The sequence below is a fragment of the Hordeum vulgare genome, chromosome 2H (genome assembly GCF_904849725.1).
Source record: "Hordeum vulgare subsp. vulgare chromosome 2H, MorexV3_pseudomolecules_assembly, whole genome shotgun sequence".
Lineage (NCBI taxonomy): Eukaryota > Viridiplantae > Streptophyta > Magnoliopsida > Poales > Poaceae > Hordeum > Hordeum vulgare.
Window position 1 is genome coordinate 618,238,943 of NC_058519.1, and position 72,089 is coordinate 618,311,031.

At 44.4% G+C, this 72,089-nt stretch overlaps 3 protein-coding genes across 3 annotated transcripts; 1 reads left to right on the top strand and 2 right to left on the bottom strand.

The window, feature by feature from the left end:
- The first annotated feature begins 7,847 nt into the window (after positions 1–7,847).
- LOC123427884 (WEB family protein At5g16730, chloroplastic) lies at positions 7,848–11,058 on the top strand. The gene is made up of 3 exons (XM_045112024.1): positions 7,848–8,054; positions 8,273–8,570; positions 8,656–11,058. Exons 1-3 carry the CDS (start codon positions 8,035–8,037, stop codon positions 10,720–10,722), a joined length of 2,385 nt encoding a protein of 794 aa, XP_044967959.1. The 5' UTR covers positions 7,848–8,034; the 3' UTR covers positions 10,723–11,058.
- A 1,130-nt stretch (positions 11,059–12,188) lies between these two features.
- On the bottom strand, positions 12,189–15,409 carry LOC123427885. The gene is made up of 11 exons (XM_045112025.1): positions 15,287–15,409; positions 14,825–14,873; positions 14,475–14,594; positions 14,285–14,379; positions 13,897–14,102; positions 13,561–13,749; positions 13,281–13,487; positions 12,958–13,111; positions 12,761–12,824; positions 12,591–12,668; positions 12,189–12,485 (listed from the first exon to the last, which is right to left on the bottom strand). The coding sequence occupies exons 1-11, from the start codon at positions 15,341–15,343 to the stop codon at positions 12,406–12,408; spliced, it is 1,299 nt and encodes a 432-aa protein (XP_044967960.1). The 5' UTR covers positions 15,344–15,409; the 3' UTR covers positions 12,189–12,405.
- Positions 15,410–15,965: 556 nt separating this feature from the next.
- Positions 15,966–18,753, bottom strand: LOC123427886 (uncharacterized membrane protein At4g09580-like). Its single transcript, XM_045112026.1, has 4 exons — positions 18,377–18,753; positions 17,016–17,286; positions 16,660–16,830; positions 15,966–16,551 (listed from the first exon to the last, which is right to left on the bottom strand). Exons 1-4 carry the CDS (start codon positions 18,535–18,537, stop codon positions 16,390–16,392), a joined length of 765 nt encoding a protein of 254 aa, XP_044967961.1. The 5' UTR covers positions 18,538–18,753; the 3' UTR covers positions 15,966–16,389.
- Between the last annotated feature and the right edge of the window lie 53,336 nt (positions 18,754–72,089).

A 72,089-nucleotide genomic window follows, 5' to 3' on the forward strand; every position in this document is an offset into this window, starting at 1 on the left:
TTATGTTATTATTGGTCATTATTCCGTATTATGATACAATTCATCTGCCTTTACTCTCTGAATTTACAAGGTACATCACAAAGAAAGAAATTGTCGGAAAATGGACTTTTGGACCAAAAATCCGAGAAAAGGGTAAAGATTCACTAGATTCCAAAATGACCTGAAACTCCACGAAGAATTTTGTGAAATATATGGGTGTTTATGGATCAAAAATATACCAGAGGGGGCCAATCGTTGGTGCCAAGCCAACACGACGCACCCGCCCCCTTGGGCGCCCTTATGGCTTGGGACCACCTCCCAGGTTCCGTGACCTCCTTCTACTATGGGATGGGTTTTGACCTAAAAATAAGAAAATACTTTCCGGACGAAGCATCCCCGTCTCGAGGCAGAAACCTAGGCAGAGGCCCTTTTGCTCTCCCACAAAGCGATTCTGCTGGGGAGACTTTCCTCCGGGAGGGGGAAATCAAAGCCATCGTCATCACCAACGCTTCTTACTTCGTGGGAGGACCAATCTTCATCATCATCTTCACCAGCACCATCTCATCTCAAACCATAGTTCATATCTTGTATTCAATCTTTGTCTCAAGACCTCAGATTGGTAACTCTGGCTTACTAGTAGTGTTGATTACATCTTGTAGTTGATGCTAGTTGGTTTATTTGGTGGAAGATAATATGCTCCAATCCTCATTCATAATTATTACACCTGTGATCTTGAAGATGGTGATGATTTGTGAGTATTTACTTTTGTTTCTGATGACATGTAAGAAGTCTTGTTATAAGTAATCATGTGAAGTTGGTATTCGTTCGATATTTTGATGATATGTATGTTGTTGCTTCTCTTAGTGGTGTCGCGTGAACGTCGACTACACGACACTTCACCCTGTTATGGGCCTAAGAGAATTCATTATGGAGTAATAAGAAGATGATAGGTTTCTAGAGGGACAAAATCTTAAACCCTATTTTATGCGTTATTTTATAAGGGGTTGATTTGGATCCACATGTCTCATGCTATTGTTAGATTTATTTTAATTATTATTTCATAGTTCTAGATTCTTGCGAGAGGGGATAATCATAAGTGAGTTGCTTATTCAAGTATGAACAACACCTTAGCACCGGTCGACCCACGTACCAAATTATCAAAGTAACGAACGTGAATCAACTCAACATGATGGAAATGACTAGACGGAGTTTCCCAAGTGTCCTTGGGAGCGCTTTGCTTCATATAAAAGTACATTGAGGCATGTCGTTTACTACAAAAAGGATTGTCCTATCTTGCTACACACTTTCTACTGTTGTTACTTGTCACTTGTTATAAATTATCTTGCTACAAAACTATCTATCATTGCTACTCACAACACTTGCAGAGAATACCTTGTTGAAAACTACTTATCATTTTCTTCTGCTCCTTGTTGGGTTCAACACTCTTACTTTTTGAAAGCACTACGATTGATCTCTATACTTGTGGGTCATCACCGGATCTGTACGAATATGAAGAGGCGGAGCAGTCACAGCAGGAGCTAGCGCCGGCTCTGGGCTTCAACATGAAGCAGACGAAGGTGGAGTTCGTCGTCACCCAAGCAGACAAGATGGCGAAGCAACATACCATCCTAGAGTCCATCCAAAATGAGGCCTATGTGAAGGCCAACCAACATGATGTAGACAAGATCTATTCATGTAGGAATAGACCCCACCATTTTCAGCACCGCAGAATCGAACCCATCACAAAGCACTTCTTTCCATTGCAAGATAAAAGATCAATTTGGCCAGACAAAAACCAAATATCAGAGAAGAAATACGAGGCTATAATAACCAAGCACGGATATGTTTTCATAGATCTGATCATAAACTCACAATTCATCGCATCCCAACAAACACACCGCAAAAGAAAGAGTTACATCATATGGATCTCCAAAAGACCATTGTATTGAGAAACAAAACGAGAGAGAAAGCCATCTAGCTATTGTCTACAGACCCATAGGTCTGATATGAATGACTCACACATCATGGGAGGAACACCAATGGAGATGGTGAACCCCTCCATGACCGCGTTCTTCTCTCGAAAAGGCTCTAGATTGGTTTTCATGACTCCAGAACCTGCGGCGGCTGAAATGATTTTTTGTCGACTCTTCTAGGGTTTCTGGAATATTGGGGGTATTTATAGGCCTCAGAGGCGATGAAGAAGCTTCGGGAGGGCCCCACTAGACACCAGGCCGCGCTAGGGGCCTCTCGCACGCCATAGTCTCTGGTGCCCCCCTGGGCCTTGGCTACTGCTCAATCTTGGCTTCCAAGTTTCCTTCTGGTCCAAAAAAATGTCTGTAAAGTTTCATGGCAATTGAACCTCATTTGATATGAATTTTCTACGAAGGATAAAAACAGCAAAAAACAGCAACTGGCACGAGGCTCTATGTCAATAGGTTAGTCCCCAAAAAAATGATATAAAACTGCTATAAAATGATTATAAAAACATCCAAGAGTGATAACATAACAGTAGAGAACAATCAAAATTTATAGATACGTTGGAGACGTATCAACCGGTTACTATTCGTGGACGTCGACTGACCAGTAGGCCCTTCTCGAGTGTTGTCGCTTCGCCCGCGAGATCCACCTCGCTCGCTGGCGGAGGTGGCGACCGCCTACAAAAATTGCGACAACGTATGCGAGATCGACGTCGAGGAGGAGGACATCGTCGAGGCCGCGCCCCGCCGCGACCACCATGAAGCCGACACATCCGTGGGCGTTGCCGGCGGCAAGGAAGAGTAATGCACAGTAGGTCGCCATGCTCGGGTACCACGAAGGCCACCACTCCTCTCCTCCTGTTGAAGCATAGCTTGACAGGCTGATAAACGTCGGTCGATTAGCCGCTTAGCGTCTTTGTGGAGGTGGACAAGTTCACTTCCGGGGCTCCAGAGAAGTAGCTTACGGAGACGGAGGTGGAGAAGACAAAGGTTTAGCTCTGTGGGCTCATGGGCAGAGACGGGAAACGGGCGGAAGCGATGATAGATTAGGCATATTAATTATACCTTAGAGTCGTACAAGGACCATTTAGTTGATGTAAATGTAATGAAATTTAACATGTTTATATGAAAATCAGTCACATTTGTTAGAGCATATATCTCCATATGTGGTTTTGGTAATTGATGACAATTCCTATGGACTAATGGTTGCCTTAAGTTATATTCATAGGATTTGTCCATAGGCACTTCTTGAAGTCCATCTGTTGGGTTCAAGGAGTTTATATGATGACCAAGATGTTATTCAAGGTATTATCCAAAGAACGGTCATAGAAACACTAAGTTGATCAAGATCTCAGACAAAGAGTAAATCAAGATGATCAACACACAAAGCGTATAAGATGTACCGAGAGGGATCAAGTGATCCCATGGTATGGTAAGCATTGTCCATTACGTGTTTGTGTACTAACCCATGGTCTTTGTGAGACTCGTGTGTGGGGGTTAGGTGTGCTTTCATTGGGGCTTGCGTCAAAAGGAAGATCTCATACAACCCATGAAGGATGACGTCAAGTGGTGATCGTCATCAAGATTGTGGTGTGCAAGTTCAAGTGGATCAGCACAAATATATCATTGAAACATAAGCTAACAAGGATGTTGATAAGGACAACCTCATGTGCTAACAAGGACAAGATCAAGATAAGCATTCCTGAGCACTACATGCTTGATTCTTGTGGATGTTCACATGGTGGACAAATGAAGATGAATACATAAGCTAGGCTTTCCGCATTGTGTATGGGAAAGCTACTTGAAGACTTCATCATGTCTTGCTTTCAACTTGAGCCAAGAAGGAACAACAACATCAAGCTCGGGTGAAAGGGCTAACTCAAAGGTATCAGTTCCTTTGACGTTAGTTGTGCGGAGTGATGATCAGCGAATAAAAGTATACACTCAAGTATGGATCATCAGTACTCTTTTATGATTCTTGAGTCCTTAGGGATCCCGCACTATTAAAAGGGGATCACAGGTTTTGCGATGAACTTGCTCAAACTACATCTTCACTTTCTGTTTAGACCACATCTCCACTGCTCTGCTGTTATCTGAAAACAGAACCAGTGCCTCGGACATCCGGCCTCCTCCGGATGTCCGAGGGCCGGACGACCGACAACTTCGGAAATCCGGAATCCTATACCAGAGAAATCAGAGCCATATAATTCGGACTTCCGGCTCTCTCCGGACGTCCGAGGCCCGGATAGCCGACCATCTTCGGAATTCCGGAACTATGCACCAGAGAAACTTGAGCCATATAACTCGGACTTCCGGCTCCCTCCGGACGTCCGAGGGCCGGCCAAGGCTCGGACGACCGACTGGCTTCGGAAATCCGGAGCCCTGCACCAGAAGAACATGAGTTCTATATCTCGGATACCCGGGTCCCTCCGGACGTCCGAGCGCCGGACGTCCGACACCCGTCGGAAATCCGGAACCTACCACCAGTAGAAGTTGAGATGTATAACTCGGATTTTCGGTCCTCTCCGGAGGTCCGGTGGCTGATAAATTCAACATAGGTTCAGTCGTATCTTCAGGCCTCGGACGACCGACCCCTGTCGGACGTCCGGTCGCTGTTTAATTCAAAATAGTTTCAGTCGTATCTACAGGCCTCGGACGATCGACCCCTGTCGGACGCCCGACCCCTCGCGGACGCCCGGACTTCCGACAACTGTCAGACGTCCGGACCCTGTGTGACTTAAAGTGTCCCCAACGGCTCTTTTTCTCTCCCCACTATAAATACCCCCCCTCCCACTTCGTGAGAGGGTTGCCCAACACAGCCTTATCCTCATAAGAACACACTTCCACCTCACACACATTTGCTCACTCCAAATCTTAGATCCCAAGAGCATTTGTGAGCCCCTTTGAGAGTTGTTCCAATCAAAAGATAGATCTTCTCCCTCTCCTTCTCTCAACCCAAGCTATTTGTGATTTGAGCAAGTTTTGAGCATTCCCCGTGATCTTATTACTCTTGGAGGTTGGAGACTCCTAGGCGGTAGGAGTTCTTCGGAGAGGAATCAATTTGATTTCCCCCGGGAAAGTTTGTGAGGGTTTGGAAGCCACCTCAAAGGCTTACCACTAGCGGTTGAGAAACGCCTTCGTGGTGTTATCTCAAAGGGAGAATAGGGTGAGCCTTCGTGGCGTTGGTGTGCCTTCGTGGTAACATCCACCTCTCTAACGGTGACTAGCTTCCCTCCAAGGAAGTGAACATCGGGATACATCTTCGTCTCAGTGAACTTGGTTATCCTTAACCCTAACTCCTTACTTGTGGTTTACTTGTGTTATTTGAGCATACATACATTGCATATTGCTTGTGCTCATTATATTGTGTTGGCTATTTCTTGTACAAGATTAATCAGTCAAGCATACCCTCTATATCCACACGTACATACTTGCAATCCTTGATATATCGTGTGATATAGTGTGATCTAGTATCTTGTGTTATTTACCTACTTGTCGTGTGATATAGCTCAAGTAAGTTTGTGAAACTTACTTGTGCTTGTTAGTAACTGCATTGTGTCCATCTTGGTAGATCGTGTTGTTGATACACGTTGCAGTGCCTAGTGCATTTAGGATTTGTGCTTGACAAGTACCCTCTTAGTTTATTTCCGCATTAGGTTCAAGCCAAATCTGAAGAAGTTTTTAAATAGCCTATTCACCCCCCCTCTAGGCGTCATCGAGGTCTTTTCAACATTTGTATGAAATACGGTTGTGTTTGCACGGATTTCGTTTTATTGGTTTGAATTGTTGTTAAAATGTATTCACCTGCGGTTGGATGACGACCTCCCATATCTATGCCCGCGGACTCGTTGCCCATTGTGCGTGGAAGGATGCGGGAAAAAAATTACGAATTGCCATTGAAGATGCATTTAAGAGTACAATCAAATTCTTAACCATCCAAGTGACGCTTATTTTATTTTTTTGCTTAACCATGCACACTTTTCTCGTATAATTATGAAAAGTCCAATAAATTATTCTACCCGCAAAAGAAGTAAATCCAGCCTAGTTTTTCATTTTATATTTTCTAACAAAAAAAGTAATGACCAATGAGCTCTTGATCTGATAAATTTGGTATCCGACATGTGATCATTAGCTGGCATTGATGACTTGTGTTACCATTTTGAATAAAGGACAAGAGATTGTTTTTATTACTGAGTTGATTCAGAAGTAGAATCGAGCTGTACAGCTACCATGTCATCATGTCAATTGCCGTCAAAAAGAAAAACCATGTCATTATGTCAAGCCCCAAGTTGCTGAAAGAAAAATGTCATGTCGAAGCATGACAACCCCACGACAACAAAAAAAGGTTCTTTCTACAAAACGTCACCTCTAGGGACGCTTGTCCAGGGAGAAAATTGTGCAAGTGGTACGATTGTTTTCGCTAACCACATGGTACAGTTGCACCGGAAGGCCTGCGCGTAAAACGTCGGCCACAGCACAGCACTACACAACACGGCATCCATTTTTTCAAATAGAATACAATCGAAGTCGTTTATATACACGAACGTACACTCATCCTATAAAGGCATGCACGTACACCCTACCTTCATGAACACCTTCGAGAGACTGGAAATGTCGCCTCCCATTGAAAGCACATCGCCGGAAGACGGATACCACAGTGCTCCTAACCATCTAACCACGGGTTGGTTTGCATCCATTTGCTATTGCTGTTTTCTACTGGATGGTTTTGGTTTATGCACACGATGCGCCAATGACCGTGCAGTACCATTAAGCCGTGTGGAGCGGCTGTTTTACTCCGGACGCAAGCTGTTGACCACTTTACGAGTTTCCACGACGGCATCTCCCCAGCACCTCCGAGCCATCCGTCCACCGTCCACGGCGCAACACCGTGAAGAAATTCCAAAGCGAATTATCTCGCGACCACACCGCCGCGACGTGCCCCTGTCCCTGTCGTCGTCGTCGCCGCAGGAGTCCTCATCCCATCGTGAAAGCCGCGAGCTTAAACAAATCCAGCTTCCCGATCACGCGCGCGTAGGGGTGTCGGTTCCTTCCCGTTGCTGCGCCGTGCGCTCCACGAGTTTCCCGGAAACCCGCACTACACGAGCGGCGCAAGGCGACGCACCGACTCGGCGATCGCCTGCAAAGCCATCGCCGTCCGTTTCCCCTTCCGACAGTTGCACGGCAGCAGTGCGTGCGTGCGTGCGTGCGTCCCAATTTGCACCGAGCGAGAGGATGGGCCGCGGTTCAAGTGTCACGTCTCGCCAGCAAAGCCACACTACGCAATAGCAATATAGCGTAGACAAGTGATGTCCGATGAAAAGCTTGGGAGATAAAATAGCAGGGCAAGCCCGGTTTGAGCAGCACAGATTCTACGGGCCAACCACGGGCCATGGTGCACTTTTACACCATTAGGGGCAAAAAAACAAGGATGATAAAAAAGAACGCTGATGATACTAGGAGAAGGGATGGCGTTTACACGGCTTCACTTTCTTCTTCTTCTTCGTCCACGCACGCGCACACACACACCAAAAAAAAAAAAGAGAGGAAAGAATTGGCCGCCGCTTTATGAGGTTCCATAGAATAGAGTAGGAGGTGGTTAGCGAAAGTGATGCCGCAGCCGCAGCCGCAGCCTCGACCCCAACCTCGGGGTAGTAAAGCAAAGCTGGCTGGCGCGGTGATCATGACGGGAATGACACTAATTAAACACTTAACCAGTCCGATTAACCTTGTCATTCACTTCACCTCCGATGAAAACGGCAAAGCTGGAAAGGTTAATGCGAGCGGGAACTGACGCACAAGAGACACTGATCAAAACCTGTCACTGCTTTTCTTTTCCTTTTTTTTTCTTGTCTGCGTCGAGTGAAATTCCACAGCCCCACCCCCACCTGGCCTCCTCCTCCATGTTCTTCTACTATCCGCAGACGGAGCTGCTCTGCCTGCCATACCCGCCCACCCAAGCACACAGACAACAGACCCCTCCCCCTCACCCACCACTCCTCCCTCCCCCGACTTCGCGTTCACGGAGCGGGCGTCGCGGTTAGTCCGCCGGAGCAGCGGCGGCGGCGGCAGGGACGCCACAATGCTGGGCGCCAGGAGCAAGTGAGTCATCCGGCGGCGCTCTCTGCATTCTCCTACCATTCTTTTTATCACTGTTTTTATTTGGGGGTGATGGGTAGGCATGGGCAGGGTGGTTCTTGGTACCATGCTTGCTTGGTTTCCTGGAGCACAGCATAGATCTGGCTCGGATCTTGGTGGTTGGGGGTGGAGCTGCAAAGTTCTTGATCTGATGGTGGTTTTTTGCTTTCTCTGATGAGCAGATCTGGTCTGGCCGACGCCAAGGGCGACGGCAAGCCGGAGGGGAAGGTCGGCGGCAAGCCGAGCGGCAAGCCGGAGGCCAAGAGCAACGGCAAGGGCACGCCACCGACACCCAGGGGCGAGACGCCGCCGACACCCAAGGGCGACAGGCCGAGGAAGCCGGCGGTCCCCAAGGCGAATGCCGCCCATGGCACGCCGCCGAGCGCGCCGCGTACGGCCGACAAGTCTCCCAGGTCGGCCGACCGCAAGTCGCCCAAGGGCGCCACCCGGATCACCACCACCACCCCTCCTCCTCCCGAGGTACGCACGATTCCTCCCTCTCGTCGTGATGCACGAAGCTTCATGCTTTTAGTGGAATCTTAGTGGTGGTCTGGTTGGCTTGCAGAAGCAGGGGAAGGCCGGAAAGCCGTCTCCGGAGCCGCAGGCCGCGAAGCCGTCCCAGGAGCTGCAGGCGCAGCTTGATGCCGTCCAGGAGGCGCTCAAGAAGGCCATGGGACAGTTGGTGGAGAAGGAGGAGGAGAAGGGCAAGGTTCTGGAGGAGCTCGAGTGCGCCAAGAAGGTTGCCGATGAGGCCAATGCGAAGCTCAAGGAGGCGCTCGATGTGCAGAGCAGGGCCGTGGAGATCGAGAAGGTCCGTTCCATGGAACCAGAGCAGCAGTTGAGCAATGATGATTCTACGCACCGCGAGGAAGACGAGCTGCGGAGGAAGCTGAAGAGCATGCAGAGCCAGCAGGAGGCCGACGCCTCCGCTCTGCATTCCACGGTGGAGCAGCTTGAGAAAGCAAGGTATGAGCTGGCAGATGCAATTGATGCCAAGAACTGGGCGCTTAGCCAGGCAGATGATGCCATGAGGGCTTGCGAGGTGAACACTCAGAAAATCGAGCTCCTCAATGCGGAGGTGGAGCGTCTCAAAGGGCTGCTTGATTCTGAGGTGGAGAGCAAGTCGAGGGAAGCTGCTGACAAGATCGGGAAGCTTGAGGCAGAGAATTCTGTGTTGAAGCTTGAATTGGAGAAAGCAAAGGTAGCTGAGAAGAAGGTGATTGAACTGGAGGGTGTGGTTGAACAGCTTAGAGCTGATGTTGCTAATGCCAAGAAGGAATGCTCAAAATCAGAAGAGCTAGCTGATCAACTCAAGAAGAAGGTGCAGCTGTTGGAGTTCCAGTTGGACGAAGCCGATGAGTCTCTCATTTTGAAAGGCAAGTCATTGGATTCAGTGATGGAAGAATTGGATGAAACAAGCACTTTGCTTAAAGACAAAGAATCTGAAGCTGCTATGCTTCATGACAACGTCAGATCCTTGGAGGATGAGGTGACTAGGCTCAAGGAAGAAATTGACGTGACAAATGAACGTCTTGATGCTGCAGAGAAAGACACGGCTGACCTAATTGCGGAGGTCGAAGAGCTAAGGTTGAAGCTACAGACAGTAGAAGAGGAGAAAACAGAGGCACTGAACAATGACCAGCTTGCAAGTTCAGAAATCGCGGCCCTGACTGAACAAAAGAACGAGCTAGCCAAGGAGCTAGAAGCTAGCAAAGATGAAGTTGAGAAGGTTAAGAAGGCAATGGAGGGTCTGGCATCTGCCTTGCACGAGATGTCAGCTGAGTCGAGAGAGGCGCAGGAGAAATACCTCATCAAGCAGGAAGAGATTGAGCGCGCTCGGGCACAAATAGAGGAACTCAATAATAGTCTGCAAAATGCCAAGGAGAGCTATGAGGTGATGCTTGATGAAGTAAACTATGAGAAAGTTTGCCTCAAGAAGTCTGTTGAAAGAATGGAGGCAGAAGCTAAGAACGTTTCTGAGGAATGGCAGTCAAAAGAGCTAAGTTTTGTCAACTCTATTAGGAAGTCGGAAGAAGAGATCGTCGCTGTCAAAGCTCAAATGGACAAGTACTTGGCCGTGGTGAATGAAAAAGAAGCTGAAAATACCGAGCTGCTGGAAAAGATGAATCATCTTGAGGCTCAGCTAGTTGAAGCCAACAAGGCTAGCGAGGAAGCCAAGGCTGAGACCCGCCAACTGAAGGACAAACTATTAGACAAAGAGAACGAATTGCAGAACATACAAGAGGAGAATGAGGACTTGCAGGCAAAGGAATCAGCTGCTTCAGAGAAGATAAAGAAGCTCTCCTCTCTAATGCCGAATGGAACAACAAACGGTGGCAACAAGGAAGAAGACAACGAGAATGGAGGCGGTGTGGACGACGAACCAGTTGTGGTGGTCGCCAAGATGTGGGAGAACAGCAAGGTCACAGACTACGATTCGTCCAAGGAGAAGGAGAACGACGGTGAGTCGGAGGCCGATCTAGAGTCCAACAAGGGAGACTCCGCTCTCGACAGCAACGGGCTGCAGTCCGCAAAGGCGAACAACAGCATCGCATCGCCAACCAAACAGCAGCAGCAAAAGAAGAAGAAATTTAAGTTTAGCGGCTTACTGAAGAAAAAGAGCTCAAATTAGCACAAGATCACCCAACTTATGTTGTTCCTTTGTTGTATGCTATGTGACATCTCCTTTTCTTTGACTAGCAACCCATGCCTTCTAGTTTTCTGAGTCTCTCTTCCTCATCATGGTAAAGCAAGTGTTGGGTGTTTCAGAGAATACAAAAGAGCCGGCCGACTGTATTTACAGCCATGCGTTTGTTTTCTTGCATTTGTGTAAGTTGAGTGATGATGATTCATAATGTAGTCAATAGTGATTGTATTTATTCATACATATGCGGATATGCCCTGGTAATTCTGTTGTACATGGAACAAAGAATTTCCAAATCAATGCAGTTTCTTGTTCTTTGTTGAAGCAAATCCTTTGAAGGAGGATCATCATATGGTGCTCCATGTTCCTGTTGACCTGATGTCACAGTATGATGATGGTGGCAATGGGGTAAAAGCTGCTGTACCATCGGATGGAGGAGGACCAAAGCATGTGAGCCAGCCAGGAGTAGTAGGGCTTGTGATGAGGCTGTTTCAATCAAATAATGGGGTTTGCTCCAGTCCAGCTAATCCTTTTGCTGTTCCCCCGCATTTCTCCCAACCACCAGGGCTAAAGGGCAGCACTGCGCTATGATGCATGCATTTTGTATCATTCATGTGAGTCACAACTCACAAAAAAGATGTACATGTTGGGATTCTACTGTAGGTCCTATGGTGGAGCGATGAGCTTTTCCATGACAAAATGCCCTCCCAAATTATTGGCTCCAGATGGACGGTACCTTGGGCTAGTCTGTCTCTGAAGGATGGCCGCTCGGTACAAAGGTGCCTACTCTGCGGTACAGCTCCAGCCTTCCGGGTCAACACAGACCCACCAAATTAATAGGCACTGTGTTGTGCGCCGTAGCAGAATTGATATGCAACGTGTTTTTGGTTCAGTTATAATGTGTGCCAAGCCAAAGGAGTGACAGTAATGTGGCAGGCTGCAGCACAAAAACATGAGGCCTGCTGCCATGTACAACGGGCACCTCCCGCCGCCCGCCATGCCAGTTTGATTTTCACCCAGCATAGGCCCAAATTTTATAAGCGTCCAGTGATGATGTGCCTGGTGCACGTCTGAAATTGGAGCGGCGTCTTTTGCCTTGGCTTGTTGTCTTGTGGATGGAGATAAGGTAAAGAGGAGAAGAACGGAAGGGGACCGCAGCGCAGCGGCAGCAGCATCAGTCCTCACTGAAACCATGTGAAAGCCCTGACATCTCTGCAATCTGCATGACCGTCAGAGGAGCAGGGCTCAATATTCCTGCTACTATTAACATGGCATGTGTCCCGGAGTGGCGGCACCGGCCTCTGCGTCCTTGGGACGCCGCACTCACCATCGGATTGTGACAACAGGAGCTCACGACGCTCGCTGGGGCCATGAGACTACTGTACCTACTGCTGTGAAGTGTCTCCACAGGAAGGTGAACATCAAGGAGAGGGAGGAAAACTGGATTCCAGAGGTGCACTGAGAAACTGTAGTAGTACTTTGCAAAGCTTGTACACAGCTCCAGACTAACCACAGCAGAAAACAAGGCCAATGATGCATTTCTTGTTCAGGAAGGAGATTGGGGAGCCTATCTCAGTTCAATTTAGAACGCAAAGCCTATCTAAGACCCACTGTAAAACCATCCTACACTGCAGCTGCGCGGCATTAGGTTTTAACACATATCTATCACTATCAGAACGAGAACTCCTCGGGTAAATTTTTGCCGAACTTGCCGGATAAGAAGCTCCTGTGCTTCCCCTTGAGTTCAGCCACTGCAATCAAACGGAGGCATGTACTTCAACGCCAGAAAACGAGCACTACACTACATGGTTGGTGTTGACTATATATGTTTGGTGCCATAACAGCTATTTATTTACCTCTAGCGTCCTCAGGCTTGCTGCTGTCTGGCATGCCGTTAGATTGCGCCAGCTCGATTAGTCTCATCAGGTCCTTGCCTGCAATTCATAGTGTCTGAAGCTAGTGTCCTCCATTCCAGAAACTCAAACTGAATAAGTGAATAATAAATGAGGATAAATGTAAATTGTACCGTCAATTTGCTTTCCGGAGCTCTTGGCATTGATCAGATAAGTTGGTGTCTTGTCTTTTTTCAACTGCAGGGGTATAGACTCAACTTTCTGAGATTTGACGTTGTCACGTTTATACTAAACCAACAATTGTTGTAATAAAGGCTAGCTTAAAGCCTTAAAGGCTAGAGAGGAAAAGCAAGGAAATTATGCAACGTACATGCAAAAATAAGGAATTGGCAAGGGCAAGCTGGTCAAATGGAGAGGGTGCCCTGTTGTAAGCTGGGACAAATTTGCCATCCTGATATCCAGCTAAGAAATGGTAGGCTGCCTGACCTGGAGAGAGCTTTGATACTAATGGTAAGGCATCAGTGCTGAAAGTACAGAAGAAGGTAACACAGTTAGAATAAGGGTGAAGAAAGCCAAATTTGGCACTCTAGATATAAGTGTCTCATTCCTTTTCATTTTCACCATCCAGATAACACATCATTACATGCAGTTAAACTTGCTACTTGTACCCATGAAGCACATGCTCTTCATTACCTATCAGATGATACAACAACCACTGTGGCTGGTTTGGTAAACAGCTGTGGTGCTCTTGACTTTGTTGGGAAAAGCACAGTAGATTGTTTGGAAGAGATAACTACACCGCTGTCAGTGGACACAAGAACATCCTGAATCTCCGAGCAGGACTTGATGACCTCCACTGGAGCAAACAGCAGTACGATAAAACCGCCAGAAGATAGAAGCCTGATACACACAGTATGGAAGATGAATAACATATTTAGGGAAAGTGTACAAAGAAATATCAAGCAGGCCCTACCAGCCAGGGACAGGGAGGCCTCCTCTTGCAGACAATATGGGGGCAGCCAAAGCGGTAAGAGCATCCTTTAGCATAGCGGAATCAGCGAATGCTTTGCCGCATAGGATAAGTGATGATCGCTCTATGTCTGCCACTGCGACTCCATTAGCATATTGTGTCCCTGAACCCAGAGCATTCCTGACGTTGGTGCTGTTAAGCAATGCACAGCAAGAACGAGAATAGACTACATCAGTCTTATGTTATGGCCAACTACAGTTAATGCTCTGAGCTCTTGGTGGATACTTCAATGCATGCACAAGTTACATCAAGCATAGAAGAACTTAGAAGATCAATTACCTGATGGAACTGGCAACATATATAGTCAAAGGGCATGTGTCGTGGGAAATCGCACGGTCTGGTGTTTTCTGAAGGATATTGGAGAGTGACATGATGGCAGAGGGGTTGTCACTAATAACACGGACCTTTGCATCACATTCTGTAGACGAACCAATGGCACCATCTTGGACATAAAGACTTGAGATGGATGAAAGGTGAAAGGTCACCTAACAGAAGCAAACAGACAGTCAAAAACATAGACACTGAAGCTCAACTGGAAAGTAGCAAGTTAAAATTCTGTCAGCTGACAAAATGAGGCCAACATTGCTTCTGACTTTCCATCAGTTCATGAGGATCATTGTGTTACCAAGCCCTGGAGAGTAAAATAATAAATAAATACATAACCTACCTGTTTCAGAAGCTTTGCAAATTGACCTCTTGAAATATCAGGGAACCCACCGATGACATTTCCTTTAACATGTAGTGGAGTGCCAGACAAACGCTCTGCATGCTCCAGAAACAGGTACCAAGTTATACACCTGTGTGGCATCAACTGTGTATATAGACACCGTAACAAAACAACACCAATTTGAATATACCTGCGCAAGTAGTACCACTTTTCTGAAGCTCAGACGGCTCCAAGTTATAGAAGACCTTATCTTTTACGACAACACCTCTCGTAGCAATAGCCCAATTAAGGCCATATGAGACTTCCTGGTCTTCTCTGTGCAATGGAGAGTAGGTGAAAGATGTGCAAACTTGTAATTAATGGTCCAACTGGAATGAGCAGCATAACTGAACTAGGAAACTATCAACTCATGGCATGATCTTGCACAGCATAATTTTGTGTTTTCGGTCAGCAGTGGTTAGAAATTAGGACTCCACAGTCAATAACTAGGAACTACGATGAAGAGGAGTATGGAACGGAGAGAGGACTCCACAAGATTACCTCGGCAAGGCAATAGTCTCTCGCTGCTTCGATGGTAACAGCACTGGAACTGCACATTTCCGAGGCCAAATTATCACCACAGGGTCACCCAAAAGTACAATCGCAACCAGAAAAAGAACTGTATTGCACTAAAACCACGACACTTATCATGGATCGGAGGGAGTAATATACTTTCACCAACTACAACTTTTGCATTTTACAGACAAGCCTCATTAAAATCCCACACTAATTCAGACTCTTAACCTCTCTTGGATCACTCCAACGAGGCTATTTCTCTGCTGAATCCTACATCCACTGTTACCAAGGTCTAGGGCAAACCAGGAAACCAACGTGTGCCTGGATCCTTCGACATTTCTCGCGGCCAACTATTCCCCAAATCCACCAAAGCAGTTCACGAGGCGGAGCAAACGGAGCGATTGGTAGACAGCGGAACACAAACAGCAGAGCGGAAGCTGTACTCACTAGCTGGAGGGTCGCCGCCGGCGAGGATGCGGCGCGGCGGCGGAGAAGGCCCAGCATGTGCTTCGCTCTCCGGCTGGCGGCTTGCGGCGCGTCCGTCCGTGCGTGCTCCTCCTGGTCTGTCTGACCAATGGAGCCGGCGGGATGGATGGTCGCCTCTACATGGATGGGCCAAGGCTAGTCTAAGCCCATCTTAGAATTTTATCTGGGCTTCACTATCCCAATTTGGCCCATCCAAATAACTGACCTTAGTTCATCCTAAAAAAAAAGCTGATCCTCAAAAACAAAAAAGTTGATCCTAAAAAAAACCTGACCTTAGCTGCCCTAAAAATTCACCTGAAAAATGCTTCTGTAAGAAAATAGCTTGGTCCAAAACTTGATACTATCCCTTTCAAGAATTTTTTTACATTAACCTGAAAATTTCTCTAAGAAAACACCTTGGTCCAAAACTTGACACCATCCCTTTCAGGTTCATCATGCTGTCATCTCAAAGAAAGAGAAAGTTCATCATGCTGTTTCCCCGAAAAAGATCATGAGTACTGATGGTCACGTATGACAGACACTGGCAAGCGGATTGAACCGGCTAAGATAGGTAAAACCCGCATACCGGGCTCAAAAAGTTCCAACGGTACAGCAAAATCAAGCTACACATAAGAAGGGGAACGGCACAGCAGCAGACAAATTGTCATTGAATCACTGAATATGGATTGAATGAATCTGGTCAATATATATACAAGGATTTTGACTAGCTGCCAGTTCCATCTAGTAAACAGCATCGCAGGCTGACGAACGGCGCACACACTACTTGTCTACACATCCGAAGCAACTTGCCTGTGGATGGGCATTGTGCTTCCCAGATTCATTCGTAACAAACAATGTGGGGGGTGACCATGAAATGAAACAGTGTTCCCATGGCGACGCAGATCTCCGGCAGGCGGGTGATGGGCGGACTCAGGGTCCAAGGTCCCGCCGTGGTGCTGTGTTGTCATGTGAACTAGCAAACCATGTGTCATCCGCCTCACAAGGCCTGTAGGCCCAAATCCAATGAAGCCGCCGCATGCTGTGCCTTGGTATGTACAGGTGGCTAGGTGGCTCCTCTTCGGTGTTCATGAGGCGCCTGCTGCGATTTCTGGTGCCTTTTCTTGAGCCTCGTCCTTGCTCAGCAATGCTGGTGTGACCGAGACGACGCCGATCAAGAACAGCAGAGCTACTGACTGGGTGTCGTACAGGTCGCTGAGCGATGTCAGCTCTCCCAGAGCAATGCCAGCCTGAACACATGAAATGAACCAGGCAGTGAGATTTAAATTGGAACAAACAATGCATACACACTAAATGCAGTATATTAGCAGGCATCATATGTGAACCTGAAAACTTACCCTCACGGTCACGTAGGCTGCTGGGATGAGACCGATAAGAGTTGCCAATAAGAAGGTATGGAAGGGCACATCAACAATGGGAGATGCTAAGTTGATGAAGGTATTTGGCAATGTTGGGGTGACCCTCAGGAAAAGCATGTAATTCAACAGCTTTTCTCTTCTTTTGGCAACCTGGAATTGAAGACAAATCACCCAGTTCAGTTATGAGTTACTACACAATCCTGAAGGATCTTAAATCAAAGAGTAGAGCGATTCAAGATATTTTTAAGTATCCCCGCAGAAATTTAAGATGTTATTACGCTACATAGTGTTGAAATAAAACCCGCATCCACTAATATTGGTGCTGAACTTATTACCTGCTTCTGGAAAAACGTGAGTTTGTCTGGCCACAGCACGAACACCAGCGGTTTTCCAATCAGTTTCGACAGGAAATAGCATGAAGAAGCACCAGCGGAGGCAGCAAAGACAACCAAAGCCACGCCCCGGAGTTGCCCGAATAGAGCACCAGCAAGCAATGACATGAATATTGTCCCTGGGATCATGAAGGTCTGCATGAATATGTATACAGCACAGTAACCTATCAACACCTGTACGGTGTAGTCACTGGTATAGTTCTCAAGATGGCCACTGCAAGGAAACCATTTGATGGTTAGAAATTGAGGGTAAAAAATTCCATCGTCGGCACGCAGCACAAGCAGTTGGACGCTCCCAGTGCACATGTATTCCAGCTTAAGCAAATAATCACAATAACAATGTAATCATAACGCCACGATGTGCATTGCATAACTGTAAAGCGTGCAGATAGCTCACACGTCTACAGCTGATACATGTTACGTGTGGTGATTATCAATAATATAGAGAAGGCACATGTAACATGCCAGGACCAGGTCCAATGCATATCTCGGGAATAGCTGGCAAAGCGGCAAGAAAGCGACATGGTAATTTGAGAAAAATAAAGTAGTACAGCAATGTGTCAAATTTCTTTTATTATTATAGCTTAGTCCAGGGAAGCATGCTAAATTGGTACATCAATCGCGTTAAGAGTAACAATTGGAAATGCAGGCTTAAACTTCAGCTCTATCCTGTTAGAGCTAACAAGATGTTGATGTGTGATACACATTACTGTTCCAGGGTCATGTGTTCCCAAATTTGACGAGCAGTTTGAAATAAAGTACTGCCAAACATGAAGATGCAGTATGAATTGAGTGATTTATTTATTTTTAAAACCAGATCCATGTTCCCCTTCTGGCATAGACACAAACAGCTCTGCCAAACCAAGGGTGAGGTCGTTACCAAATCAAGAGACAGCCACCACTAATTCGTTGGGAACTGGCATCAACCAACTGTTCCATTCATAAGGCTTGGATCCGTGAAGAGCAGGCGATTTCCGCATTGAAAACCTACCCCCCAAAATCTCCGCGCAGAACGCAATGGCACGATGAATCTGTGAATCTACTGGCTGGCAGATCCAGTTAAACCGACGCGCTCTAGGCAAACAATAAACGGAACGCAAAATCGAATCGCCTCTATTCCACTTCCAATCCGAACATAAAGGAGGAAGATAGCACGCGCGCGCGCGCACGCCGGGAAAACAACGCGAATGGGGAAACTTGCGGCACGCGATTGCCCGGAAAAGACGGGGGACGCAACCGACGACGCACCAACCAACCGAAACTTATATAGAAACGAAATGAAGAAATAGGATGGTGGTGATTACGTGAGGATTTGTAGTTCGTGGAGGTTGCGGGGCAACTTGAGGAAGCTGTAGTCGGAGTCCGGCATGGAGAGGTAGACCCCGACGAGGCCCGCGGCGAAGACGGCGGCGACCCCGGCGCCGAGCGCGGCCTCCCAGAGCGGGAACCGGTCCTCCCTCCCCATCCCCTCCTCCTCCTCCTCCTTCTCCTCCTGCGGGAATCCGGCCGGGGTCCGGGCGAGGCGAGGAGCGGAAGGGAGAACGATGGAAATTCGGGAGGGGGGGAGAGCTTTCCTCGGCTCCCTTTCCTTCCTTTCTCTCCTCTCTCCCCGGCTGCCTTTCCCGGACAAGTTTATATGGCGGACGAGGGAAGAGAGAGAGAGAGAGAGAGGGAAAAGGATTGGAATATTCTCTTCTTCCCCCCCTCTGTAATAAGTAACTTGAGGAACGATTTCTGATTGTTTTCTTTCTTTCTTTCTTGTGCGCTGGCGTGAGGATAAACATGTTTCTTTTGCGCTGGATATTGCCGGGTTTCCTTTGGTCTCTGTGGCGTTTCGGGCACTGCAAATTTAGGCCGGCCTCGCTTGGGTTTTTGGTTTTGGTTTTGTTTTGTTTTTTAACTTTCTTTTTGGGTTGGCTTTTTTTTTTTTTTCCCACTTGTTTATTGTGCGTGCGTGCGTGTTGTAGAGGGCGCGCCTTTTGTGTGTGCGTGTCTCCGGGAACAGATGCTTGGGAGCTGTGATAAAACAGCAAAGTGACCGTTTTTGCTTTCCATCTTTGCTTGCTCCGTCCTGTGCTACGTGTACTCTCCGTGCTCCTAATCTGGACTTAAATTACGGTTTTTTTTTTTGCGGGTAGACTTTAAGTAGGTTACTGCTACTAACTCGGATCCGAATAGATTTGACGTGACGTTTTTATAGCCTACATAAATTCGAAACGGGGAGCACGTTTGGCTTCGTTTACGAATTTTCTAATCTAATAATCAGGTAATGTACGAAAACGAAATGGTTTCGATTACTAGTATGAATCTTGGTGCAGATTTCAGGACCAGTTTTTTTATGGTTTTTTTGAGCTTTTAAAATAAGCTGTCCCCTATTCAGTTTATTTTAGAAGTCTAATTAAAAATATTTTTTAACACCTATTAATTAAGTCTTAATTAATAGAATTTTAAAAAATAAATAAATTGGGCTTATAGAATAAGCTGAATAGGGATATCTTATTTCATCTTATTCTAGAAGCCAGAAAACAAACTGACCCTCAATCTTGTTTAGTTGTCACACGTTTGTGTCGGTGTCTCTGGTCGACGAGCGGCAGTACAACAACAACAACAACCAAGCCTTTCAGTCCCAAATAAGTTGGGATATGCTAGAGTTGAAACCCATAAGATCTCGAAGCCAAGTCATGGCTCTGGAACGTGGATAGCTAACTTCCACGCACCCCTGTCCATGGCTAAGTCTTTGTCGATATTCCAAACGTTCAGGTCTCTCTTAACGGACTCCTTCCATGGCAAGTTTGGTCTACCACGACCACTCTTAACATTCTCAGCACGCTTTATCCATCCGCTATGCACCGGCGCTTCCGGTGGCCTCCGTTGAATATGTCCAAACCATGTGAGACGATGTTGGACCAGCTTCTCTTCAATCGGTGCTACCCCAAGTTTCTCTCGTATATCGTCATTCCGTACCCGATCCTTCCTTGTGTGGCCACATATCTATCTCAACATGCGCATCTCTACTACACCTAACTGTTGGATATGTCGTCTCTTGGTTGGCCAACACTCCGCGCCATACAACATCGCAGGTCGGATAGATGTCCTATAAAATCTGCCTTTTAGCTTTTGTGGCACTCTCTTGTCACAGAGTACGCCAGAAGCTTGGCGCCACTTCATCCACCCAGCCTTGATTCGGTGGCCCACGTCTTCATCGATATCGCCATCCTTCTGCAACATAGACCCCAAATATCGAAACGTGTCTCTTTCCGGTACCACCTGCCCACCAAGGATAACCTCTCCATCCTCGTGCCTAGTAGCACTAAAACTGCATCTCATGTATTCAGTTTTAGTTCTACTAAGCCTAAAACCTTTCGATTCTAGAGTCCGCCTCCATAACTCTAACTTTCTATTAACCCCCGTTCGGCTATCATCGACTAGCACCACATCATCCGCAAAGAGCATACACCATGGGATATCTCCTTGTATATCCCTTGTGACCTCATCCATCACTAAATCAAAAAGATAAGGGCTCAAAGCTGACCCTTGGTGTAGCCCTATTCTAATCGGAAAGTCATCGGTGTCACCATCACTTGTTCGAACACTTGTCACAACATTATCATGCATATCCTTGATGAGGGTAATGTACTTTATTGGGACTTTGTGTTTCTCCAAGGCCCACCACATGACATTCTGAGGTATCTTATCATAGGCCTTCTCCAAATCAATGAACATCGTATGAAGGTCCTTCTTTTGCTCCCTGTATCTCTCCATCAGCTGTCGTACCAAGAAGATGGCTTCCATGGTAGACCTCCCAGGCATGAAACCAAATTGTTTTTTTGTCACGCTTGTCAACCTTCTTAAGCGGTGTTCAATGACTCTCTCACATAGCTTCATAGTATGGCTCATCAGCTTGATTCCATGGTAATTAGTACAACTTTGAACATCCCCCTTGTTCTTAAAGATTGGTACTAAAATACTCCGCCTCCATTCTTCGGGCATCTTTTTTGACCGAAAGATGAGGTTGAAAAGCTTAGTTAGCCATACTATCGCTATGTCTCCAAGGCCTCTCCACACCTCGATGGGGATACCATCAGGACCCATCGCCTTGCCTACTTTCATCCTTTTTAACGCCTCCTTAACCTCACACTCCTGGATACGTCGCACAAAGCACATGCGGGTATCATCAAAGGAGTCGTCTAGCTCAATGGTAGAGCTTTCAACCTCTCCATTGTAAAGGTTGTCAAAGTACTCCCGCCATCTACGCTTGATCGCCTCATCCTTCACAAGAAGCTGATCATCTCCGTCCTTGATGCATTTAACTTCGCCGACATCCCTCGTCTTCCTCTCCCTAATCTTGGCCATCTTATAGATGTCCCTTTCGCCTTCCTTAGTGTTTAAACGTTGGTAGAGGTCCTCATCCGCCCGGCCTCTCACTTCACTCACCGCCCCCTTTGCAGCCTTCTTCGCCACCTTATACTTCTCCATGTTAGCTGCACTCCTGTCCAGATATACGCATTTGAAACAGTCCTTGTTCTCCCTAATAACCTTCTGGACCTCATCGTTCCACCACCAGGTGTCCTTAGCTTCCCTTCTACTTCCCTTGGTCACCCCAAACTCCTCTACAGCGACCTTCCGCAAGAAGGTCGCCATACTCGTCCACATCAAGTTTGCATCGCCTCCTTCCTCCCAAGGCCCCTCCTTAATGACCCTCTCCCTGAAAGCCTGGGATGCCTCCCCCTTGAGCTTCCACCACTTCGTTCTAGCGACTTTGGCGCGCTTATCCCGTTGGACACGAATCCTAAAGCGGAAGTCAGCAACCACAAGCTTATGTTGAGGGACAACACTCTCTCCAGGTATCGCTTTACAATCAATGCAAGCGCGTTTGTCTTCTCTTCTAGAGAGGACAAAATCAATCTGGCTAGAGTGTAGACCACTACTGAACGTCACTAGATGGGATTCTCTCTTCCTAAAGAGGGTGTTAGCTACAACCATGTGGTAGGCTAGAGCGAAGCTCAAGACATCTTCTCCTTCTTGGTTCCTGATGCCATAGCCAAAGCCCCCATGCACCCTTTCAAAACCTGTGTTAGATGTACCCACATGGCCATTGAGGTCTCCTCCTATGAAGAGCTTCTCACCAATAGGTACCCTCCTAACCAAGTCCTCCAGGCCTACCCAGAACTCCCTCTTGGTGCTCTCATCGTGGCCTACTTGCGGGGCATACACGCTGATAACATTGAGGACTAAGTCCCCAACTACCAGCTTGACAAGGATCATCCGGTCCCCTTGCCACTTAACGTCCACAACTCCATCCCTAAAGCTCTTGTTGACCAAGATGCCTACTCCATTCTTGTTTGAAGTTGTCCCCGTGTACCACAACTTGAAGCCGGTATCCTCCACCTCCTTCGCCTTTTGTCCCTTCCATTTGGTCTCTTGGACACATAGGACATCAACACGCCTCCTCACCGCCGTATCAACTAGCTCCCGTAACTTACCCGTCAGGGACCCTACGTTCCAGCTACCCAAGCGTATCCTCCTAGGCTCGGCTAACTTCCTTACCCTCCGCACTCGTCGAGTCAAATGCGAAGACCCTTGCTCATTTTTCACTACACCGGGGCGTCGGTGCAACGCGCCACTAAGGATGCGGCGACCCGACCCTTGCTCACTTATCATCGTATCTAGATCAATATACGGCGCGCCACCAAGGGGGTGACGGCCCGGCCCTTGCCCATTTGACACCACACCCGGGTTCCGATGTGGCGCGTCGCTAAGAGGGTTACGCCCCAGATGACGAGCGGCAGTGTAAAAGAAAAAATAGCTAAAACATATCATGACAAATTCAGTATAAACACCATGACAATTCAAAAACTGAAAATATTTTAGAAACTGAAAATTCAAAAAAAATCACATACATACATGTGGTGGGTGACGTGAGACAGAAGACCGGACTAGTGTGTTAAGCCCACACGTAGATGTGTGAACTGATTTTTTAGATATTACATGAAATATATGACAAGACCCTTTAACGCCCACATGACTTTTTTTTTGTTTAGAAGAGGTTGGGTGGTTTGCTCGGCCGGGGTAGGTGGGTCGTGCGCCCACGAATCCACGGTGCAACTTGTAAAAACGCCAGCCGCTGCGCTGCACCTGCACTGCACGGCCGTCCTCCCTAGGTGGTCTTCTTGTTGTGCTGTTTTTTTCAGAACCTGATGCGAGGTTTCGCTTCCCACCGGCGACCGCAGCGATGGGTCCGCGTCACTGACGCGCGCGCTCTCACCCTCTCCATCTCTCACGCTCATGGCATGACCTGCGATGGCGCTAACTAATCGCGGAGTTGGTTAGTCAGGAGGTGCTGTGCTCCATGAACCTTCTTGTACTACGAGTTCCTTCCCAACAGCAACAGAAAAAGCAGACTCGCCGGTACCGTACCTCAAGTAAGTCAGTACCACATTGCATTCGCGGCCGTGCGACGTAGACGCGAGACGTTAACCGGTGCGTCTCGTTCCTGTACCGCATCTGACCGTGAGACCGGATCTTATGTCTCGTCTTCTTTTTTCCTCTCGCTCATGGCCTGACAGTTATAGTTGGTCCGTCTGAATTAGTAGTGTAGTACCTCCGAGATCGCAGCACATGGAGATGTAATCTTTTTTCCCTCCTCCCTCCACTGGGGTGCCTGTTTCTCTGCTGTTTGTATCTCGACCGCTTGGCCCGGCGCACCGGCCTCCCCATGTGTAACGTGTTGGCTTGCAGGCACCCACCACCACCACCACCCGACGCAGGCCGCACCCATCACGCACTCCGCTAAGTGCTAACTGCTAACTGCCACTGGCATTTTCCGTTTTGTTTTAGTACTAGTAGTACAGAGTATAATATAGGACGACACAGAATTCCTCCGGGCATGCTGTGCGGCACGATCGGAGCGGATCGGGATTCAGGGAGACGGGATGCCATAGGATTCAAACTGGGATGCCAACGTGGCTACTTCCATAGGATTCGTCCCTTCTGATGGGACGGCGCAGGCCCTGAACATGTGATGTAATGTGCATGGTATGATCCCTGCAGGGAGCTGAGAGAGACCAAACGAGATGTCTCTACCTAATGTGAGAGCTGAGAGATACGGGGGCCAGCCGAGCTATGTACGTAGCAGATATCTGTGCCTAAAATGAGAGCTGAGAGAGGTCAAGCAACATTGAGTGCGAATAAAGCCTTTGAAGACTAAACTAGTGATCATATATAGGCATATATTAGCTGCAATTCTTGAACAGCGGGAGCCTTGCCTTGGCCGGTGAAAAGAAAGGCAACATGTTAAACTAGTTATCGCCCCCACTGTTACGCACATGCTTCTGGTCAAACTCATCATACGGTCAGACTGATCTAAACCCACGCGCTTCTCATCTTTTTACAGACGGAGATGCTTGCTTGCTTGTTTGTTTCTTTGTTTACCACTTCCGATGGATGGAAGAGATAAGACAAGCAAGCAAGCAAGGCAAGGGACGATCGATGGAGGAGGGGGGTCGCACAGCCCGCATGGCATGGCATGGCACAGGGTTTGTACAAGTAGCCACGTTTGTTTTGTCTCGTTCGTCTCTTGCGTGAGGCGCCGCCGAGCTGGCGTGCGCGCCGCGCGTCCAAAATTAATCCGGCGAACGTGAAACTCGTTGCGTACAAAGTGATCATCGGCACGTCGGCTTCGCCTGTCTACAGCGAGGCAGTCAAATCCCAGAGCTGTCACCGCGGCTTTAGCATTTTTCTTTATATATAGACGGGCCGTGTTCAAAACGCGTCGATAACTGTTATGTGAAACCGTCGCCTTAAGCCTAGAGGAGTTTACAGTTACGAGTTTACCGGTTATGCAGACGAAATCAATATCTGCGTTTACGAGCACCAACCGTATGATAATCAGGCTGTCTGACACTGATTATGACGGATGGCCGTTTGGTTGCACCATAATGGAATGGTGGAGGAGTAGAAAAGTGCACGGTGCACAGGCTTTTTGTAGTTTTGTTTGTAGGTCACGACGGCGAGCTCCATGCCATGCCCTCACATGGCCTGGTGCTCCTGCTGGTAGCCAAGACGGCTAAATACATTGTACAGAGACGCAATTGCACCAAGGACGGACCAAGCGTTGGGAGAGGGTGTCGCAGGGGAGTTTTGTAGTGCTACGTGTCAGGGCCGACTCCTCCTCTTTTGTTCTGACCGTGGACCGTGACCGCCCGTGGATCTCAACGGTGACCAGGGAATTTCTTTTCACCGTCCTTCATGTGGCTCTCACGTGGGGACAACGGGCGGTATGGACCACCTTTTATTAGGTATCCTCTCTTCTTAAATAGCTATAACCCACTAGCTATTTTTCTCCTCATGCAACAATGTCACATTATCAAGTCATGTATGAAGTCATAAGTTATTTTTTTCCATTCATGCAAAACATACCACCTCATGCATTACATTTCCCCAAGGAATTAAGTCATGTAAGAATATTTATATTTGTTTTTGCACTAATTTTAGTCTCCCCCTCTGTAAACTAATATAAGAGTGTTTAGATAACTAAAATAGTGATCTAAACGCTCTTATATTAATTTATGGAGGGAGTATCACTTATCCATATACTTCCTCCGTCCCAAAATTCTTTTCTTAGATTTGTTTAAAAATGAGTGTATCTAAATACTAAAATGTGACTAGATACTTTTATATCTAGACAAATCTATGACAATAATTTTGAGACGGAGGGAGTATTTTTTAACAATGTTCCCGCCGCAACGCGCGGATTATCTTAAACCGTGGTGCCCGCGGAAAACGCCAGGTTTGAGATCCGCAGTCTGCCTAGGCCGCTGTACCCAAGTAAACCTGAAAATGATTATTGTAAAATCGTCTCTAACGGTTTGGTTATTACTTTGGATTTTGATCGGTTTAGGTTTTATTGGGCTGAACTTTTTTTAATTTGGTTTTGGTTTGGGTATGTGAAGAAACTAGTTTGGGCAAGTTGGTTATGGTTTTAAACAGTTTGGTTATAAACGGTTATGAACTATGGGTCCAAACCGGTTTTTACGCATTGGTTATGTGCAATAACCAACGATGACCGAAAACGAATATCTTCGATCCGCATGCATGTTGTAATGCACTATATAATTATGTATTATGAGAAAATATCACATGAAAATCAGAAGTATTTGCTTGTTCTTTGGCTGAGCAATTTTGTTTTAATACACTTGTTAGTGAGCTATTCAAACGTGGACATTTTTTTGCCTTTTGCTGTGTGTTGACTTTATCTTAAGGATAACTTTGTTCTCAAACTGTTGTAGATGTATTTATGTCTTTTCTATCTCATTTGCTTCTTAACTTGTCAATTTGTGTAATTATATGTACATTAAAGCAAATTCATAGTTATGTATTGATTTTAAATCCACGGTTATGTATTGGGTTTAAGTTGGTTTGGGTGGAAAAAATAATGGGTTTAGTTTTGGTTGAGCTGAAAATGACATCAAATGAGTATGATTTAAGTATGGTTTTGAAAGATAAATGTATGGTTATGGTTCAAGTATGGTTCAAGTATGAAACCATTCTCAGCTTTATACCCAAGTTCGGCAAAATTCACAAAAATAGCGTAAAGACAGAAGAAAGTTAAAAAATAAGCTCTTAGTGAAACTATTTCACAAAAATAAAATAAAAAACTTCCATGTAAAGTCTAACACGTAGACGCTATGCTACATGGTGTAGCGCATATGCCTCAAACTTCCACGTAAAATATGAACTCGCACTAGGCACTCAATCAATATGCTAGTCCAAGAATATCATATAAATTGTTACCAAAAGTATATAAAACTTGTAAATATGGCATGAAACATTCAAAATTTATAGATACGAAGGAGGCATATCAGTGCACAAGTAAAGGGCTCGGGCGACTGATAACCAAGGCACGCGGAGACGATGATGTATCGTGAAGTTCACATCCTTGCGTATGCTAATCTCCGTTAGAGCGCTGTGTAGGCACAATGCTCTCCAAAATGCCACTAGGGTTGTACTCTCCTCACGCCTAGCACAATTCAAGATGTCATGACTCCACTGAGGGATCCTTGAGGGCGGTCACCAAACCCTTACAAATGGAGTGTGGAGGCACAATGCTCCTCAAAATGCCACTAGGGTCATATTATCCTCACATCCTCGCACAATGCAAGATGTCGTGATTACACTAAGGGATCCTTGAGGGCGGTCACCAAATCCTTACAAATGGCGACCCTTGGGGGCGGTCATCGATCCCATGCAAATGGCGACCCTTGGGGTGGTCACTGAATCCGTGCAAGTTTCTCGGGGCAATCTCTACAACCTAATTGGAGATGTCGACGCTTCTCTGGAGCTTTCCACCATAATGATTGAGCTCCGTGATACCACAATACATTTAGGGCACCCAAGCACAACACACACAAGCTAGCGTGGCCAAACACCCAAGAATAATAAGCTTCTCAACATTCACTTCCATGTATCCCCGTGGAGGACTCAAATAGATGCAGCAAATGTAGTGACAAGAACACACGAAGTGGTCAAGTCCCTCACATCCAAATCCCACCACAACAAAAAAAGTTATGGAGGAATATGAGAGAAATAACAAGGAGAACACAAAGAACTCCAAGATCTATATCCAAGGGTTGCCCTCACTTGGAGGAGGAAGTGATTGGTGGAAATGTGGATCTAGATCTCCTCTCTCCTTTCCCTCAATAAAGAGCAAGAATCATTGGAGGGATTGAGAGGTTGAAAGCTCAAGGAAGTTCAAAAATGAAGGGAGAACACAAGCTCAAAGGGAAAATGTACATTGGGGAATAAGACCCCCTTTTATAGAGGGGGCTCAGATCCAACCGTCATGCTCCACCCATAGTAAAGCGGTACTACCGCTTCAAGCGGTGAAGTCAGACTGAGGCTGGTGAGTACAAAAGTACTAGAGCGGTAGTGCCACCAGAGCGGTATGATACTTGTGATATGCGTTGGGTTTTCCATGCAGAAGAACGGGTTAACGCAACACAATGCGGGCAAGCATTTCCCTCATTAAGAAACCAAGGTTTATCGAACCAATAGGGATATCAATCCTCAACCATCTTCAGCGGTTGCACACAAAAGAGCAAACAACTTGCACCCAACGTGGGCAAGAGGGTTGTCAATCCCCTTGATCTCGTTATTTGCAAGCAAATGAGGTGTGTATATAATTGTAGATAATCGTAACTTGCAAAATAAAATAAAAGACAAATAACAACAACGAGGAAATTATAAGTTCTCTAAATATATAAGTGAATCGACCCGGGGGCCATAGTGTTCTCTAGTGGCATCTCTCATGAAAGCAACATATGGTGGGTAAACAAATTACTGTTGGGCAATTGATTGAACAATGGAAACTTATGCGATTTTCATGGCAATAATCATGTGTATATAGGAATCACGTCCATAATAAAATAGGCCGACTCCTGCCTACACCTACTACCATTACTCCACCCATCGACCGCTATCTAGCATGCATCTAGAGTATTAAATACGCCATAGTAATGCTTGGAGAACGATGACATAATGTAGACAAAGTAAACTCAATCAATATGAATAAACCCCATCATTTTATCCTTAGTGGCAGCAACACAAATACGCAACTCGTCCCCTTCTGTCACTAGGATATCAAAACTCGCAAGGTTGAACCCCCTACAACGCACCTCTCTCATTGAAGAAATACCAAACTACTTGGCCAAAGCAATTCAATAGACCAGAGAGAATTACGAAGCTATGATGATCATGCAAATAAGAATCATAGAACATAGAGAACACTCAAATACTTTTCATGAATAATCTGAACATATACCCACAATTCATTGGATCCCAACAAACAAACCATACAAAATAATTACATCGGATAGATCAAAGCGAAGATGCAATGATCATTGTATTGAAGATAAAAAGAGAGAGAGAGAGAGAGAGAGAGAGAGAGAGGTAGCCATCTAGATACTAAATACGGACCCGTAGGTCTGTGGTGAACTACTCACACATCATCATGATGGTAGCAAGGTTGATGAAGAATCCCTCCATGATCGACCCCCTCCGGCATAGTGCCAGAACAGAGCTCTAGATGCCCCCCCGTCGGTACAGAGACTTGCGGCGGTGTAAAAAGTGTTTCGGGACCTCCCTCAAAGTTTTTAGGGTAGATGGGAATTTATAGGCCAGAGGACAACAAGGTTGATGAAGAGGCCCTCAGTGATCGATCCCATCTCCGACAGGGTGCCAGAGCGGAGCTTCATATGGGATCACCATGGAACAGAGACTTGCGACGGCGTAAAAAGTGTTTGGAGATTATATTTAGGGTTTCTGGAATATATGTGAATTTATAGGCCAAAGATCGGAGCAAGAGGGGCCACTAGGGAGGGACAAGCCATCAGGACGCGGCCACCCCCTGGACGTGCCCTGTTGGCTTGTGCCTCCCTCGTGTGGCTTGAGGTATCCCCCCGAAGCTTTGAGGTCTTCTTTTGGTCCAGAAAAAATCATAAAAAACTTTCGTGGCAATTGGAATTCGTTTGGTACTGAAAACCTGAAAAACAAAAAACACGCACAAAACAACAACTAGCACTTGGCACTGGGTTAATAAGTTAGTGGTCAAAAATAATATAAATTGGTGAATTATGACCCGAAAAAAGTACCCTATGGTGATAATCTAATATAATGGAAAAATCAAAATATAGATAAGTTGGATACATATCAAGCATCCCCAAGCTTAATTCCTGCTCGTCCTCGAGTAGGTAAATGATAAAAACAGAATTTTTGATGTGACATGCTACCCAATATGTAATCTTTTGCATGTATGCTCATTAAGAAACGATGAATTAAAAATGTTAACATAGTAATAATTATAAGCACAAGCAACAAAATCATCAATCTTTCAAAGTATACGATCCTAAAAGAATATTTACCACCATTCTTTTTTCATATTATCAAAGCATGGCTCCGTCTTTGCCATATCAATACAAATGTCAAGCACCACGGTGTCCAAGTCACTCAAGTGGATCATACTTTCTCAAAGTGAATCAACTTTTTATTGTCCACGCAATACATGAGCGTGATCCATGGACATCAACTAGGCATACAAAGGGCTATGGAGATGCCCATCAGTAGATGTCAATGCAAGGAATAGGGATTGCCATGCAAATGATGCACTAGAGCTATAAGTGTATGAAATCTCAAATGAACCTAAGTGGGGGTGTGCATCCAACTTGCTTGGTGATACGTCTCCATCGTATCTATAATTTTTTATTGTTTCATGCCAATATTCTACAACTTTCATATACTTTTGGCAACTTTTTATACTATTTTTGGGACTAACATATTGATCCAGTGCCCAGTGCCAGTTCCTGTTTGTTGCATGTTTTTTGTTTTGTAGAATATCCATACCAAACGAAGTCCAAACGCAACAAAAAACCTACGGTGATTTTTATGGAATATTTATGATTTTTGGGAAGAAGAATCAACGCGAAACGATGCCCGAGGGGGTCACAAGCCCAGGAGGCGCCCCCCTAGGGCGCGCCTGGCAGGCATGTGACCAATCCCTAAGGCGGTTGGGGCCCTTCTTTCGCCGCAAGAAAGCTAATATCCGGAAGAAAATCGTGTTAAAATTTCAGCCCAATCGGATATACAGATCACCAGGAATTTAAGAAAACGTGAAAGGCAGAATCTGGGAGCGCAGAAACAGAAGGACACAGAGAGAGAGAGAGAGAGATCCAATCTCGGAGGGGCTCTCGCCCCTCCGCCTCCATGGAGACCATGGACCAGAGGGAAAACCCTTCTCCCATCTAGGGAGGAGGTCAAGGAAGAAGAAGAAGAAGGGGGGGGGGTCTCTCCCCCTATATCCCGCGGCGCCGGAACGCCGCCCGGGACATCATCGTGTGACGACGATCTACACCAACACCTCCGTCATCTTCACCAACACCTCCATCACCTTCCCCCATCTATATTCAGCGGTCCACTCTCCCGCAACCCGCTCTACCCTCTACTTGAACATGGTGCTTTATGCTTCATATTATTATCCAATGATGTGTTGCCATCCTATGATGTCTGAGTAGATTTTCGTTGTCCTATCGGTGATTGATGAATTGCTATGATTGGTTTAATTTGCTTGTGGTTATGTTGCCGTCCTTTGGTGTCCATCATATGAGCGCGCACGTGGATCACACCATAGGGTTAGTAGTGTGTTGATAGGACTATGTATTGGAGGGCAAGGGTGACAGAAGCTTCAGCCTAGCATAGAAATTGATGCATACAGGATTGAAGGGGGACCAACATATCTTCTTGCTATGGTTGGGTTTTACCTTAATGAACGTTAGTAGTTGCGGATGCTTGCTAATAGTTCCAATCATAAGTGCATAGAATTCCAAGTAAGGGATGACATGCTAGCAGTGGCCTCTCCCACATAAAACTTGCTTTTGGTCTAGTAACGTAGTCAATTGCTTAGGGACAATTCCGCAACTCCTACCACCACTTCTCCACACTCGTTAAACTAACGTAATTGTTTCTTTATCTAACCAGCCCCTAGTTTTTATTTACATGTTCTTTCTTTTCTTGCAAACCTATCCTATCACTCCTACAAAGTACTTCTTGTTTCATACTTGTTCTAGGTAAATCGAACGTAAAGTGTGCGTAGAGTTGTATCAGTGGTCGATAGAACTTGAGGGAATATTTGTCCTACCTTTAGGTCCTCGTTGGGTTCGACACTCTTACTTATCGAGAAAGGATACAATTGATCCCTGCTACGGTAACAAAAGTCCTTCCTTGGCGCTAGGAATTCTTCTTGCTACTTCTCTCGTTTGCGTCGGTTTTCCCTTGAAGAGGAAAGGGTGATGCAGCACAGGAGCAGTAAGTATTTCCCTTAGTTTGAGAACCAAGGTATCGATCCAGAAGGAGGGTCTCGTCAAGTCTAGAGTACCTGCGCAAACACAAACAAGCTTGCACCCAACGCTTCAAAGGGGTTGTCAATCCCTTCAAGATTGTTTGCAAAGTGAGATCTTAAGGCGGAAAGTGCAACGAAGTAAAAAGTGTAAGGCTGAAAATATGGTGTGGAGTAGACCCGGGGGCCATAGTGTTCACTAGAGGCTTCTCTCAAAATAGCAAATATCACGGTGGGTGAACAAATTATTGTCGAGCAATTGATAGAACCGCACAAAGTCATGACGATATCTAAGGCAATGATCATACATATAGGCATCACGTCCGAGACAAGTAGACCGATACTTTCTGCATCTACTACTATTACTCCACACATCGACCGCTATCCAGCATGCATCTAGTGTATTGAATTCATGACGAACAGAGTAACGCCTTAACCAAGATGACATGATGTAGAGGGATAATCTCAAACCAATGATGAAAACTCCATCTTTTTACCCTTGATGGCAACAACACGATGCGTGCCTCGCTACCCCTTCTGTCACTGGGTGAGGTCACCGCACGGTATGAACCCAAAACCAAGCACTTCTCCCATTGCAAGAATCATAGATCTAGTTGGCCAGACAAAACCCACAACTCGAAGAGAATTACAAGGATATGAAATCATGCATATAAGAAATCAGCAAAGACTCAAATATAATTCATAGATAATCTGATCACAAATCCACAATTCATCGGATCTCGACAAACACACCGCCAAAGAGGATTACATCGGATAGATCTCCATGAAGATCATGGAGAACTTTGTATTGAAGATCCAAGAGAGAGAAGAAACCATCTAGCTACTAACTACGGACCCGTAGGTCTGAATTGGACTACTCACGAGTCATTGGAGAGGCGACGATGTTGATGTAGAAGCCCTCCAACTCCAAAGTCCCCTCCGGCAGGGCACCGGGAAGGGTCTCCAGATGGGATCTCGCGGAAACGGAAGCTTGCGGCGGCGGAAAAGTGTTTTCGTGGACGCCCTGATTTTTTCTCGAATTTTAGGGAATTTATAGGCCAAAGAGCTAGGGTAGGGGAGCGCCAGGGAGGCCACAAGCCTGGTCACTGCTGGCCCCCCTGGCCGCGGCATCAGGGCTTGTGGGCTCCCAGTAGGCCTCCTGCCTTGGCCCTCAAGTCCCCCGATCTTCTTTTGTTCTGGAAAAAATTATTTTGGGGATTTTGTTCCGTTTGGACTCCGTTCCAAAATCATATCTGAAAAGAGTCAAAAACACAGAAAAAACAGGAACTCGCACTTGGCACTGAATTAATAAGTTAGTCCCAAAAAAGATATAAAAGGTATATAAAACATCCAAAGTTGACAAGATAACAACATGAAACCATCAAAAGTTATAGATACGTTTGAGACGTATCAAGCATCCCCAAGCTTAACTCCTGCTCGTCCTCGAGTAGGGAAGTGATAAAGAATGAATTTTTGATGCTTTCATGCTACCTAGCATAGATGTCCTTTGTAACTCATCTTATGTGACGTGAATGTTCAGATCCATTAGATTCAAAACAATAGTTTGCTATTGACGTGGAGACAATAATACTTCAAGCAAACTAGCAAGGTAATCATGAACTTTCAAAATAACAAGGCCAAAAGAAAGTTATCCCTACAAAATCATATAGTCTGGCTATGCTCTATCATCCTTGCACAACGAATTTAAATCATGCAAAACCTCGGTATTGGCCAAGTCATTGTTTTCACACCTTTACTTTCTCAAACTTTTTCAACTCTCACGCAATTCATGAGCGTGAGCCATGGTTTTAGCACTAGAAGTGGATGGAGTGTGGTGGAGGTTGCAAGGCAAACAAGGAGAAGATGGTCACATTGACTAGGCATATCAACGAGCTATGGAGATGCTCATCAATAGATATCAACGTGAATGAGTAGGGATCGCCATACAAATGATGCACTAGAGCTAAGAGTATGTGAAAGCTCTTAAAGAAAACTAGTGGGTGTGCATCCAACTTGCTTGCTCACGAAGACCTAAGGCAATTTCGAGGAAGCCTATCATTGGAATATACAAGCCAAGTTATATAATGAAAATTTCCCACTAGCTATATGGTGGTGACAAAACAAGAGACTCTCAATCATGAAGATCATGGTGCTTAATATGAAGCACAAGTGTGGAAAGGAGATAGTAGCATTGTCCCTTCTCTCTTTTTCTCTCATTTTTTGGTGGGCTCTTTGGCCTCTTTATATATATATATATATATATATATATATATATATATATATATATATATATATAAATTGGTGGGCATCTTTGGCCTCTTTTATTTCCTCACATGGGACAATGCTCCATCAATGATGATCATCACACTTACAACTCAAAACTTAGAGCAATGATGACTCTATGTGGAATGCCTTCGGTAGTGTACCGTGAAAATGATCTAGCATGGCATAGACATCAATGGAAACATCATGCTAGCTATCTTGTGATCATGCAATGGCAATGTAGAAGCTGTGGCACATGTAATGGTGGTAGTTGCATGGCAATATATCTCGGAATGGCTTTGAAGAAGCCATAGTAGGTAGGTATGGTGGCTGTTTTGAGGGAGGCTAATGGTGGGTTTTATGCACCGGCGAAAGTTGCACGACACTAATGAAGATAGTGATGGTGGAAGGTGAAAGTGCATCTAAACCATGGACTCAACATTAGTCATGAAGAACTCATATACTTGTTGCAAAAGTTTTAGTAGTAATCGAAACAAAGCATTCAACGCATACTCCTAGGGGAAGGGTTGGTAGGTATAAACCATCGCGCGATCCCGACCGCCACACACAGGATGACAATCAATAAACTAATCATGCTCAGACTTCATCACATAGCGGTTCACCATACGTGCATGCTACAAGAATCACTAACTTCAGCACAAGTATTTCTAGATCCACAACACCTTACTAATATAACTTCAATTTTACCACAACCACAACTAAAAACTAATTGAGATGAATCAAACTTGTCTAACTATTCAATGCACATGAAGGTGGAAGTTTTCATATCCCTTTGGATAACTACCCCTTTTGAGACTACTTTCATAGCATAGATCAACTACCACGCCGCACGCTTCCGTTCTCTAAAATATAGAAGTGAAACACATAGAGCAAAATCAACTAGCTCTAAAGATATAAGTGAAACACATGTGTCACGCCCAAGATGCGACCATATCCTCAATTTGGCACGAGGGCCTCGTCAGGGATAGAAGCGCATCTCATCGTGTCGCAAGAATGGATATCGTTACAAGTACATGTACTGAAAAGAAGAGATATGTAAAGAGTTGGCTTACACTCGCCACAAGCTACATCAGAGTCACATCAATACATTACATAATCATCAAGAGTAAGAGCATGGCCTGACTACGGACGAAAACAAACGAGAAAATGAAACGACGTCCATCCTTGCTATCCCAGGCTGTCGTCTTGGAACCCATCCTAGATCGATGAAGAAGAAGAAGAAGAAGAAGCAACTCCAAATGTACAATCAACGCGCTCGCGTCAAGTAACCTTTACCTGTACCTGCAACTGGTGTTGTAGTAAACTATGAGCCATAGGGGACTCAGCAATCTCATTTCCAAAGGTATCAAGACTAGCAAAGCTTAATGGGTGAGGTATGGTTAAGTGGTGAGGTTGCAGCAGCGGCTAAGCATATATATGGTGGCTAACTTACGAGTACAAGAAATAAGAGGGGGGAAATCTACGCGTAGCGGACGTGTCTACTGATGATCAAATGAATGATCCTGAACACCTACCTACGTCAGACATAACCCCACCGTGTCCTCGATCGGAGAAGGAACTCACGAAAGAGACAGTCACGGTTACGCACACAGTTGGCATATTTTAATTAATTAACTTCAAGTTATCTAGAACCAGTGTTAAACAAAGTTTCCACGTTGCCACATAACCGCGGGCACGGCTTTCCGAAAGATTTAACCCTGCAGGGGTGCTCCAACTAGTCCATCACAAATTACCACAAGCCGCATAGAAATCCTCAATCACGAAGCTCGCGATCTCGTCGGATTCCCTAGTGGAAAACCTCAACTCTGAGATTACCCAAAGCATCACCGGAATCCTGATGCACAAGATATTCCGTCAAAGGTAAAACTAATCCAGCAAGGCCGCCCGACGTGTCGACGATCCCGATAGGAGTGGCGTACCTCGTTCTCAGGACACGACGGATGGGTCACACTAGGAGATACCAAACCTCGGGTTGCCCGCGGTGGCCCCGTAGTCTGCCAATTTGGACCAACACTCATGAGGAGCACTAGCCCGGGGGTTGATTAAATTTCCTCGGGTTAATTACTCCCTATGCAGTTCATTAGTTATTAGGCAAATGTAGTACCAAAGTTGGGCCCTGCCAGACCAGCTTTAATCTAAAACGAATTACCAAGGGGGTCCCCATAACAACCTCGATCGTGTTAGGAGCGCTCGTTTATGGAACATAACACCGGTAGCCGAAACTAAGGGGGCAAAGGTGGAACAAAACACCAGGCTAGAAAAGGCCGAGCCTTCCACCTTTTACTAAGTATATAGGTGCATTAAAATAAATAGCATTTAAATATGGTGATATGACAAGGGACCCATGTTATCACATGGAAGCATCTGCACCTACAACTAGCAACGCTAACAACAGGGTTAAGCAAGCAGTAACATAGCCAATCAGTGGTTTGCTAGGTCGTACAGGTTGAAGGTTTCATGGCATTGTTGAGAGGCTGATATTTTTCAAGTGATAGGCAACGAGACATAAACGATAGAAGCGATAAACTAGCATGGCAATGATAGTAATGGTATCTGGGGAAGTGATCATCTTGCCTGAGATCCCGCTTGGAAGAATTACAACTCTGTGAAGTCAGCGAACCAACGTAGTCGAACGGGTCCTCACATTCCGACACGCTTGCGGAACTCTATCGAGACGGAGGAAACCGGAAACAAACATCAACACAGATATTCACCACGGCAAATGCATGACATGATGCACACCCTAATATGATGCATGATCAGTTCAAAGATGCAAGGGATGGCATGGCAATTCATCTCACGCAAACTCTACACATTAAGTGAAGCTCGATATGCAACGGGTTACATATCGACGAAACTCCACGATTAATTATTTGGTTCACTCCCGGTTATTTACACGACAATATTAAATTGTAGTTAACAAGGCAAGGGTGAAGCGACGTTCCTACATTCATCCTAGTCGGTAAACACGCGAAACATAGAACGGAGCTATGGCACAAGAACATGCAACACAAGATTATATGCCATGAATGTGTTATGCATGCAAGTTCAACCACGACAAGAAGGGAGAGAAGCAGGTGTCGCCACGGCGAGCGAAAGGGGAACTATGGTGGCAAGACGGAAACGATGGCACGACAACATTCCTATCATGACAACTCATCGAAATATCGTGCCAACAAATAGGGAGCGCGTGCGGGAGCGGTAAATACAGATGGGGTGATCCCGGTTACCGGGTTCCCATGTGTCGGGGCTCAACGAGAGGAACACGTGCAACGGCAACATAAGGCGCAAACATAATCATCTCATACATCACATGAATACGGTTCTCGGCCACGTCTCATCGGTATACCTTCGGAGCGTGCACATCAGAGCGGTTCGGTCGAAGCGGACGTCGTGGAGGTCGTGGTCGTCGTGGAAGTAGTCGTACACGGTCTCGTCGACGGTAGCCGTTCTCTCGGCGTCGTGGTTCACGGTCTTCGGCGTCGGTAGTCGAACTCGTTTTCCGAAGATGGTCGGGGTCGTCGAGGACGACGTGGTACTCGCGGCGAACTTGTCGATGACCCACGGCGGCGGGGATGGTGCACGCGGTCTTCGGCGACGGCCACCAGCGACAGCAATACGCAATAGCTAGCAGCCTACGCGATAAGCAACATCAACTAGCAAGCTCAGCCAGCAGCAAGCAACATAGCAAGCAGCATAGTAAGCAGCTAGCAACAGCAACTACTAGCAAAAGCAACTAGCAACTAGCCTAGCGTCTAACAGCAAAAGCATCAGCTAGCAACAGCGACACATCAAAACGCAGCAACAACATAGCGGCTAGCGGCAAATAGCAGCAGCCAGCATCTACCAGCAGCAGCAAAACGGCAAGCAGGCAACACAACAACTAACCTCACAGCAAGCAGCAAGCATCAGCTCCTAACAGGCCGCTACACCTAGCAAGCAGCTACGAGAAGCAACGGTAGCCAGCATCTGCAGGCAAGCAACAAACAACAGCTTCGGCTAGCAGCTACAACAGCAGCCAGCGACTGGCAACAGCTACAGGCGCAGCATAGCAGCAGCTACAGCATGCAGCAGCAGGCCAGGAGCAACAACAATAGGGCATCAGCAGCGGCGCATGCACAGGCGGCAGCATCTCACGGCAACAACAGCTAGCAACTACCAGGGCGTGCAGGGCGGCGCAGGGGCCAAGGCCACAGGCGGCTCGGGCGACCCGGAATCGGCGTGGTGGCGGAGGACGGCACGGGGCAGCGCGGGGAACGACTGTGGCTCGGGGCCGGTGGTGCGGTCGCCGAGGAGAGCACAGCGGCGCTGGGAGGAGGACCTCCGGCGGGCGGCGACCGGAGGCGAGGCTAGGGCAGCTCGAGGCGGCGCGCGGGGGCGAGACCGAGGGCTCGCGCGGCTCAGGAGGGAACTCCGGCGGCGGGGCGAGCCGGCGGGGCGCAGGGGTTTGCAGGTGAGGCGACGCGGTGCAGCGCATCTGCGAGCCAAGGGAGGAGCGGCGAGCGAAGGCGGCGGGCATGGGCCGACGGAGAGGCCGAAGGCAAGGTCGGGGCTGAGAGCGCGGTGGCTGCTGGCGGCGGGGAGCAAACCGACGGGGATCGGGCAGATCGGGGAGGTGCTGGGAGGACGAGCAGAGCAGCTCGGGCAGGCTGCGGGAGAACGAGAGGGACCGAGGAGGAGAGGGATCGGGACAGGAAGACTGCGCAGGGAGAGGAGAGGGATCGGGACGGGCCTCTCCTGTCGCTAGGGTTGGAGGGGATCCCGAGCTGGGCCTTGGGCCAGCTCGCACTAAGGCTCGCTGGGCTCCTCCTCATCCCCTCTCTTGTTTTTTTATTTAAAACAAAAAACACCCACAAAATAAAAAGATTTAAACAAAATAAAAAAATGCTTTTGGGCTCCTTGAAGAATATACCCCACCTATAAAAATAGATTGGGCATTTTTACGAATAAAATGAAACCTTTTTGAATAATTAAAAATTAAAACCCGTTTGCAAAAGAATAAAATTCAAACCCCTCTTGACAAGAGAATAAAATAGGACCTATTTATTTAAAGAATAAAAATAAAATCTCTTTAAAAGAGAAAATAAAATGAGACGGTTTAAAAATAAAACAAAAGGAGAAATAATATAAAATAAAACCCAAGGGTTGCCCCCACATTCAATAAAAGGAACTTTTATTAAAACGAACCTTTTAAAATAGGGGTTTAAACGAAGACTTTAGCAAAACCACAAAAACGAAATAAGAGGGGAGAGAAGGGGAGAAGGTTTACGTCCTCGGTGCAACAGGGTTTGAAGCGGCTCTGTTGCACCCACTCTCGTCACGCCAACGAACAATGCCACACTCACAAGCACTCACAAGCATCAACACGGAGCAACAAGCAACACCGACAAATCACAGTTGACATTATGCCATGCATGATGCGATGATGCAAACTAAATGATGATGCAACCAACAAAATAAAATAGCCACACGACGGAAATGGAAATAAAGGGGGAATCTTCTGGGCGTCGGTCTCGGGCTGTCACAGCTCTCCTACACTACAAGAGGATCTCGCCCCGAGATCCAAGAATGAAAGGGGAAGAGGATGAGGAAGAACAAGAGGTAAAAACTTAGTCGCTTCTTTGACAAACGAGTGACACCAACAATCCTTGAAGGTTGCGAAGAGAAGAGGAACGATATGATAAACAAGCAAGAATTCACGGAAAATTTCGGCAGCACTTCTGTAGGAAAATGGGACAAAAAATTCGATAAGAAGAGAGAATTAGACAATATACATAACAAACAACTAAATAGAGCAAGGGAACACCATGATCTTGACAGAACAACATAATAGCCCCAAAAGAGCAACATCACAATGCCTCCGGAACAGGAGAATAGGAACTAGCTCAAGCGGAAGAAGAGAATAAAGAGAAGAATGACAACTATCATCACAATAGAATTGAGGAGCCTCCGGGCAGAAGAATAGACGTAGTAGTTGGAAAACCAACAACGAAAATAACAAGATAGTAGTGGGCTTAAGAAAATTATCTCAACATCTATGAGGTGACAACCAACCACTAAAAGAAACAAGGATAGCTTGGGAGCAACAAGAAATCAAAACTTCTTACACCAATAGGGTGCATTGAGAACTGGGATTAATGACAAGCACCATAATAGCACAATCCATAGGAAAAGCTTTAGGTGAAGTCCAAACCAAGATAGCTCAATGAAGAAATCATGGGTTGAAAAATATCTCGTGATCATAGAATTGGTGGATTTAATTATCTCATACTTGAATGGAAGTCTCTTCGAGACTCCTACACTAACAAGAATGCTATAATACCACCGCAAAGGATAAAGGAAGAACAATTGCACATACAAATGCAAGAGAAAGGATACTTGAGGTTCTCCAACAAGAATCTTGAAGAACACTTAAGAAAGAATGAAATCTTGATGAACCACCATGAAGGACCACCGTATACAAATGAATGATGCAAAAATATGAAGGTAGAAAAGAATAAGATTATGACCTTGCCAATATTTAGATGAAGCCTCACAGATAGAAACTTGATAGAACTTAGAACCCTGGAAAAGAAAAGATAAGAACACTTGAGAAAAGAATTGATATCATTAGCCACTCCGGAAGAAGAATTGAAATCATTTGATGAAACAAGAATAATAATTATGTTAAGCTAATCCTTCATCAAGTTAAATTGACGACAATCAACGGATTTAGCATACAACTTATTTCTCTTGAAAGAGTCTTGAAGAGACAGAGAGATAAATAAAGCACAAAATAGAAGAAATGTTGCAAGAAACACCGGTAAGAATTCACAATTGAATGGGAACACCACGAATTAATGGAGAAATATGAGAATGAAGAGCTCATGAGCCACGTGAGAGAAAACTTGAACAAGGCACCGGATAATCGAGAGACGAACGAAGAGACAACAATGGAGAAGAATTGAGGATGAAAGCTGAAAGCTGAGAACGAAGAATCTTCTAAAATGATGGCCTTCGGAGGAACGAGAATTAAAACAACTCAGAAATGCACCGGATAGCCAGAAAGGAATTACTCATGACTGACAACAATTAAGATGATGACACAAAGCTGAAATGATAAATCTCAAGAAAATGGACCAAGATTCGAGAGAAACACTCCTTCGGTCTTGAAAGAAGAGAATGATGAGAATAACACCACCAAGAATTAACTGGGACATTCCGGAATAAAGAAGAATGAAAGGTTGAGCCAATGACAAAAATAAATTTGAAGCGATCTTGAAGAAGGAATATGACTGATGAAAATCATACTTACGTCATAGTTGAAAAGAATTAAAGATCTCCGGAAGATTACAAGAGCTATAACTGATCCTGGGAAAAACCTGTGGGTTATGGGCCCACTCAAAGAAACCACCGTTGAAAAGATTAAAAGAAAGATAGAATGCACCGGTATGAAGAGAACTAGATGAGGTTGAGAACCTCGAAATAATGAAAGATCTGAAACAAGAAACTCTGAGATATCTTCAACGCACCGGATGAAAAGAGAGGAATGAATAACCAAGATAGGCTGAAAGAATCTCCAACATGAAAAAGAAATACAAGGATAATAGGGTATGAAGACACGGATAAATAAACTGAATTCACTGGAAAAGATAACAATATTGAATAAAGATGAACACGAAGCTCCTGAGAATCTTCACAATGAATCATCGGGTAAGAGAGAAAAAAACAGACAACGTAAGCATAAAGAAGAGAAAACTCTTGGATGAAAATTGAATCACTGAAGAAATAGGGCGGGAGGGCGGGGAAAAACAAAGACAACTTGAGACAGATGAGACAACTTCGGAAATAATTCAGAGAATGATCTTGCAAAATTGGAAAGGATAGAATTACTTGAAGATAGACACACCTGTTGAAAAGAATTGATACGATGACTCCGGTTAAAAAGGAATTGACATGACAATTTGAACGAACAAAAGAATTTGCATTCCCACATAAAAATATGAGAACACCTCTTAGAAAAGATCTGAAACACCACTTGACATCGAAGCAACTTAAATTACCATATTCCAACAAAACAAGGATGCGGCTTACAATTAGCCATAACAAACTCATGAGAAAGATTTTGTTCGATATTTTCGTGGACAGGAATCCACTAGATGTCGAACCCCAACCTAACATCATGCATTTGTTGGAATATTGTCCTATAAGCAACTACTTGAATTCCGACCTATGAATTCCCGAAATATCTGGTCATGCAATCTGGTACATGGATACAAGGAGTAATATCACAAAACTCCTATACTAACCCGTCACCTGTATCACATCCGTCAACACACAACCAGAATCTCGGACCTTCATCTACAACAGACCGTCGTGATCACAACGATACGAAGTATGGCAGTACTCCCGAACAATCTGCACCAGTACTGGGGACATCGGGGTTATCTCGCCACTACTAGTATTGAAGCAATTACGAACATCCTTCGTTCTTAGATACTCAGAAACCTGAATGATAACGATGTGCTCAAGAATCCCCTGGAGCTCAACTCCCCTGAGACTTAAAGCAGATAGGCGGCACCAAGACAGAACTCCGTCACATCGGCATCATATAGATCGCAAGAATATCCGCGTGATCCTAAATTTTTTTGAGTGGGAAGAGAAGTAGAGTAAATTATTACGTCAAGATTCCTCACCAGAGCATAGAAGAGGAGAAAAAAGAATCCTACTCTCCGGTATATAACTAGACTCAAAGTAATTTTTCACTAGACTCGACTCGGCCAAGTTCGATCAATCAAGGGGGCTCCTAGGTCGGTCCTTGCTCTGATACCAACTTGTCACGCCCAAGATGCGACCATATCCTCAATTTGGCACGAGGGCCTCGTCAGGGATAGAAGTGCATCTCATCGTGTCGCAAGAATGGATATCGTTACAAGTACATGTACTGAAAAGAAGAGATATGTAAAGAGTTTGCTTACACTCGCCACAAGCTACATCAGAGTCACATCAGTACATTACATAATCATCAAGAGTAAGAGCAGGGTCCGACTACGGACGAAAACAAACGAGAAAATGAAACGACGTCCATCCTTGCTATCCCAGGCTGCCGTCCTGGAACCCATCATAGATCGATGAAGAAGAAGAAGAAGCAACTCCAAATGTACAATCAACGCGCTCGCGTCAAGTAACCTTTACCTGTACCTGCAACTGGTGTTGTAGTAAACTGTGAGCCACAGGGGACTCAGCAATCTCATTTCCAAAGGTATCAAGACTAGCAAAGCTTAATGAGTGAGGTATGGTTAAGTGGTGAGGTTGCAGCAGCGGCTAAGCATATATATGGTGGCTAACTTACGAGTACAAGAAATAAGAGGGGGGGGGGGGAATCTACGCGTAGCGGACGTGTCTACTGATGATCAAATGAATGATCCTGAACACCTACCTACGTCAGACATAACTCCACCGTGTCCTCGATCGGAGAAGGAACTCACGAAAGAGACAGTCACGGTTACGCACACAGTTGGCATATTTTAATTAATTAACTTCAAGTTATGTAGAACCAGTGTTAAACAAAGTTTCCACGTTGCCACATAACCGCGGGCACGGCTTTTCGAAAGATTTAACCCTGCAGGGGTGCTCCAACTAGTCCATCACAAATTACCACAAGCCGCATAGAAATCCTCAATCACGAAGCTCGCGATCTCGTCGGATTCCCTAGTGGAAAACCTCAACTCTGAGATTACCCAAAGCATCACCGGAATCCTGATGCACAAGATATTCCGTCAAAGGTAAAACTAATCCAGCAAGGCCGCCCGACGTGTCGACGATCCCGATAGGAGTGGCGTACCTCGTTCTCAGGACACGACGGATGGGTCACACTAGGAGATACCAAACCTCGGGTTGCCCGCGGTGGCCCCGTAGTCTGCCAATTTGGACCAACACTCATGAGGAGCACTGGCCCGGGGGTTGATTAAATTCCCTCGGGTTAATTACTCCCTATGCAGTTCATTAGTTATTAGGCAAATGTAGTACCAAAGTTGGGCCCTGCCAGACCAGCTTTAATCTAAAACGAATTACCAAGGGGGTCCCCATAACAACCCCGATCGTGTTAGGAGCGCTTGTTTATGGAACATAACACCGGTAGCCGAAACTAAGGGGGCAAAGGTGGAACAAAACACCAGGCTAGAAAAGGCCGAGCCTTCCACCTTTTACCAAGTATATAGGTGCATTAAAATAAATAGCATTTAAATATGGTGATATGACAAGGGACCCATGTTATCACATGGAAGCATCTGCACCTACAACTAGCAACGCTACCAACAGGGTTAAGCAAGCAGTAACATAGCCAACCAATGGTTTGCTAGGTCGTACAGGTTGAAGGTTTCATGGCATTGTTGAGAGGCTGATATTTTTCAAGTGATAGGAAACGAGACATAAACGACAGAAGCGATAAACTAGCATGGCAATGATAGTAATGGTATCTGGGGAAGTGATCATCTTGCCTGAGATCCCGCTTGGAAGAATTACAACTCTGTGAAGTCAGCGAACCAACGTAGTCGAACGGGTCCTCACATTCCGACACGCTTGCGGAACTCTATCGAGACGGAGGAAACCGGAAACAAACATCAACACAGATATTCACCACGGCAAATGCATGACATGATGCACACCCTAATATGATGCATGATCAGTTCAAAGATGCAAGGGATGGCATGGCAATTCATCTCACGCAAACTCTACACATTAAGTGAAGCTCGATATGCAACGGGTTACATATCGACGAAACTCCACGATTAATTATTTGGTTCACTCCCGGTTATTTACACGACAATATTAAATTGTAGTTAACAAGGCAAGGGTGAAGCGACGTTCCTACATTCATCCTAGTCGGTAAACACGCGAAACATAGAACGGAGCTACGGCACAAGAACATGCAACACAAGATTATATGCCATGAATGTGTTATGCATGCAAGTTCAACCACGACAAGAAGGGAGAGAAGCAGGTGTCGCCACGGCGAGCGAAAGGGGAACTATGGTGGCAAGACGGAAACGATGGCACGACAACATTCCTATCATGACAACTCATCGAAATATCGTGCCAACAAATAGGGAGCGCGTGCGGGAGCGGTAAATACAGATGGGGTGATCCCGGTTACCGGGTTCCCATGTGTCGGGGCTCAACGAGAGGAACACGTGCAACGGCAACATAAGGCGCAAACATAATCATCTCATACATCACATGAATACGGTTCTCGGCCACGTCTCATCGGTATACCTTCGGAGCGTGCACATCAGAGCGGTTCGGTCGAAGCGGACGTCGTGGAGGTCGTGGTCGTCGTGGAAGTAGTCGTACACGGTCTCGTCGACGGTAGCCGTTCTCTCGGCGTCGTGGTTCACGGTCTTCGGCGTCGGTAGTCGAACTAGTTTTCCGAAGATGGTCGGGGTCGTCGAGGACGACGTGGTACTTGCGGCGAACTTGGATGACCCACGGCGGCGGGGATGGTGCACGCGGTCTTCGGCGACGGCCACCAGCGACAGCAATACGCAATAGCTAGCAGCCTACGCGATAAGCAACATCAACTAGCAAGCTCAGCCAGCAGCAAGCAGCTAGCAACAACAACTACTAGCAAAAACAACTAGCAACTAGCCTAGCATCTAACAGCAAAAGCATCAGCTAGCAACAGCGACACATTAAAACGCAGCAACAACATGAGCGGCTAGCGGCAAATAGCAGCAGCCAGCATCTACCAGCAGCAGCAAAACGACAAGCAGGCAACACAACAACTAACCTCGCAGCAAGCAGCAAGCATCAGCTCCTAACAGGCCGCTATATTTAGCAAGCAGCTACGACAAGCAACGGTAGCCAGCAACTGCAGGCAAGCAGCAAACAACAACTTCGGCTAGCAGCTACAACAGTAGCGAGCGACAGGCAACAGCTACAGGCGCAGCATAGCAGTAGCTACAGCATGCAGCAGCAGCCAGCAGCAACAGCAATAGGGCATCAGCAACGGCGCATGCACAGGCGGCAGCATCTCGCGGCAACAGTAGCTAGCAACTACCAGGGCGTGCAGGGCGGCGCAGGGGCCAAGGCCACAGGCGGCTCGGGCGACCCGGAATCGGCGTGGTGGCGGAGGACGGCACGGGGCAGCGCGGGGAACGGCTACGGCTCGGGGCTGGCGGCGCGGTCACCGAGGAGAGCACAACGGCGGGCGGCGACCGGAGACGAGGCGACGGCGGCTCGAGGCGGCGCGCGGGGGCAAGACCGAGGGCTCGCGCAGCTCGGGAGGGAACTCCGGCGGCGGGGCGAGCCGGCGGGGCGCAGGGGCTCTGCAGGCGAGGCGGCGCGGCGCAGCGCACCTGCGAGCCGAGGGAGGAGCGGCGAGCGAAGGCGGCGGGCATGGGCCGACGGCGAGGCCGAAGGCGAGGTCGGGGCTGAGAGCGCGGTGGCTGCTGGCGGCGGGGAGCAAACCGACAGGGATCGGGCAGATCGGGGAGGCGCTGGGAGGACGAGCAGAGCAGCTCGGGCAGGCTGCGGGAGAACGAGATGGACCGAGGAGGAGAGGGATCGGGACGGGAAGACTGCGCAGGGAGAGGAGAGGGATCGGGACGGGCCTCTCCTGTCGCTAGGGTTGGAGGGGATCCCGAGCCGGGCCTTGGGCCAGCTGGCACTAAGGCTGGCTGGGCTCCTCCTCATCCCCTCTCTTGTTTTTTTATTTAAAACAGAAAACACCCACAAAATAAAAAGATTTAAACAAAATAAAAAAATGCTTTTGGGCTCCTTGAAGAATATACCCCAACTATAAAAATAGGTTGGGCATTTTTACGTATAAAATGAAACCTTTTTGAGGAATTAAAAATTAAAACCCGTTTGCAAAAGAATAAAATTCAAACCCCTCTTGCCAAGAGAATAAAATAGGACCTCTTTTATTTAAAGAATAAAAATAAAAGCTCTTTAAAAGAGAAAAGAAAATGAGACGGTTTAAAAATAAAACAAAAGGAGAAATAATATAAAATAAAACCCAAGGGTTGCCCCCACATTCAATAAAAGGAACTTTTATTAAAACGAACCTTTTAAAATAGGGGTTTAAACGAAGACTTTAGCAAAACCACAAAAACGAAATAAGAGGGGAGAGAAGGGGAGAAGGTTTACGTCCTCGGTGCAATAGGGTTTGAAGCGGCTCTGTTGCACCCACTCTCGTCACGCCAATGAACAACGCCACACTCACAAGCACTCACAAGCATCAACACGGAGCAACAAGCAACACCGACTAATCACAGTTGACATTATGCCATGCATGATGCGACGATGCAAACTAAATGATGATGCAACCAACAAAATAAAATAGCCACACGACGGAAACGGAAATAAAGGGGGAATCTTCTGGGCGTCGGTCTCGGGTTGTCACAACATGTGAGCTGAATTGCCTAACCAAAGGATATAAGTGAAGCTCGACAAAATCACGGTGAGTGCATGTCTCTCTCTAGGTGTGCAGCAAGGAAGATTGTGAGACAACAAAAATAGAAGACTCCTACGATGCAAGATGCTCCAAGCAAAACACATAACATGTGGTGAATAAAAATATAGCCCCAAGTAACGTTACCGATGGATTGAAGACGAAAGAGGGGATGCCTTCCCGGGGCATCCCCAAGCTTAGGATTTTTCGGCATCCTTTAATCAACTTGGGGTGCCTTGGGAATCCCCAAGCTTGAGCTCTTGCGACTCTTTATATCTTTGTCCATAAGAACTTCACCCAAAACTTGAAAACTTCACAACACGAAACTTAAACAGAAACTCGTGATATCATTTGTATAAGAAAGCAAACCACCACTTCCTTAGGTACTGTAGCAAACTTAAATTCTACTTATGTTGATGTTGGGTTACTGTATTTTCAATCTTCCATGGCTAATACCCCCCGATACTATCCATAGTTTCATCAAAATAAGCAACCAACTCAACAAAAACAGAATCTGTTAACAGCACACCAGTCTGTAGCAATCTGTATACTTCGCATACTTGTGGTACTTCCAAAATTCTGAAAACTTACGAAAGTCTGAAGAATTTGCGTAGAAATCAGCATAAAAAAGAATCAACTCAAAAGCTCTTACATAAAAAAAATTAAAATTCTTTTCGTGAGCAGAAAGTTTCTGTCCTTTCCAGCATGACCAAACGATCATCCCCAAGACTAATCATAACGGTTTCAGTTGGCACAAACGCAAAAGAAACACAAAAAACACAATCATAACAGAATTATGAAAGTGTGGAAAACACAAAACAGAAAGAAAAAGGATAGATTTGTTGGGTTGCCTCCCAACAAGCGCTATTGTTTAACGCCCTTAGCTAGGTATTGATAAATCAATGATGCTCACACAAAAGACAAGAATTGAAGCACAACGAGAGCATCATAAAGTATGTGAAAATCACATCTAAGTCTAACATACTTCCTATGCATAGGCATTTTATAGGAAAACAGATTGTCAAGACAACCAATAGTTGCCATATGCAAGGAAGAAGAAAGAGACAATAGCAATCTCAACATAACGAGAGGTGATTTGGTAACATGAAAGTTTCTACCAAAATATTTTCCTCTCTCATAACAATTACATGTGGGATCATATTCAAATTCAACAATATAGCTATCCCATAGGATATTCTTTTCATGATCCACATGCATGCAAAGTTGACGCTCTTCAAAAATAGCGGGATTATCATCAACTAAAGTCATGACTTCTCCAAACCCACTTTCAATAATATTGCAAACATCATATTCATCATGAGGCTGATACAAATTTCAAGATCATAAGAAAAATCATCGCCCCACTCATGATCATTGCAACAAGTAGTGGACATAGCAAAACTAGCATCCCCAAGCTTAGGGTTTTGCATATTTTTAGCATGATTGTCACTAATAGAATTTATAGTGAAACCATTGCAATCATGCTTTTCATCCAAGGAGCCCTCGTGAATCACTTCATAAATTTCTTCCTCACAATTTTCAGATTCACGCATCTCAAGCAAAACTCCATAAAGATAGTCAAGTGCACTCAACTCACTAGCAATTGGATCAACATAATTGGATCTCTTAAAGAGATTAGCAAGTGGATGAGGATCCATATCACTAGATTTTCAGCAAGCGAAGATGCAAGCATATTGAAGGCACATGGCACACAAGCGAACAGAAAGCAAGCGAGACAAAAGGGCGAACGGAAAAGACAAACGAAAAAAAGGCAAACGAAAAAGGCAAATTGGTGAAGTGGGGGAGAGAAAAACGAGAGTCAACTGGCAAACAAAGTAAATGCAAGAGATGAGTTTGTGACACTTACTTGGATAGATCTTGAATTGATCTCTCCCCGGCAACGGCGCCAGAAATACTTCTGCTACGGCAACAAAAGACCTTCCCTGGCAACGGCGCCAGGAATCCTTCTGCTACAGGCTACGCCTATAGGGACTTCCTTGGCAAATATGCAAAGGATCCCCCCGCGGCCTTGGAGCCTTGCGTTGGTGTTCCCTTGAAGCGGAAAGGGTGATGTAGCACAGCGGCGGTAAGTATTTCCCTCAGTTTGAGAACCAAGGTATCAATCCAATAGGAGGATCACGTCAAGTCACAAGTACCTGCACAAACACAAAGAGCTTGCACCCAACGCTATGAAGGGGTTGTCAATCCCTTATAGATTGTTTGCAAAGTGAGAACTGAAAGCAAAAAGTAAACAAAGCAAAGTAAAAGTAAAAGTGGAGACGATAGTTGTGCATAGACCCGGGGGCCGTAGTGTTCACTAGTGGCTTCTCTCATGAAAGCAAGTAGACGGTGGGTGAACGAATTACTATCGACCAATTGATAGAACCGCGCAAAGTCATGACGTTATCTATGGAAATGATCACATCTATAGGCATAACGTCCAAAACAAGTAGACTGATACTTTCTGCATCTACTACTATTACTCCACACGTCGACCACTATCCAGCATGCATCTGGTGTATTGAGTTCATAAGAACAGAGTAACGCCTTAAGCAATATGACATGATGTAGATGGACAATCTCAAATCTATGATGAAAGCCCATCTTGTTACCCTTGATGGCAACAACATGATGTGTGCCTTGCTGCCCCTTCTATCACTGGGAAAAGTCACCGCACGGTATGAACCCAAAATCAAGCACTTCTCCCATTGCAAGAATCATAGATCTAGTTGGCCAAACAAAACCCAAGACTCGGAGAGACTTACAAGGATATCAAATCATGCATATAAGAAATCAGCAAAGACTCAAATATAATACATAGATAATATGATCACAAATCCACAATTCATCGGATCTCGACAAACACACCGCCAAAGAGGATTACATCGGATAGATCTCCATGAAGATCATGGAGAACTTTGTATTGAAGATCCAAGAGAGAGAAGAAGCCATCTAGCTACTAACTACGGACCCGTAGGTCTGAAGTGGACTACTCACGAGTCATTGGAGAGGCGATGATGTTGATGTAGAAGCCCTCCAACTCCAAAGTCCCCTCCGGCACGGCACCGGGAAGGGTCTCCAGATGAGATCTCGCGGAAACGGAAGCTTGCGGCGGCGGAAAAGTGTTTTCGTGGACGCCCTGATTTTTTCTGGGATTTTAGGGAATTTATAGGCCAAAGAGCTAGGGCAAGGGAGCACCAGGGAGGCCACAAGCCTGGTCGCCGCGGGCCCCCCTGGCCGTGGCGTCACAGCTTGTGGGCTCCCTGTGGGCCTCCTGCTTTGTCCCTCAAGTCCCCCGATCTTCTTCTGTTCTGGAAAAATTTATTTCGGGGGTTTTATTCCGTTTGGACTCCGTTCCAAAATCAGATATGAAAAGAGTAAAAAACACAGAAAAACAAGAACTGGCACTTGGCACTGAATTAATAAGTTAGTCCCAAAAAAGATATAAAAGGTATATAAAACATCCAAAGTTGACAAGATAACAACATGAAACCATCAAAAATTATAGATACGTTTGAGACGCATCATTAACCATCGCGTGACTCCGACTTGAAATAACACTAGGATTTCAACAAAGAATAGAAATGCTCACACATCCCCGCCATGCCTTTTTAATATTCAGACAAACAACAAATGAACACCTCTTAATACTTATAATTCTACAAATCAACAATGATGAACTCACACCTTTTCCATATTACCACACTAATATCATTAACCCACAATTTGTGTTTATGTGCTACATGATGGTTTTGATTATCATTCATTGAATACCTATTATTTTTGGACTAGGCTTGTGACGCACGCAAATTACCACTACTGTTTATTAACTCTCAAACAAATATTAGTGAAGAGTTATAGTGCAAATATTTCTATAAATTCTACATAACATAGTGCTAAAAAGTATAACTGAAGTACTAGAGCAACTTCTTAGGTCAAAAGATATAAGTGAAGCACATAGAGTATTCTAGCAAATCATGATGAATGTGTGTCTCTATCAAGTTGGTGTGTCCATAAAATTATGATTGTGGCAAAATAAAAATAAAAGGAAAACTAAAGCAAACAATGCTCCAAGCAAAACTCATATCATGTGACGAATAAAAATGTAGCTCCAAGTGACATACCCATGGATTGAGACGAAAGAGGGGATGCCTTCTAGGGCATCCCCAAGCTTAGACATTTTAATCTTTCTAGAATATTACCTTGGGGTGCCTTGGGAAGCCCCAAGATTAGGCTCTTGCCACTTCTTATTCCATTGTCCATCGCGATAACACCCAAAACTTGAAAACTTCAATCACAGAGAACTCAACAAAACTCCATGAGATCCGTTAGTATAAGCAACATATAAAATACATAGGTACTGTTGTAAAATGATTCATATTTAATTATTGCATAAGGTACTGTATTCTAACTTCTCAATGGATTATACCCTCCGATACAATCCATAGCATCATCAAAACAAGCAAACTATGCAAGCAAAAAACAGAATCTGTCTAAAACAGAACAATATGTAGTAATTTTTAATGAACCTATACTTTTGTAGCTCCAAAATTTATGAAACATTAGGAATACGTGGGGAATTTGTACAGAAATAGTGTACAAAAAATTAAACTTAAAAAGACGTTCCACTAAAATCATAGAAATTCTGCACTCGACGTTAAAGTTTATATTTTTTTTCATAGTATCAATTATACTTATTATACAAATAATACCAAAGGATTTACTTGGCACAAAAACTAATTTAAACATAAAACCACAATCATTATAGAGGCAATAATCATGTCATCACACAAAGACAGAAATAAAAAAGCAAAAATTAAGATAACTATTGGGTTGCCTCCCAACAAGCGCTATTGTTTTATGCCCCTAGGTAGGCATAATGCATATGATCAAGTGTCGTCATCTTTTACATAAAGTTCCTCAACAAAAATAGGATACTTAAAGATCTGATTCTTTATCAAGTTTATAAAGTTGGAATGCACACTAATCATTTTGAGATCTTTGTTCCTTTTGGTAGGAGGGGTGTTAATGATCTTTGGAATATATATGAATTTGGGACTTTTACTCCGAGAGGTACTCCCCCGAATTGTGTTGCAACATTACAAAATTGATAAAGAATCCTATCTTTAAGTGTCCTATTGTTATTGAGGAACTTGGTGTCAAACACGACAACACTTGATCATATGCATTATGCCTAGCTAGGGCCGTAAAACAATAGCGTTTGTTGGGAGGCAACCCAATAGTTATCTTAATTTTTACTTTTTTAATTTCTATCTTGGTGTGATGACATGATTATTGCCTCTATAATGGTTGTGTTTTATGTTTAAATTAGTGTGTGTGCCAAGTAAAATCTTTGGGATGATTTGTATGATAAGTATAATTGATATGATGCAAAAAACAAAAAATTGACGTCTAGTGCAGAATTTCTATGATTTCACTTGAACGTATTTTTAAGCTGCATTTTTTACATGGTATTTTTGTAAAAAAATCCCCAGGTCCTAATGTTTTACAAATTTTGGATTAACAAAAGTATAGGTTCATTACAGATTATTAAAGACTGTTCCGTTTTAGATAGATTCTGTTTTTTTGCTTGCATAGTTTGATTGTTTTCATGATGCTATGGATTGTATCGGGGGTATAAGCCATGTAGAAGTTAGAAAACAATACCTATTATGCAATAATGAAATACAAATCAATTTAAAGTAGTACCCTAAGTTTATGATTTGCCTATTATACTAACGGATCTCACGAGGTTTCTGTTAAGTTTTGTGTGATTGAAGTTTTCAAGTTTTGGGTGAGATATCGATATGTGGAGAATAAGGATCAACAAGAACCTAATCTTGGGGATTCCCAAGGTACCCCAAGGTAATATCCAAGAAAGAGTCAAGCGTCTAAGCTTGGGGATGCCCCGGAAGGCATCCCCTCTTTTGTCTTGAACACTATCGGTATATCTTACTTGGAGCTATATTTTTATTCATCACATAATATTTGTTTTGCTTGGAGCGTCATTTTATTTTTCTTTTCTCTGTTAGATGTTATGAATAATCTTGTTTTTCAATAAAAATTTCCAAGAATTACCTTTAGGATATTTGAATTGCTTGTTTGATATGTGTTGTGTAAAAACAAAAACTTTGTCTATAGCATTTGATTTTTCATATTTTAATGGAATGCCAAAATTTTCTGAAATATTTAAAAATTAATATTATATAAAATATTTACCACTTCCTAAATTTTCAGAATTTTCTAAGTTATAGAAGTATACATTTCATGTGCATCTTTACACACTATTCTGTTTTTCACAGATTGCTCTTATAGCTGCTTTGCGTGCTTATGTTTTGAATTCTTGTTGAACCCCATTGACTTGGGAGCCATATAATTGTGATAGAATGCAGTGGTAAAATGTTATATTATAATTATGCCATAATGTTATGGTAGGACATGATGATATTTGATGAGTATATGAACTGACCTCTCTAATGAATGTTTTGTTAAGTCTTGTGTGGATGAAGTATTCGAATATCGAGGAGGTATCGATATGAGAAGAATAAGGAGAGACAAGAGCTCAATATTTGGGATGACCAAGGCACCCCAAGTAATTGTTCAAGCACACTAAAGCATTTAAGCTTGGGGATGCCTCGGAAGGCATCCCATCTTTCTTCTTCAACAATTATTGGTATGTTTCAGTTTTTGTTTTGTTCACATGATACGCATAAATTATTGAAGCATAGTGTGCCTTTTATTTTCCTCTTATAAATGTACCATGCTCGTATGAGAAAGTCCAAGGTTGATTTATAGAACGCTCTTTGCACTTCACTTATATGTGTTGAGTATGGCTTTATAGAATGCTTCATGTGCTTCACTTATATCATTTGAAGTTGGATGCATATTTATCTACATATAGAAAACCGTTATTTGAAGAATGCTCTTTTGATTCACTTACAGTCATTAGAGCATGGTCTTTTGTAGAAAGAATTAAACTCTCGTTCTTTACTTATATTTGTTTGAGAGTTAATAAATAGTGGCGGTAATTTGCATGGGTTATAAGACTAGTCGAAAAATAATAGGTATTCAAGGAGTGATAATCAAAACCTTCATGTAGCACATTAAAGAGAAATTGTGCGTTAATGATATTGATGTGGTAATGTGAAAGGGTGTGAGTGCATCATTGTTGATTCGTAGAAGTGTCGGTATTAAGAGGTATTAAACTTCTTGTTCATCTAAAAATTAATAGGGCATGGTGATGATGTGTGAGCATTTCTATTCCTCGTTCAAATCCTAGTGTTTTTTGAGTTGGAGTCACGGGATGGTTAATTCCCCCCAACCCTCTCCCTTGGGGCATGCGAGTATTACTTTGATTTATGATAAAACTAATAAAACTTTGAAATAAGTATATGAGTTCTTTAAGACTAATGTGACACCATGGACATACACAATCTCACCTCCTCATATTTGCTAGCCTCTTCGATACCGTGCATTGCCCATTCTCACCCGGAGGATTGGTGCAACTTTCGCCGATGCATCCAAACCCCGTGATATGATATGCTCTATTGCACATAAGCCTCAGATCTTCCTCAAAAAAGCCACCACCGATCATGGCATTTCCATAGCCATTCCGAGATATATTGCCATGCAACTTCCACCCTCAATTCATATGACTTGTACTTCCATTGTCATATTGCTTTGCATGATCGTAAGATAGCTAACATGATATTTCCAAGGCTTGTCCATTTTTTTATATATTTTGCTATGCTAGATCATTGCACTTCCTCGTACACTGCCAGAGGCATTCATATGGAGACATATTTTCCTATTAGTTTTTCATATCGAGTTGTAAGTAAATAAAAGTGTGATGGTATTTATTAGAGCATTGTCCAAGTGAGGAAATAAAAATGGGGGATGCCAAATGATCCCACCATAAAAAAAATGGGGGAGGCGAAAAAAAAGCACACCATGAAAAATAATATAAAAAACAAATAAATGAGACAAAAGGGGATAGAAGGGACTTTGCTACTATCCTTTATCACACTTGTTCCTCAAAGTGGCACCACGTTCTTCATATAGAGTCTTGTTTTTTCACTTCCATATGCTAGTGGGAATTTTTCATCATGTCCTCAAATGCCCGAGGTCTTCATGAGCGAGAAAGTTTAATGCACACCCACTTAGCTTCACTCGAGGTTTGATACACTTATAGCTCTAGTGCATCCATTGCATGGCAACCCCTACTCCTCGCATTGATATCTATTGTTGGGCATCTCCATAGCCCGTTGATATGCCGAGTTGATGCGAGACTTTCTTCTCCACTTTACCCCTTTGAAACCTACCGCCACATTCTATTCCACCTATATGATATGTCCATGGTTCATGCTCATGTATTGCGTGAAGAATAAAAAGTTGATGCATATTGAAGAAGTATGATCCAATTGCCTAACTTGGGCATAGTGGTGCTTGACTTTTGTATTAATATGGTGAAGATGGAGCCATGCCTTCCTAATATAATAAGATGAATGGGGGTAAACATTCTTTGATGACCATATACTTTGAAAGATTGATGATTTTGCTGCTTGTGCTTATAAGTATTACTATGTCAATGTTTGTTAATTCATCGTTTCTTAGTGAGTATACATGCAAAAGATTACATATTGGGTAGCATGTAAAAAAAATTCTATTTTTATCATTTACCTACTCGAGGACGAGCATGAATTAAGCTTGGGGATGCTTGATACATCTCCAACGTATCTATAATTTTTTATTGTTCCATGCTATTATATTATCATTATAGGATACTTTTTGAGTAATTATTTACCAATTTATATTACTTTTAAGCAGTAACCTATTGACCCAGTGCTCAGCACCAGTTCCTGTTTTTTATGTGTTTTTTGTTTCGCACAAGCATATCAAACGCACTCCAAATGTGATAAAAATTTACGAATATTTTTTTGGAATATATGTGAATTTTTGGAGTCGTAATCAACGCAACATGGTGCCCGAGGGAGGCACAAGCCAATAGGGCACTGCTGCCTCTTGAGCTTGCGTTGGTTTTTCCCTTGAAGAGGAAAGGGTGATGCAGCACAAGAGCAGTAAGTATTTCCCTCAGTTTGAGAACCAAGGTATCAATCCAGTAGGAGAATCAAGCGAAGTGTCCAGAGTACCTGCGCAAACACAAACGAGATTGCACCCAACGCTATAAAGGGTTGTCAATCCCTTCAAGATTGATTGCAAAGTGAGATCTGAAGGCGGAAAGTGCAATGAAGTAAAAGTGAAAGGCTGAAAATATGGTGTGAAGTAGACCCGGGGGCCATAGTGTTCACTAGAGGCTTCTCTCAAAATAACAAATATCACGATGGGTGAACAAATTACTCTCGAGCAATTGATAGAACCGCGCAAAGTCATCACGATATCTAAGGCAATGATCATACATATAGGCATCACGTCCGAGACAAGTAGACCGATACTGTCTGCATCTACTACTATTACTCCACACATCGACCGCTATCCAACATGCATCTAGTGTATTGAGTTCATGACGAACAGAGTAACGCCTTAAGCAAGATAACATGATGTAGAGGGATAAACTCAAACCAATGATGTAAACCTCATCTTTTTACCCTTGATGGCAACAACACGATGTGTGCCTCGCTACCCCTTCTGTCACTGGGTGAGGTCACCGCGCGGTATGAACCCAAAACCAAGCACTTCTCCCATTGCAAGAATCATAGATCAAGTTGGCCAAAAAAAACCACAACTCGAAGAGAATTACAAGGATATGAAATCATGCATATAAGAGATCAGAAGAAACTCAAATAAGATTCATAGATAATCTGATCATAAATCCACAATTCATCGGATCTCGACAAACACGCCGCAAAAGAAGATTACATCGGATAGATCTCCATGAAGATCATGGAGAACTTTGTATTGAAGATCCAAGAGAGAGAAGAAGCCATCTAGCTACTAGCTATGGACCCGAAGGTCTATGGTGAACTACTCACGCATCATTAGAGAGGTCACGGTGTTGATGAAGAAGCCCTCCGTATCCGAATCCCCCTCCGACAGGGCACCAGAACGTGCCCTAGATGGGATCTTGCGGAGACAGAAGCTTGCGGTGGCGGAAAAGTATTTTCGTGGATCTCTCGCGCAGTTTTGGATTTTTCAGGAATTTATAGGCGGAAGAGGTAGGGCAGACGAGCCACACGGGGCCCACAAGCCTGCTAGGCGCGGGCCCCCTTGCCGCGCCTAGGGGGCTTGTGGCGTCCCCTCGTGACTTCTGCCTTGGTTCTCACGTCCCGTGCGTATCTTCTGTTCCGGAAAAATCTTTTCGGAATTTTATTCCGTTTGGACACTGTTTAAAATCCTCCTCTGAAAAGGGTCAAAAGCACGGAAAAAACAGGAACTCGCACTTGGCACTGAGTTAATAAGTTAGTCCCAAAAAAGATATAAAAGGCATACAAAACATCCAAAGTTTGACAAGATAATAGCATGGAACCATCAGAAATTATAGATACGTTGGAGACGTATCAAGCATCCCCAAGCTTAACTCCTGCTCGTCCTCGAGTAGGGAAGTGATAAAGACTGAATTTTTGATGTGGAATGCTACCTAGCATAGTTGTCCTTTGTAACTTCTTTCATGTGACATGAATGTTCAGATCCGTGAGATTCAAAACAATAGTTTGCTATTGACATGAAAACAATAATACTTCAGGCAAACTAGCAAGGTAATCATGAACTTTCGAAATAACTAGGCCAAAGAAAGTTCTCCCTACAAAATCATATAGTCTGGCTATGCTCCATCATCCCCACACAACTAATTTAAATCATGCACAACCCCGGTATTGGCCAAGTAATTGTTTTCGCACTCTTACTTTCTCAAACTTTTTTCAACTCTCACGCAATACATGAGCGTGAGCCATGGATAGGTGGAATAGAGTGTGGTGTAAGTTGTGAGACAAAAAGGAGGAGATGGTCATATTGACTCGGCGTATCAAAGGACTATGGAGATGCCCATTAATAGATATCAATGTGAATGAGTAGGGATTGCCGTACAACGGATGCACTAGAGCTATAAGTATGTGAAAGCTCAAAAGGAGAACTAGTGGGTGTGCATCCAACTTGCTTGCTAACGAAGACCTAGGGCAATTTTGAGGAAGCCCATCATTGGAATATACAAGCCAAGTTATATAATAAAGATTCCCACTAGTATATGGTGTGACAAAACGAGAGGCTCTCAATCATGAAGAACATGGTGCTAATATGAAGCACAAGTGTGGGAAAAGATAGTAGCATTGTCCCTTCTCTCTTTTTCTCTCTCTCTCTCTTTTGTTTGGGCTCTTTGGCCTCTCTTTTTCTCTTTTCTCTTTTTTTGTGGGGAACTTTGGCATCTTTTTTTTATTTCCTCACATGGGACAATGCTCTAATAATGATGATCATCACACTTTTATTTACTCACAGCTCAAAGCTTAGAATGATGATGACTCTATAGGAAATGCCTCCGGCAGTGTACCGGGATGTGCAACGATCTAGCTTGGCGTATGACGTTGAAACATCTCGCTAGCTATCTTACGATCATGCAATGGAAATATGAGAGTGACGACACAAGTCATGAGACGGAACAGTGGGAGTTGCATGGCAATATATCTCGGAATGGCTATGAAAATGCCATAGTGGGTAGGTATGGTGGCTGTTTTGAGGAAGGCATATGGTGGGTTTGTTCACCGGCGAAAATTGCACGGTACAAGAGAGGCTAGCAATGGTGGAAGGTGAAAGTGCATCTATACCATGGACTCACATTATTCATGAAGAACTCACATACTTATTGAGAAAGTTTTTATTAGTAATCGAATCAAAGTGCTAAACGCATACTCCTAGGGGAAGGGTTGGTAGGTGTAAACATCGCGCGATCCCGACCGCAACACAAAGGATGAAAATCAATAGATCAATTATGCTCCGACTTCTTAACATAGCGGTTCACCATACGTGCATGTTACGGGAATCACTAACTTCAACACAAGTATTTCTAGATTCACAACACCCTACTAACATAACTCTTAATATTACCAAATCCACGTCTCAAAATTAATTGAGAGGAATCAAACTTCTCTTTCTACTCAATGCACATGAAGTTGGAATTTTGTTTGTATCCTCTTTGGGTACCTATCACCTTTGGGACTACTTTCATAGCACAAGCCAACTACCAAGTTACGCACCGTCGTGCTCTAAAATATCTAAGTGAAGCACATCGAGCAAAATTGTCTAGCTCAAAAGATATAAGTGAAGCACAAAGAGTATTCTAGCAAATTCTCGATGAGTGCATGTCTCTCTCAAAAGGTGTGCAACAAGGATGATTGTGACACAAAAAAAAGACTCCTACGATACAAGACGCTCCAAACAAAACACATATCATGTGGTGAATAAAAATATAGCTCCAAGTAATGTTACCGATGGATTGAAGACGAAAGAGGGGATGCCTTCTCGGGGCATCCCCAAGCTTAGGCTTTTTGGTGTCTTTGAATTTGGCTTGGGATGACTTGGGCATCCCTAAGCTTGAGCTCTTTCCACTCTTTATCCCTTTGTCCATGATAACATCACCCAAAACTTGAAAACTTCACAACACAAAACTTAAACAGAAACTCGTGATATCATTAGCACAAGAAAACAAACTACCACCTCCTTATGTACTGTAGAAATATTGATTTATATTTATATTGGTGCTAGATTACTGTGTTCTCACTTTTCCATGGCTAGTACCCCCCCAATACTATCCATAGTTTCATCAAAACAAGCAACCAACACAACAAAAACAGAATCTGTCAAAAACAGACCGGTCTGTACCAATCTATATACTTCGTATACTTCTCTTACCTCAAAAATTCTGAACAATTACAACCGCCTCGGCAAAAGGCATATCAACCAGAAGCAAAAAGAATCAACTCAAAATCTCTTTCTGAATAAAAATGAAAAAAAATCGTGAGCGTAAAGTTTCTGTCTTTTTCCAGCAGGATCAAACAACCATCACCCAACTAGTCATAAAGGTTTTGCTTGGCTCAAACACAAAAAGAAACACAAAAAACACAATCATAACAGAATTATGATCGTGCGGACGCAACAAAACAGAAAGAAAAAAAATCATTGGGTTGCCTCCCAACAAGCGCTATTGTTTAACGCCCTTAGCTAGGCATAAGGCGATAGAATCATGTATCGTCGTCTTTGGTACTCAAACCATAAGTAGCCCTCATCATGGATTCATAAGGCAATCTTATTTTCTTTCTAGGAAAATGCTCCATGCCCTTCTTTAAAGGAAATTGAAACCTAATATTTCCTTCCTTCATAAAGATGATAGCACCAATAGTCCTTAGGAAAGGTCTACCAAGAATGATAGGGCATGTAGGATTGCAATCAATATCAAGCACAATGAAATCCACGGGTACATAGTTCCTATTTGAAATAATAAGAACGTCATTTATCCTTCCCATGGGTTTCTTGACAGTAGAATCCGCAAGATGCAAATTAAGAGAACACTCCTCAATCTCATTAAAGCCTAAAACATCACATAAAGACTTTGGAATCACGGAAACACTAGCACCCAAATCACACAAAGCATTGCATTCATAGTTTTTGATTTTGATTTTGATAGTAGGTTCCCACTCATCATGAAGCTTTCTAGGAATAGAAACTTCCAACTCAAGTTTCTCTTCAAGAGATTTTATCATAGCATCGACGATATGATCGGTAAAGGCCTTGTTTTGGCTATAAGCATGTGGAGAGTTTAGCATGGATTGCATCAAGAAAATGCATTCAATCAAGTAGCAACTATCATAATTGAATTCCTTGAAATCCAAAGTAGTAGTTTCATTACTACTCAAACTTTTGATTTCTTCTACTCCACTTTCAATGCTTTTAGCATCAAGATAGATGGACTCCGAATCATTGGGGCGTTTTTCAACCAAAGTGGATTCATATCAAGCCCCATAATTATTAGGTTTGGCACTAGAAAACAAGGATTCAATGGGAGTCACACCAAGCACTTTAAGATCTTCGTGATTCTTATCACGAGAACATACCTTTTTAAGCCATTCATGTCTAGCACGAATTTGGGCGGTTCTTTCTTTGCTCTCACTCATGGGAACACGCATAGCTTTCAAAGTTTCATCCATATTGATCTTGGGAGGAGCACATCTAACTTTCAAAGCATCAATATCAATAGACATTCTATCAACGCTCCTAGCCAAATCATCAACTTTTAGTAGTTTTTCCTCTATGGACGCATTGAAAATCTTTTGCATTGTTGATAAACTCTTTGATATTACTCTCTAGATAAGAGGTTAATTTATTGTAATTTCCATGAGTATTGTTGTAGGAGTTGCCAAAGTTATTAGAGGGGTTACTAGGAAAAGGCCTAGGAACATAGTTTCCTCTAAAAGCATTGTTGTTGCCAAAATTATTCCTACCAACAAAATTAACGTCCAAGCTCGCATTACTACTCTCAATCAGGGAAGACAAGGGCATATCATTAGGATCTAAAGGAGCACTTCTACTAGCAACCAAATTCATTAACTCATCCATCTTAGCACTCAACGAGTTAATTTCTTCTATAGCGTGTACCTTTTTACTAGTAGGTGACCTTTCAGTGTGCCACTGAGAGTAGTTTGTCATGATATTGTCTAGGAGTTTTGTGGCTTCTCCTAATGTGATTTCCATGAACGTTCCACCTGAGGCAGAGTCCAAGATATTTCTAGAAGCGAAATTCAAACCAGCGTAGAAGATTTGTATAATCATCCAAAGACTCAAGCCATGAGCGGGACAATTTCTAATCATCAATTTCATTCTCTCCCAAGATTGTGCAACATGTTCATGATCAAGTTGCTTAAAATTCATGATATCATTACGGATAGAGATAATCTTAGCCGGCCGAAAATACTTGGATATATAAGCATATTTGCACTTGTTCCAATAATCAATTCTATTTTTGGGAAAAGATGAAAACCAAGTTTTTGCTCGATCTCGCAACGAGAACACACAAAGCTTCAATTTAATCACATCATTATCCACATCTTTCTTCTTTTGCATATCGCAAAGCTCAATGAAGGTATTAAGATGGGATGCGGCATCTTCACTAGGAAGGCCGGAGAATTGCTCTTTCATAACAAGATTCAACAATGCATCATTGATTTCGTATGATTCCGCACTAGTGGCACGAGCAATCGGAGTACTAATAAAATCATTATTATTGGTATTCGAGAAGTCACAATGTTTGGTGTTTTCAGTCATGGTGACTTCAGCAAGCAAACAATCACACAAGCAAACAGAAAGCAAGCGTGAGAAAAGGGCGAACGAAAAAGGCAAATATTTTTGTAAATTTTTGTTTTTCAGAAGTGGGGGAGAGGAAAACGAGAGGCAAAAAAGTAATGCAAGAGATGAGTTTGCGACACTTACTTGGATGAGCTTCACCCAGAACTTGATCCTCCCCGGCAACGGCGCCAGAAATCCTTCTACTGCCTCTTGAGCTTGCGTTGGTTTTTCCCTTGAAGAGGAAAGGGTGATGCAGCACATGAGCAGTAAGTATTTCCCTCAGTTAGGGAACCAAGGTATCAATGCAGTAGGAGAATCAAGCCAAGTGTCCAGAGTACCTGCGCAAACACAAACGAGCGTGCACCCAACGGTATAAAGGGGTTGTCAATCCCTTCAAGATTGATTGCAAAGTGAGATCTGAAGGCGGAAAGTGCAACGAAGTAGAAGTGAAAGGCTGAAAATAAGGTGTGAAGTAGACCCGGAGGCCATAGTGTTCACTAGAGGCTTCTCTCAACATAGCAAATATCACGGTGGGTGAACAAATTACTCTCAAGCAATTGATAGAACCGCGCAAAGTCATGACGATATCTAAGGCAATGATCATACATATAGGCATCACGTCCGAGACAAGTAGATCGATACTGTGTGCATCTACTACTATTACTCCACACATCGACTGCTATCCAGCATGCATCTAGTGTATTGAGTTCATGACGAATAGAGTAACGCCTTAAGCAAGATGACATGATGTAGAGGGATAATATCAAACCAATGATGTAAACCCCATCTTTTTACCCTTGATGGCAACAACACAATGCGTGCCTCGCTACCCCTTCTGTCACTAGGTGAGGTCACCGCACGGTATGAACCCAAAACCAAGCACTTCTTCCATTGCAAGAATCATAGATCAAGTTGGCCAAACAAAACCCACAACTCGAAGAGAATTACAAGGATATGAAATCATGCATATAAGATCAGAAGAAACTCAAATAAGATTCATAGATAATCTGATCATAAATCCACAATTCATTGGATCTCGACAAACACACCGCAAAAGAAGATTACATCGGATAGATCTCCATGAAGATCATGGAGAACTTTGTATTGAAGATCCAAGAGAGAGAAGAAGCCATCTAGCTGCTAGCTATGGACCCGAAGGTCTATGGTGAACTACTCACGCATCATCGGAGAGGTCATGGTGTTGATGAAGAAGCCCTCCGTATTCGAATCCCCTCCGACAGGGCACCAAAACGTGCCCCAGATGGGATCTTGCGAAGACAGAAGCTTGCGGCGGCGGAAAAGTATTTTCGTGGATATCTCGCGCAGTTTTGGATTTTTAGGAATTTATAGGCGGAAGAGGTAGGGCAGACGAGCCACAGGGGCCCACAAGCCTGCTAGGCGCGGGCCCCCCTGGTCGCGCCTAGGGGGCTTGTGGAGTCCCCTGGTGGCTTCTGCCTTGGTTCTCACGTCCCGTGCGTATCTTCTATTCCGGAAAACATCTTTTCGGAAGTTTTATTTCGTTTGGACACCGTTTAAAATCCTCCTCCGAAAAGGGTCAAAAACACGGAAAAACAGGAACTGGCACTTGGCACTGAGTTAATAAGTTAGTCCCAAAAAAGATATAAAAGGCATACAAAACATCCAAAGTTTGACAAGATAATAGCATGGAACCATCAAAAATTATAGATACGTTGGAGACGTATCAGGCACGTCCCGCGAGGGGGGGGGGTCATGCCCTTATGGCTTGTGCCCACCCCTTAAGTCGGTTGGAGCTATCCTTTGGCTGCAAGAAAGATAATTTTCCAATAAAACCCCCTTGAAATTTCAGCCTGATCGGAGTCACAAATCTCCAGATATTTAAGGAACGGTGAAGGGCCACAAGACAGGTTGCGAAAACAGGAGAGAAATAGAGAGAGATCCAATCTCGGAGGGGTTGCTGCCCTCCGGGTGCGAGGGCGGCCATGGACGAAAGGGCAAACCCTCCTCCCACCTAGGGAGGAGTCCAAGAAAGTAATAAGGAGGGGGCTCGCTCCCTCTCTCTCCCGGTGGCACCGGAGCACCGTCGGGGCAACCATCCTGACACTGATCTACACCAACAACTTCGCCGCCATCACCATGAACTCTCCCCTCCTCTATGCAGTGGTGTAAACCTCTCTTCCCAATTATAATATCTACTTGAACATGGTGTTTAATGATATATATTATCATCTAATGGTGTGCGGCTATCCTATGATGTTTGAGTAGATTTATTTTGTCCTACAGGTTAATTATGATATGATGTTATTGATATGAATTGTGTGTTCATATGATGTTGTCCTAAGGCGCTTTCTATGAGGCACACACATGAAAAATTCACGCTGGAGGGTTTGCAATATGTTCATGATTCACTTATAGTGGGTGGCGAGAGTGACAGAAACTTACACCCGAGTAAGGGAGTTGTGTGTGTATGGCAGTAATGAGGACTTGATGTTTAATGCTATGGTTGGTTTTACCTTAATGATTTCTAGTAGTTGTGGATTCTTGTTAGAGGTCCAATCATAAGTGCATATGATCCAAGTACGGAGTGTGTGTTAGCGTATGCCTCTCCCTCATTGCATATGATAAGTATCTATCATGTTATATTCAATTGCATATGGATAATCTTTCTCTTGCGTAACACAAAAAGCTTTCTACTAAACAACCCCTAAATTTTATTTACTTGCTCTTTATTTTCTTGCAAACCTATCTATCACACCTACTAAGTACTTCTAGTTTCCTTCCTGCAAAAATAGTTCCATACTTGTTCTAGGTAAAGTAAGTGTTAACGTGTGTAGAGTTGTATTAGTGGTCGATAGAATTTGAGAGAATATTAATTCTACCTTTAGCTCCTCGTTGGGTTCTGATACGTCTCCAACGTATCTATAATTTTTGATGGCTCCATGCTATTATCTTGTCAACTTTGGATGCTTTATATGCATGAATATGCTATTTTATATCTTTTTTGGGACTAACCTATTAACTCAGTGCCTAGTGCCAGTTTCTGTTTTTCCGAGTTTTTGACCTTTTTCAGAACGGAGTCCAAATGGAATAAAACTTTCGCGATGATTTTTTTGGACCAAAAGAGACCCCCGAAGCTTTGAAAGAAGGCCAGAAGAGCCACGAGGGAGTCACAAGCTCAGGAGGCCCGCCCCCCCCCCCTCCCTAGGCCGCACCTACCAGGCTTGTGACCTCCTCGTGGGCCCAACCGACGTAATTCCACCGCCATAAATTCCTATAAATATAGAAACCCCCAAAAAGAGACCTAGATCGGGAGTTTCGCCGCCGCAAGCCTCTGTAGCCACCAAAAAACAATCGGGAGCCCATTCCGGCACCCTGCCGGAGGGGGAATCCATCTCTTGTGGCCATCTTCATCATCCCGGCGATCTCCATGACGAGGAGGGAGTAGTTCTCCCTCGGGGCTGAGGGTATGTACCAGTAGCTATGTGTTTGATCTCTCTCTCTCGTGTTCTTGAGATGTCATGATCTCGATGTACCACGGGCTTTGCTACTATAGTTGGATCCTATGATGTTCTTCCCCTCTCCCTTCTTGTAATGAATTGAGTTTCCCCTTTGAAGTTATCTTATCAGATTGAGTCTTTAAGAACACTTGATGTATGTCTTGCACGTGTCTATCTGTGGTCACAATGGGATATTCATGTGAGTACTTGATGTATGTTTTGGTGATCAACTTGCGGGTTTCGTGACATCGGGAACCTATGCATATGTATTGGCACACGTTTTGACTCTCCGGTAGAAACTTTGGGGCACTCTTTGAAGTTCTATGTGTTGGTTGAATAGATGATTCTGAGATTGTGTGATGCATATCGTATAATCATGCCCACGGATAGTTGAGGTGACAATGGAGTATCTAGGTGACATTAGGGTCTTAGTTGATATGTGTCTTAAGGTGTTATTCTAGTACGAACTCTAGGATAGATTGAACGGAAAGAATAGCTTCGTGTTATTTTACTACGGACTCTTGAATAGATCGATCAGAAAGAATAACTTTGTGGTGGTTTCTTACCCGACAATAATCTCATCGTTTGTCCTCCGCTATTAGTGACTTTGGAGTGACTCTTTGTTGCATGTTGAGGGCTAGTTATATGATACAATTATGTTATCATTGTTGAGAGAACTTCACTAGTGAAAGTATGAACCCTAGGCCTTGTTTCCACGCATTGCAATACCGTTTGTGCTCACTTTTACTATTAGTTACCTTGCTGTTTTTGTAATTTCAGATTACAAAAACCTATATCTACCATCCATATTGCACTTGTATCACCATCTCTTCGCCGAACTAGTGCACCTATACAACTTACCATTGTATTGGGTGTGTTGGGGACACAAGAGACTCTTTGTTATTTGGTTGCAGGGTTGCTTGAGAGAGACCATCTTCATCCTACGCCTCCTGCGGATTGATAAACCTTAGGTCACCCACTTGAGGGAAAATTGCTACTGTCCTACAAACCTCTGCACTTGGAGACCCAACAACGTCTACAAGGAGAAGGTTGCGTAGTAGACATCAGGTTCGACACTCTTACTTATCGAAAAAGGCTACAAACGATCCCCTACACTTGTGGGTTATCATTACTGCTTATCGGTTTGATCCTATACTGCTGCATAGCCTGTCCTTGCTACTGTTGTTGATACTATTACCTGTTATCCTAAATGCCTAGTATAGCTTTTCTAGTATTCCATCAATGGCCCTACATTCTTTTCTGTATGCTATGCTATGCTATTGGGCTGTGATCCCCTAAGGGAGGTGATCACGGTATATATACATACATACTATAAATGATACTTGATATGACTAAAGTTGGGTCGGCTCGTAGAGTACCCGTGAGTGATTCACGGACTGGGGGCTGAAAGGACATTACCACGATGGCCCCGTTATGGATCATTGTGGCAGAGCGATAGGGTAGGTTGAGACCACCTAGGAGAGAGGTGGGCCTGGTCCCTGGTCGTTGTCCGCGGTTATTTCATAATAACACGCTTAACAAGTTTGGTATTTGATATGAGTTATTCAATTGACCTTTATGCACTAACCTTCACGCGAAAACAGTTTTCGGTACTCGGTGTCGTTGTATCAGCTGAAGCTCTTCGGATGTCAGGTTGGAGCGGTGCGTGCCCGAGTGGTTCGCGTAAGCACCTGCCTTGTAAAGGAGGTCGTCGGGATTGATCTCGGCTACACACGCAACGTGCAGGAGCGCTAAGGGCGATGGGCCCAAGACCTTGCATGCATAGGATTTAGTTCAGTGGGTTGGCCTCTCTGTTGAATCTAGTTGGGACGACGATGTGTTGATCTCCCAAGGCCGGTCATGACCTAGGAAAGTGTGTCCGGCCAGATGTGATCAGGCGTGTTGGGAAATGTGGTGCACCGCTATAGGGATGAATTAAATATTCGAATAGCCGTGTCCACGGTAAAAGGATGACTTGGAGTTCTATTCCAACCTCTTACAACCAAAACCGGATACTTCATAAAATACACCCAGATAAATGACAGATACAATTCGGCGACCACTCTCTCTCAGGGAGACGAGGAGAGGACCTCCGGGTTAGGATTATTTCTATACGCTTATACTAGTTACTATAAAATCTGATCTCTTCTCATGCTACAAGATGATGGCTGCCAGAAGCGTAGTCTTCAACAGGACTAGCTTGGCTCACCCCTTATTCTGGCATTCTGCAGTTTACTCCATAGATACTCCCCCTTTCATTTGATACCAATGCATATGTAGTTTAGACCTCATGTAAGTCTCGCGAGTACTTTGGATAAGTACTCGCAGCCGCTTTTGCTACCTTTTCCCCCTATGTTCTTCTACCCAATTGTCGCGATGAGATGGAGGATCCGAGGAGCCAGATGCTACCGTTGACGACAGTTGCTACCCCAACGGAGCCTACTGCTACGTGGAGGCCGCTAACGACCAGGAGTAGTTAGGACGCTCACCGGTAGGAGGCCTTACCTTTTCAATTTGATGTATCTTTCGTGCTAGCCTTCTTAAGGCAAAACTTGTTTTACTTAATGTATGTACTCAAGCCCTCGTGTACATGGCATGTATTATTGCTTTCGCTGACTAATGTATTCAAGCCCTCGTGTCCATGGCATGTAATATATAAATTTATGTTTGAATTTGTGTCTAGAGTTGTGTTGTGATATTGGTTAGTGAGTCATTGATATTGGTCGTACACATTTGTGTGTGTGATTACTATACGATCAAATCAAGGGCGTCACAATCGGATCCCAACAAACACACCATACAAAAGAATTACATCGGATAGATCAAAGCAAAGATGTGATGATCATTGTATTGAAGATCAAGAGAGAGATAGAGATAGCCATCTAGATACTAATTACAGACCCATAGGTTTGTGGTGAACTACTCACACATCATCATGAGGGAAGCAAGATTGATGAAGATGCCCTCCGTGATCGATCCCCCTCTGACAGGGTGCTGGAACGGAGCTCCATATGGGATCACCGTGGAACAGAGACTTGCAGCGGCGTAAAAAGTGTTTGGCGATTATATTTAGGGTTTTTGGAATATATTTAGCGACCACCCACCTGGTCGCGCCCTATTGGCTTGTGCATCCCTCGTGTGGCTTCAGGTCTCCCCCCAAAGCTTCCAGGTCTTCTTTTTGTCCAGTAAAAGTAATAAAAAAGTTTCATCGCAATTGGACTTCATTCGATACTGAAAACATGAAAAACAAAAAACACGTAGAAAACAACAACTAGCACTGGACACTGGGTTAATAGGTTAGTGGTCAAAAATAATATAAATCGGTGAATTATGACCAAAAAGTATCTTAGGATGATAATATAATAGCATGGAAAAATAAAAAATTATAGATACATTGGAGACGTATCACGGTACTACCGCTAATTGTCACATGCTACAGAGAAACCGGCGGTACCAGAGTGGTGCCAGAGTGGAAGTATCACACACAGTAGTACTACCAATTAACTACCGCCCAAGTACTGGGAATGTTGAATAGGAAACAGAAACTTGCACACCCCTCGAAAATGAGCAGTAGTATTAGCAAGCGGTACTACCTGCTACTACCATGCCACTATCGCTATTGAATACCGCTATGGAATGTGAGATAACAGAAAGATGCACCAAAGGAATTTCCCAAGCGACAGTAGCAACGGTAGTCCACATTAGAAGTAGCGCATAAGTGGTACTACCGCTTGGGTGCTACAAAATAGCCCTAACAACAGTCAGCAAAGTCAATCTTGTTGGATATATGCCAATAAGTGTTGTAAATATGCCCTAGAGGCAACAATAAAGTAGTTATTACTCCCTTCGTTCCTAAATATAAGTCTTTCAAGAGATTCCACTATTAAACTACATACGGATGTATAGACATATTTTAGGGTGTGGATTCACTCATTTTACTCCGTATGTAGTCCCCTATTGGAATGTCTAAAAAGACTTATATTTAGGAACGGAGGGAGTATTATATTTCCTTGTTCCTGATAATCATTTATTATCCATGCTAGAACTGTATTGACTGGAAACTCAAATACATGTGTGGATATATAGACAACATACTGTCCCCAGTAAGCCTCTAAAGGACTAGCTCATTGATCAAATATGATCAAGGTTTTCTGGCCATAGACATGAGTTGTCATTTTATAACGAGATCACATCATTAGGAGAACGATGTGATGGACAAGACCCAAACTATGAACGTAGCATATGATCGTGTGAGATATTGATATTGTTTTCTGCATGTCAAGTATCTGTTTCTATGACCATGAGATCGTGCAACTCACTGATAGCGGAGGAATACCTTGTGTGTATCAAATGTCGCAACGTAACTGGGTGGCTATAAAGGTGCTCTGAAGGTATCTCCGAGGGTGTCTGTTGGGTTGGCATGGATCAAGACTGGGATTTGTCACTCCGTATGACGGAGAGGTATCTTAGGGCCCACTCGGTAATACATCATCACAACAAGCTTGCAAACAATGTGACTAAAGAGTTAGCCACGGGATCTTGTATTACGAAACGAGTAAAGAGACTTGCCGGTAACAATATTGAACTAGGTATGCAGATACCGATGATCGAATCTCGGGCAAGTAACATTCCGATGGACAAAGGGAACAACGTATGGGATTGAATGAATCCTTGACATAGAGGTTCAACCGATAAAGATCTTCGCAGAATATGTAGTAACCAATATGGGCATCCATATCCTTCTATTGGTTATTTACCGGAGAGTGTCTCGATCATGTCTGCATAGTTCTCGAACCCGCGGGGTCTACAAACTTAAGGTTCAGTGACGTTTCAGTATTATTGAGTTATGTATGTTGGTGACCGAAGGTTGTTCGGAGTCCAGTATGAGATTTTGTACGTCATGACGAGCTCCGGAATGGTCCGGAGGTAAGTATTTTCATAAAGGAAAGTGGTATTTGGGTTCTGGAAAGGTTTTGGGTATTTTCGGTAGTGTATCGGGAGTGACAAATGGGTTCCGGGGTCCATAGGGAGGGGACCACCCACCATCGGGGAGGGGGCACATGGGACCAAGAGGTGGCGCACCATCCCCTGGTGGGCTGGGCAGCCGACCCCATAAGGGGCCCATGCGCCCAAGAGGAAAGGGTGAAGGGTGGGAGGAGTCCTTGTTGGAGTAGGACTCCTCCCCCACGCCCACCTCCTTGTAGGAGGTGGGCTCCACCTCTTGGTCGGCGGCCAAGGCCCTAGGAGAAACCGTAGGGCGCCTCCTCCCACCCCTTCCTCCTATATATAGTGGAGGTTTTGAGGGCAGCCACACACGTAAGAAGCCACGTGCTGCCCTCTCCTCTCTAGATCGTCTTCCTCCTCTAGATTAGTTTGGTAGAGCTCGGCAAAGGCCTGCCGGATTAGTTCACCACCATCACCACCATGCCATTGTGCTAACGGATAACTCATATACCTCTCCGCCCTCGCTTACTACATCAAGGAGGTGGAGATCGTCATCGAGCTTTACGTGTGCTGAACGCGGAGGTGTCGTCCGTTCGGCACTAGATCGTGATTGGATCACGGGATGACTTGTGATTTGGATCGCAAAGACATTCAACTACATCAATCACGTTTCTTAACGCTTTCTGCTTAGCGATCTACAAGGGTATGTGGATCCG

Bases quoted from the DNA above. Each gene is read 5' to 3' on its own strand.
- LOC123427884 (XM_045112024.1), top strand. From the start codon at position 8,035: ATGCTGGGCGCCAGGAGCAA. The intron at 8,055-8,272 runs GTGAGTCATCCG...TCTGATGAGCAG, and splicing joins ATGCTGGGCGCCAGGAGCAA to ATCTGGTCTGGCCGACGCCA. The intron at 8,571-8,655 runs GTACGCACGATT...GTTGGCTTGCAG, and splicing joins CCACCCCTCCTCCTCCCGAG to AAGCAGGGGAAGGCCGGAAA.
- LOC123427885 (XM_045112025.1), bottom strand. From the start codon at position 15,343: ATGCTGGGCCTTCTCCGCCGCCGCGCCGCATCCTCGCCGGCGGCGACC. The intron at 14,874-15,286 runs GTGAGTACAGCT...GGAAATGTGCAG, and splicing joins CGGCGGCGACCCTCCAGCTA to TTCCAGTGCTGTTACCATCG. The intron at 14,380-14,474 runs GTATATTCAAAT...TGGAGCATGCAG, and splicing joins AAGTGGTACTACTTGCGCAG to AGCGTTTGTCTGGCACTCCA.
- LOC123427886 (XM_045112026.1), bottom strand. From the start codon at position 18,537: ATGGGGAGGGAGGACCGGTTCCCGCTCTGGGAGGCCGCGCTCGGCGCC. The intron at 17,287-18,376 runs GTAATCACCACC...GTTTCCTTGCAG, and splicing joins CACGAACTACAAATCCTCAC to TGGCCATCTTGAGAACTATA. The intron at 16,831-17,015 runs GTAATAAGTTCA...CTTCAATTCCAG, and splicing joins TCACGTTTTTCCAGAAGCAG to GTTGCCAAAAGAAGAGAAAA.